Raw genomic sequence first — 70,766 nt, 5'->3', positions numbered from 1 at the left:
CGCTGTATTGGAAAGGTACTCAAATAACACTTGTTGCTGGGCTAGTCGGTGCATTATTCTTTGTAGAAAAGTTAGCGCGAAACACAAGAAACTCACAAGAAAGGTGGACAGGACAACGCGCTGTATTGGAAAGGTACTCAAGTAACACTTGTTGCTGGGCTAGTCGGTGCATTATTCTTCGTACAAAAGTTAGCGCGAAACACAAGAAACTCACAAGAAAGGTGGACAGGACAACGCGCTGTATTGGAAAGGTACTCAAGTAACACTTGTTGCTGGGCTAGTCGGTGCATTATTCTTCGTACAAAAGTTAGCGCGAAACACAAGAAACTCACAAGAAAGGTGGAGAGGACAACGCGCTGCATTGGAAAGGTACTCAAGTAACACTTGTTGCTGGGCTAGTACGAAGAATAATGGACCGACTAGCCCAGCAACAAGTGTTACTTGAGTACCTTTCCAATACAGCGCGTTGTCCTGTATGGCTTTCTTGTGGGTTAATGCGGATGTATGCGGATTTGATCATTTTCTACTTTGTATTCATAGATCGCTAGGAGCACTCATACAACTCTAGTCGCAGTGGTTAAGCGATGCGTCACTGCCATGCGATGGCAGATGGTACCTCCGGTGTAGGTTGTGAGGCCTGCGTTGCTCTTTCCGAACAAAGCTCCCAGAACCAAACATTTATCAAACTGTCACCTGCCACTGTTGTCAGTTTGCTTACAGTCCGGTGGCCAGGCAGAAGGGCAGTGTCGAAATCACTGAGTAGGGGTCTTGGTGCTGGCGCCCTGAACTAAAAGTTTTCTACTGCTGTCCTGAATGTCATAATGCCATTTTAGTATTTATATACTGTTAGTGTCGTATGAGGTATATATTTACTTATTAATTTTTCATCTATATCAGTTTTATATCGCCACTGACTCAACATACGAAATTTTTTTGTGCGTTTTAAGCTGGCGACTTTCTGCAATCTGGATCGCAATACCTCGACGCGAAAACGCATTTTGAACTGAACAGAGAATCCTGCTGCGCTAGATGGCTGGGTTCTGTCGTTGTGGAATGTGCAGCGCTGAACACATACTTGCGCAGCTGTGTGTCCTTTCCCTATGTGTCAGCCACCTGCCAGCGCCGCGCATTCCACAATGACATAACTGGTCAGGCAGTTAAGGCAGTTAAACTACAAGCCGGAGTTGACTCAGGTACAGAGAGGCAACATTACTTTGCGGAGTTTATTTCGACAGGAGATTAGCTCAATGTCCAAAGTCTGTCGGACAAAACGTGTCCAGCACTTAGCTAACGGCTTCACTTGCAATGGCTCTGACGAAGGCGCCTTGCGGCATCTTCGTAAACTTGCATACGGGCGCGCACCTGTGTTATTTAAAGACGATGCTAATAGACGAAGCGCGAACACTTCCGAATAAGAAGCTCTTTCAGGCGGATGACACTATTTCCGTGAACTGGATTACGAAATAAAGTGAAACCGCTCATGATGCTATTCCTCCAGCGCGTGGCCCAGCATAATACCGTAAGCATGTAGATGACTGACTTCCGCAGAGATGGTGGATGCGTATAAGCATCGCCTGAATCAGATTTAACACTTTGCATGCGGAGAATCTCGTTATCACGTACTTTCTTTACCCTCTTCCTGTCTCATGCCCCATCATGAAAAGTCAGAAACTTGATATCGTTTAGCTTTCCTCTGACTCAACCTACGAACCCGCTGGCTGTATCTACACGCTCGTCTGCAGTCGAGAGAAAGTTGTTCAGCGTTTGTAAACTGGTGCCTGGTTTTCTTTCGCCGGAAAACGCTTGCTCTGTAACGATATTTCTAGTGTTGGCGCTTATGAAACTTCAACCTCCTCTATATGTCATTGGCAGAAGTTGCCTTTGGACATAGATGGACACGCTGTGTAGATAGTCTGGATTGACTTCGGCTGAGCCAAACACGCATATGACGACTCATGAGACATGTCGGAAATAACGGCGGATCTCCGCATCGAGTTGTCTCACATAGAAACACGCGTGCAAAACGATTACTCTTTTTTTTTAAATCATGCGCGTTTACCATACTGCAAACCTGACTGCCGAGTTGCAGACAAAGCGAAATTTCAAAACCATGTTTAGTACCCGTAGCTCTGCTCTATTTATTATCCACAGATCCTGGGAGGGTCGACCTTGTGTAGTTATGGGAAGTAATTTTAAGGGAAGCTTCTTTAAACATATTGTCACGACCCGAGGAGCCGCGAAGGTAGGCGTCGGCAAGAACCCAAGACTGGGAGTCTTCTTTTTAATTATAGAGCCAGCTTCCACGACACCAAACAGAACAAGCGCGCCGCGAGAGCCCACCGCCGCTTCGTCGTCGTCTTCGATTCAGCGCGGAGGCCGCGCGGCGCGTTATAGGCGCGTGGCATTATTCCCCCCCCCCCCCCCCCCCCCCCCCCCGCGAAAGGAAACATCGTCTCGATGTGGAATGGGGTATGTACAGTGAGAGGAGGAGGAGCAAAAACAAGAAGAATAGGGGTGAGGTGAACTATACAAGTTGCGCTAAATGAAATGCGGCGAGAGTCAAGGTCACACGTGGGGTAAGGGGAAAAAGGTAAGAAACACAGCGTGAACGCAGCGCTCAGTCACGCGAAAAGTACGGCTTTAAGCGCACTACATGCACAATTTCAGGCCGTTGACGCTGAGGGCCGACGATCACAGTTCCATGGGGTACAACTTCGTAGTTGACGCTGTTCAAACGGCGCAGGACTCTGTACGGGCCAAAGTACCTATTTATAAACTTTTCGCACAATCCCTTGCGGCGCACGGGTGTCCACACCCACACGTGGTCGCCGGGCTCGTAGTGCACGTCCCTGTGCCGAAGGTTATAGTGTCGGGCATCGGCGGATTGCTGGTCCTTGATGTGCAAGCGGGCCAGCTGACGGGCCTGCTCTGCTTGCTCCACGAAGTGGCCAGCTTTAGGGGGAAGCTCTGTGTCGCCGTACGGCAGCATGGCGTCTAGCATCATGCGGACCTCTCTGCCATACACGAGACGAAACGGGGTGAACTGGGTGGTTTCCTGCGTCGCGGTATTATATGCGAAGGTGACGTACGGCAAGACCTCATCCCAGGTTTTGTGTTCAACGTCGACGTACATCGAGATCATGTCCGCCAATGTTTTGTTGAGCCGTTCCGTTAGACCATTGGTTTGGGGATGATACGCTGTTGTTGGTCGATGAGCAGTATGGCTAAGCGCTAAGATGTCACGTAGTAGTCGGGCTGTAAACGCCTTGCCTCGGTCAGTAATGATGGCCGATGGGGCGCCGTGTCTAAGCACGATGTCGTGCATAAAGAAGTGGGCAACTTCGGCGGCAGTACCTCTCGCAAGGGCCTTCGTTTCAGCGTAGCGGGTCAAGTAGTCTGTGGCGACTACGATCCACTTGTGGCCGGTAGACGAGAGAGGAAATGGCCCCAGAAGGTCCATGCCGACTTTGTCGAATGGTATTTGTGGCGGCTCGATGCACTGAAGCAGTCCAGGAGGCTTGAGCGCGGGTTTTTTTCGCCGCTGGCATTGCCGGCATGTCCGGACATAATGCTTGACACTTGAAGTTAGGTTGGGCCAGTAATAGTTCTGCCGGATTCGGGATAAGGTGCGGGTAACTCCAAGGTGGCCGGAAGTCGGTTCATCATGGCAGGCAAGGAGGACTTCATCCCGCAGATCAGACGGTATGACGAGCAGGTAAGTTGTCGGACTTGAAGTAGGGTTCTTTTTATAAAGCACCCCTCTCCGCAGGCAAAACGACGATAGTCCACGAGCTAGGTATCGTGGTATTTCAGGGCAACCACCTTCGAGATGTTCGATGAGCAGACGGAGCTCAGTGTCGGCACGCTGTCTGGAAACGAGCTCAGATGTGTTGACCGCTCCAAGGAAGCTATCATCGTCGGTGGTGTCTTGCGGAGGAGGTTCGACGGGAGCGCGTGACAAGGTATCAGCGTCGGTGTGTTTCCGGCCTGACTTGTAGGTGACGGTGTAATCGAATTCCTGCAGGCGTAATGCCCAACGTGCTAGGCGGCCGCAAGGGTCCTTTAAATTTTTCAGCCAGCACAGCGAGTGGTGGTCGGTGACGATACAAAACGGTCTGCCATAGAGGTATGGGCGGAACTTGGCGGCGGCCCAGACTACCGCTAAACATTCTTTTTCCGTGGTAGAGTAGTTCAACTCAGCACGCGACAGTGCGCGGCTGGCGTAGGCAATTACTTTGTCGACACCGTTTTGCCGCTGAACTAGAACGGCGCCAAGACCGACGTTGCTCGCATCCGTGTGCACCTCCGTGTCGGCATCTTCGTCGAAATGTGCCAGGATGGGCGGTGATTGGAGTAGGCGTCGTAACTCGTCGAAGGCAGTCTGTTGTTCGTTGCCCCAGGAAAATGACGTGTCATCACGGGTTAGGAGCGTCAGAGGGCTGGCGAGCTGGGCGAAGTTTCTAATGAAGCGGCGATAATAGGAGCACAGGCCCAGAAAACGTCGGACTGCTTTTTTGTGGCAGGGGACCGGAAAGGAAGCAACGGCAGCAAGCTTCTCTGGGTCAGCGCGGATTCCGTCAGCACTAATGACGTGCCCGAGGAACTTCAATTCGGTGAACCCAAAGTGGCATTTTTCTGGTTTGAGGGAGAGGTTGGCGGATCGAACGGCTTTGAGGACAGTCCTGAGGCGGTGCAGATGTTCCGTGAACGTTGCGGAAAAAATGATGACATCGTCAAGATAAACAAGACAGGTCTGCCACTTCAAACCGGTGAGAACGGTGTCCATCATTCTTTGGAACGTGGCAGGAGCACAGCAGAGCCCGAAAGGGAGGACGCGAAATTCATACAGCCCGTCCGGTGTAATGAAGGCGGTTTTCTCACGGTCCCTCTCATCAACTTCTATCTGCCAATAACCACTTCTGAGGTCGACCGAAGAGAAGTACTTGGCTTGACGAAGTCGGTCGAGGGAGTCGTCGATACGCGGGAGCGGGTACACGTCTTTCTTGGTCACACTGTTCAGCTTCCTGTAGTCGACGCAGAACCGTAGTGTCCCGTCTTTCTTTTTCACGAGGACGACAGGAGACGACCACGGACTGCTTGACGGTTGGATGACGCCGTCTGTGAGCATCTCTTCGACCTGTGTTTGAATAGCATCTCGCTCACGAGGGGACACACGATAGGGCTGCTGATGGATGGGGCGGGCTCCTTCATGCGTGATAATGCGGTGTTTAACTATCGACGTTTGGCGCACTTTAGACGACGACGTGAAACACGCACCAAACTCCCGCAAGAGGTCCTGGAGTTGCCTCTTTTCAGTGGGTGGAAGGCCAGGATTTATGTCTACGCTGGTGACCGCTTCGGCGTCAGCTCCAGGTGTGTCCTCCGCACAAGCAAAGCATTCGGCCACTTCCTGAACATGGTCGACGTAAGCGATGGCTGTGCCACGGAACAGATGTCGATGCTCATTGCAGAAGTTGGTGACAAGGACCTCTGTACAACCGTCATGAAGGGATCCAAGGCCCCGTGCCACCGCAACCCCCTTAGTGAGCACGAGGGAGACATTAGGCTCGACAACCCGGAGTCCCCTATGTGGTTCGTCGCAGGTAACTCTAGCGAGAATGCTGGCACGTGGTGGCACCGTAACGTTATCGTCGGCGACTCGCAGGGCGGACCGAGAACCCTGGTGCGCAGGTTCTTCTGTGGCCATTGCGGTAGAAAACGTCACCAAGCGGTTCGGCAGGTCTATGATAGCACCGTGCTCGCGAAGAAAGTCGATGCCAAGGATGACATCGCGAGAACATTCGCGGAGAACGAGAAAAGTGGCAACGAATGTGCAGCCTCGAACCGTAACCCGGGCCGCACACATGCCGAGTGGTGCGACAAGATGTCCGCCTGCCGTGCGTATGTCGGGGCCGTCCCAGGGTGTCGTCACTTTTTTCAGGGCCGTCGCAAGCCGTCCGCTAAGGATAGAGTAATCTGCGCCCGTATCGACCAACGCGCTGACCTCCTTTGTGTCGACGAGAACAGGGATATCCAAGGAGACCCTGCCTTCAGCACGGCCCGTCGATGGCTGTTGTGGAGGACTCAGTCGGTGCGGCGGCGGAACCTGGTCGGCGACTGGGGTTGCGCTGTCGGGGCGATTCAAGCGGTGCGTTGGGGGAAACTCTTCGGTGATGCGGCGTTCGGCGTCGGGGCGATTGGGTCGGTGCGGCGGCGGAAGCGGGTCGGCGGTCGGGGTTGCGGCATCGCGGCGATACGAAAGGCGCGTCGGGGAAAACTGTGCAGCGATGCGGCGTGCGACGTCGGGGCGATTCAGTTGCTGCGGCGGTGGAAGCTTTGCGTCGGAACGGCGTTCGGCGGCCTCGCCTCCAAAGGCCGCCGGAGCTAGTTTTCCCGACGAGGGCTCGAGGAACCACGTTATCCTGGGGCGAAACGGGACCCAGAGGGCGAAGACCGGCGTGGAGAGGGCGATCGCGACTCGCGGCGCGGAGGAGACGGTGAACTACGCTGGCGGGTGACATACTCAGCGATGTCTTGAGGGCGCTCGCCAGGGCGTGGACGGGGGCTGTCGATGGAAAAACCGCGCAGTCCCATTTCGCGATAGGGGCACCGCCGGTAGAGATGGCCGGCCTCACCAGTGGTAGCAGAGCGGGCGTTGATCCGGAGTCCGCCAGAGGTCAGTCTTCCGCGGTGCTTGGCGCCGATCCGCCCAGTAAGGAGTCGGCTGGGCAGAGTGCACCGCGACCAATGGTGCGGTGTAAGGCGAAGGCCCAGGAGGTGGGGCCGCGCGGCGCACGACGTCCGCGTACGTGACTGGCTGGACAGGAGTCGGGTACGGCGCGGGATCGTATGGGGTCGGTTGCGGCGCCGGCACAGCTGCAGCGTCTTGTGCCCTGAGTGCCTGCCGGACTTCCTCGCGGATGACGCTGGTGACGGAATCGACGCGAGGGGCAAAGGTGGCTTGAAGGTGCTGCAGCTCCTCCCGGACCACGGAACGGATTAGTTCGCGAAGGGAGTCCTGATTCGGCCTGGGTTCATGGTCGAACCGGTCCAACGTTGATAGAGTCGAAGTTTGACGCAGTTGCCGGTCGTACTGATGGGATCTCTGCTGCAGCAGTTTCTCCATGTGCACGGCGTCGGCCAGAAACTCCGCGACGGTGTCGGGCGGGTTCCGCACGAGGCCGGAAAAGAGCTGGTCTTTTACGCCGCGCATCAGGTGCCGCAGCTTTTTTTCTTCAGGCATGGCCGGATCGGCGCGATGGCAAAGACGCGTCACATCTTCGACGTACATAGCAACACCCTCATTGGGAAGCTGAATTCGAGAGGACAGTGTACGCTCTGCGCTCTCCCGGCGGTCGCTGTTGGCGTACGTACTCACGAGCTGACGTCGAAAGTCCGGCCACGTACAGAAAGTAGTCTCATGGTTTTCGAACCACGTTCGTGCGGAGTCTTCAAGGCTGAAGTACACGTTACGCAGCTTTGTAGCGTCGTCCCAGCAGTTAAAGGTCGCGACCCGTTCGTACTGAGCCAACCAGTCTTCGGCATCTTCAAACAGGTCACCGTGAAAGGGCTTAGGCGTGCGTGGAGTCTGAAGGGTGAGATAGGTGGGGCTGCCTGCAGGGACGGTTGTAGGCAGGGCGGGCAGTGGCGTCGCCATGAGTGGTATGGTAGTTGAAGGCGCGCTGACAACAGGGAGGGCCTCGGGGGACAGGCCTCGGATCCTCCGGCTGGCACGATGGACGGGGGTGGACACAAGAGGCGGGCGCGTCGAGTCGTCCTCAGGAGTAGGGAGCATCGGTCGCACCTCCACCAGTGTCACGACCCGAGGAGCCGCGAAGGGAGGCGTCGGCAAGAACCCAAGACTGGGAGCCTTCTTTTTAATTATAGAGCCAGCTTCCACGACACCAAACAGAACAAGCGCGCCGCGAGAGCCCACCGCCGCTTCGTCGTCGTCTTCGATTCAGGGCGGAGGCCGCGCGGCGCGTTAGGCGCGTGGCAATATTTTAGCAACAACAAATCGCTCCCAGCTTTTGCAGTAAAATAGTAGTAGTAGTAAAAGACTTTTAATCGACCATAATTTACAGGCCGAGCATTTCGACTGCCTGGGCGACCAGAAGCCGCTGTTCTTCTCCCCTTCAGCGCCAAGCCAGTCGAGCCAGGTGGTGATGGATAGAGAGGGTGGGGGGAAGGAACCCGACTGCTGAGCAGCCGGGCAATAGAAGAGGCAATGGGCCAGGTCCGCATAGATACAGGGGCAGTTGGGACAGGAAGGGTCAGATCGATAGCGATAGAGGAAGAGGCGGGACGGGGTGATAGCTGCATTCATCTGAATGTGCCGAAGAAGGCGAGACTCCGGCACCGTGAGTGATGGATGAGGGGGAGGGTAAAGGCGTTTGTCGAGGCGGAGCTCAAGGTAGACCTCTTTTATGGTGCGGCGAAGGGTGAGTCTCCCACCGTCCTCGGAGGGCTTGGGCCAGGGGATCAACGGTGCCCGGAAAAGTGTGTCGCGGGCGAGCTGATGGGCCAGCTCATTGCCGTCAATCCCTGAATTCCCAGGGACCCAGCGGAGGAAACGATGGAAGGCTGCAGTGCGGAGACCGCTCGTTCGACCTCCTGTTGGAGAGAAGGGGTCAGGGTGCGTTTCTGTATGTGGTGTATAGCGGCTTGTGAGTCCGAATAGACTGTGTACTCTTGGAGAGAGGGAAGGAGGGAAAATGACTGGAGGGCATGCGCAATGGCGAGGACCTCGAGGGACAATGCGTCTGCAGGGTGTAGATACGGCCCGCTGGTGTGGGTTTCAGGAGCAGGGAGGTGTGGATGGTACAGGGCGTAGCCGCAGGAACCTCGAAGACCACAAATATGTTATAGCTTTGATTTAGCCATAGAATCCTGCATCTACCGTGGCATCTCTAACTTCAGCCGTGAGACCTTTAATTATTCAGTAAATTAATTTATTATAACTTCGTGAATCTAATATATTTCAATATAATTTAATGGCCGTCACTTGCCAATAGTGGCAGGTGGAAAAATGGAGAGAGGAAAATTGCCCTTTCCACTTTTAGGGGAGAAAAGGAAAAAGGAAGAGAGAGAGGGTAGGAGGCCACGGTTGGCCTAGTGGCTAGGAAAGTTGTGGTGAGAGCTGAGGAGCGCGCCCAACCCGACGGTGGCTGGCACGCTAAGAGCCCAGAGGGCGGCTAACGTGAGAAGCGGTGGTTGTGACGAGGGCGGAGGAATGCACAACCTGATGGTTGTTACGCAGCAGAATGGAGGCGTACGTCAGTGAGCCAAAGCTCACAGCTTGCGCTGATTCATGTCACAGCTTGCACTGATTCATGTCCCAGCTTGCGCTGATTCATGTGTTAAGCCAGTAAGCCTAGCTCTGTAAATATTTTAACCATCTCATTTCTACTGCAAAGTTGTGTTCGGTTTTCGGGCTTGCTATCGAATTAAAATTTTTTGAGGGCACAAATTACAATAGTTAGTCGAGAATTGCGCTTACGGAGGAGACAAGTAGCATAAGGTTGCTGGAATATGCAGATAATCTTTATATATTTGGCAGACAGGGCTTTTCCTGGTGAATTTAGGAGTACCGGAAGCACTAGGACGAACTATAAAATTTCGCATAATCTTAGTTTATGTTGTATTACAGAAGCTATGCTTTATCAAAGGGAGCTGAAAGTTTGAAATAAACCTTTTGTTAACCTGAATCCAAGCGAAATTCGCATGAAATACCCTAGGAGCACAGCATAATTCTGATTCGCATTAGCCAGACCTATAAAATCTCCGAAGAGGAAAACAGCTTCATGTCTTTATTCATTAACAACGCTAACAAGCAAAAAACATGCTTCCTAAGTAATTTTTGAGGTTCTGTTCTGCCATTGCGCTAATTAGAATGCAATAACAAGCAATCAGTTCGAAGTCGAATTCGTGCTGTTTCCTCTTTTTAGCGGAGAATATCCTGTAACGGTAGATCAAATAAATATGGTCTGCATTAGGCAATTCATTTTTTAGTTTAACAGATTAAAATGAAAAATTGTATTATTCCTCTAGGGTTACTAGGTACTAAACATATTTCGGACAAATTTAAAATAATGTAGGTTATTGCATTTTTTAACACGATTCAAAGTAAGCCACTTCGCACAATTTTCGAATTTTAAGGATATTTTAATGTGCAACTAAGGAAAAAGCTTGCCAGAAGTATGATTCTTCCCTGACGGTAGTAGGACGAACCGGAGTAAACAGAGGAAAAATTTCGCCGTAAGCTCTAGCTCTTTCTTCTCCCATTATCGTCCTGAAAAGCACCCCTCTTGGAAACGCACAACTTTTTCTTTAAAACATATACTGCAGTTATTGAAGACCAAACAAGAGGACTATACACGATTAAATACATAAATGCAACGCAGCTCTGCCATGAGCAAACATAAAAAAAAACAAAAGAAACAGGAGATCATTGGAACAAGAACTTAGCAAAAAGTATAAGAAATCATCAAGCGGGCAATTCAATAGGATGCTTTCCGTGCTTGTTCTCGAAATGTATTAGCATCAACAGCAAATACTTCTACTGGGAGCGCATTCCACAGGGTGACAGTGCGCAGGAAAAAAAAAAAGAGTTCTTAAAACTGTTAGTAAGTGAAAAGTATAGCTCCAGGTTGTACCACACCTGGATGAATGAATAGTCCCGAATCGGCGCTTTGGTGGTGATTGTACAGTAGAAACGGAGACCGTTGTCGGGCAAGAATTCTTTTGCTTTCTAATGTCGGAACGTTTACGGGGATGAGAGATGAGGACGAATCTAGTCTGCGGTATGACTTGTATATAAAACCAAGCATGTTTGCGATTTTTTTTTTGCGACGAAATTTCAAAAAACAAGCAATGTTTTTCGCTTCGTTTCAACAGAAAGGTTTGCATATAATGACTGAAAAAGATTCATGCTCTAGAAAAAATTTCTTTTCTTCCGCTGGGATCTAGATTTGCGATTTGGCGAAATCGCAAAAGCGACGTTTTCATCTTTAGTAAAATATTTTCTCTTTCGCAAAAAAAAAAAACTACGCTGTTTATTGCAACGCTAAGCGCCCTACTTTTTTCCGCAGATCTGTCCATCACATATACGCGTAAAGATCTCATCGGAGTAAAAACGGGGTCATCAGACCTCGATTGCTACCCTGACCTCAACCCCCCTGTAGAGATAGCATAGAAAGATAAACGTACTTGGTTGCTAGGGGTAAAATGCAAGGTTGAGAAACGCTTCATTTAGGCAGAGATTTATTTTTAGTCGACGTTTCGGACAGAGCTTGTCCTTTGTAAAGACTGCAGTTACAAAAATTTTCCTTCTGTTCTTAAGGAGTTGGCGAGGTGCTGGAAGTAGCAAGAGAATAGGGCTATTTTTTTTTTACCTACACTGGCTACACTGGTGTAACAATTGTATAATAAAATTATGATACACTGGCTGCACTAGTGTAAGGGATCGTTAGTGTACGCGGGGTCATCGGAACGCGGCTGGGGGTGCTCAAAGCGAAGCGTCTCCTTTCTTGGAACGCGGCCGCTCGCGAACGCGCCGGCAAGTACGGGTGTCCCCCCACCCGCGGTACCGATTCGCACACGTGCTGGCACGGATGTGTATTTGTGTTTGTTTTATTTTTATTTTGTGGTGGAGGGAATGTTCTCTGCACGTACTGGCACGACCGTTCGTTTGTGTTTGTGGAAAGGGCGTTTTGCCCTACAGAAGCTGGAGGGCTGGCCAGGCTCTTGATAAACCAATCATGTGAACATTGCAACATGATTGGAACCTACGAAATGTGGGCCGGGCCTTTAGGGCTTTAAAACCGGGCCCCGGAGCTGGAAGCTGGGTTCTGCGCTAAGGTGAGATGCTACGCACCTTCGGCAACGCCGAGTAGGGGCCTCCCCTAGTATTAGCCAGTTCCGCCTTTTTGTTGTTTGTTCTTTGCTGTTTTAATTTGTCTCTAGTGCCTGAACTTCTATCTATTGTAAATTACTGTACATAAACTGTACATAAGTTTTCCCTTTATCCCTGCGTCTGAAATCATCACAAGACCGTCTCTGACGGGGCACCCCTGGTGCGAGGAAGACAGAGAACCTGAACTGCAGTTACAAAAATTTTCCTTCTGTTCTTAAGGAGTTGGCGAGGTGCTGGAAGTAGCAAGAGAATAGGGCTATTTTTTTTTTACCTACACTGGCTACACTGGTGTAACAATTGTATCATAAAATTATGATACACTGGCTGCACTAGTGTAGTCAGTGCAGGTAAAAAAAATGGCCCTAATATGTCTATTTAGGGCAGATAGTGACAGCTGATCCGGATCGTGAGAGGGAAATAACTAGAAGAATAAAAATTAGGTGGAGCGCATATGACACGTTCTCTCAGATCATGAATGGCAGTTTACCAATATCCCTCAACAGAAAAGTATACAACAGCTGTATCTTGCCGGTACTCACCTATGGGACGGATGCATGGAGGCTAACAAAGAGGGTTCAGCTTAAGTTAAGGACAACGCCGCGAACTATGGAAAGGAAAATGATCGGTGTAACGTTAAGAGACCAGTAGCGGGCGGAGTAGGTGAGAGAACAAGCGCGAGTTAATGACATCCTAGTCGAAATCAAGAGGAAGAATTGGGCTTCGGCAGGGCATGTAATGCGAAGGCAAGGTAACCGCTGGTTTGTAAGGATAACGGAGTGGATTCCAAGAGAAGGCAAGCGTAGAAGGGGGCGGCAGAAAGTTAGGTGAGGGGATGAGATTAAGAAATTGGCGGGAATACGGTGGCCGCAACTGGCGAAGGACAGGGTTAATTGGAGTGATATGGGAGAGGCCTTTGCCCTGCAGTGGGCGTAGTCAGGCTGATTATGATGATGATGTCTGCACAGATGGACAGAGCTCACTCAGTCCTACTGCAGGTGCAAGAAAATCAGCTGTTCACATTGTAACAGCGATCATCGAAAAGTCACATCTGACACCTCCCACACACGGCTTATAAGACGGTTTTATGATTTTTACAGCCGCCCAGTGACAACGGCATACCAAAGTAACTGAAATACCCAACCGTTGCAGACAGAGGCCAGCGCAGCAGTTCGCACTTTGACACTTCCCAACGGATCAGCTGCTCTTCGCGCGCTATGTGCTCTTCGTCTCCAACCGCACCGTCTTTCCGAAGGCAGCACTGCCAAAACCAAGGACTAGAGCTACGGCAGAAAGCAAGCGCACAGACGTAGTCGACTGGAACGGAGCTGGAACGGACAAAAACAACCAGGCACTTAAAATTGACGCTGACAAAATGCGAGCAGCCGCTGGCAACGATGTCACGGGACGACGAGACGTACACAGGCCAGCCAAGGCTGGCAGCTGTCGGCAAAGCCAATTGACTTTGGTCGCCGTGGTGGCACAGAAAGCCGCTGTCCGCTGCTGTGAGGGAACGCGAACGTAAATATTTTTTTTTCTACAACAGGCGCTGTAGTTTCCGACGAAAATTACACAAATAAAACAATTTTAAAAGCAGCCTCTAGAATGGTATCTAAGACTTTTTACAAATCACAAACAAGTGACGATGTCAGTGCACGTTAAGAACCCCAGGCGGTCGAAATTTCCGGAGCCCTCCACTACGGCGTCTCTCATAGCCTTAGTCGCTTTGGGACGTTAAACCCCATAAACCAAACCAAACCAACAAACAAGTGACCAATTATTTTTATCTCAGTTATGGGTGAAACTGGAAACTGGTTTTTAATGAAAGGAAATGGTGCAGTAATTCTCTCGCATATCTCGGCGGACACACGAACTGCGCCGTAAGGGAAGGAATAAAGAAGGAAGTGAAAGAGGAAAGGAAGAAAGGGGTGTCGTAGTGGAGGTCTCGGGAATAATTTCAACCACCTGGGTATCTTGAACGTACATACACTGACATTGCACAGCACTTCGCCGCCATCGAAGCGCGGCCGCTGCGGTCGGTTTGGAACTCAGGTACTCCGGCTCAGTGGACGGGCACCTTAACCACTGAGCTCGAGGAGCAGGGTTAGAGCCCGCCCGCGGCGGCCATGCTTCGTGATCTATATCTAAATTGAGCTTAGTGAGCGGCCGACGCTGCTCATAGAGAAAGTAATTTTGTTAAAGAGCGTACACTCAACGAAAACTGGCCTCAGGTTTGGTTTATGGGGTTTAACGTCCCAAAGCGACTCAGGCTATGAGAGACGCCGTAGTGAAGGGCTCCGGAAATTTCGACCGCCTGGGGTTCTTTGAAGCGCACTAACATCTCACATTACACGGGCCTATAGAATTTCTCCTCCAAAGAAATTCCGCCGCCGCGGCCGGGATGGAACCCGCGTCTTTTGGGTTTACAGCCGAGCACCATAACCACTGAGCCACCGCGGCGGCCGAAGCTTCAGGAAACACACCACGGCCTAGATGCCTAGATCCCACTCCATGCGAGAGCGGCCACCAGCAGCCGCTGGCACGGCACCAAACACAGGGCTTGGCGGCAGTGGCAGTCTGCGCATGTAAGTGTTCGGAGTTCTCCGTTTTAAGCATGAAATGCTTCAGCTCCAGTTGTCGGCGCGCACGAAATATTGTGCGAAAGCACGGTTTTTTGCCGATTGGCACAACCGCCAGGTACAGTCTTTGTCAAAATTTTAGAGCCCAGGGGGTTTGCTTGTAAGCCTTGCAGTGGGCCTCCTGAAGCATTCGTAGAAGTCCTAACCATTGGAGAAGGCAGGAGCAGAAATATTCTTACCTTCAGAAAATTTGGAGCGCTGTAGATGCATTACGAACCACGTAGTGTGGCTCAGAAGCAGATTTTCTGGCTCCAAACTTTTGACAAAGGCTGTACCTCCAACCTGTAACTTATGCCTAAGCACCACAGTGGATTTCAAACACACCTATCAGATTTACCCAAACAAACCGAAACCTTCCTTCTAAGGGTTGGAATCACGCAAGCGATGGGAGGCTGCTCTGCGCCGCTCACATTCGGAGCTACAGCTTCGCATCGTGGGCTGGGCTTTGAAGGTCGCCGCGGCCCAACAGTGTCCGCTCATCTATAGCGGCCCGGAGGCCCGTCGCCATCCTGTTCAACACCTCCCTACTTCACCCATCGTCACTTAATAAAGTTATTACCAACCAACCTCAAAGCGGGATTGGGGTGTCCCCTGAGCAATATTGTAGCAACAACTTTGTCAAAACCGACGCATGCAGCGCACATCTCTCTGTCACCACCGCCACCTACCTCAAAGCACGATTGAGGTGTCCGCTCGCTCAGAGCGCTGTTGATTGTTTTAAAACTGTATCGAATGAATGGCGATTCTCGAAGTCTTACACTGTACTGAGTACTTGCCTGTACAATGTGCTTGTATAATGCGAGTATAATGTGTCCTCTACTTCACTGCTAACCGGGCATGGGATGTTTGTGTTAAACGCTTCAGGTTTTAACTTCCACACTGATTACTGGAACGGGGCGTACCCGTTGAGACTTTCGGGGATGGTAGTGGCACTCCCTCGCGTTCATCGCCATCTGTCACAATACTCCCGCTGCAGGACGAAAGACCACTACCCAAATCTCCAACGAGGAGCGTGTATTGCTATCCGCCAGGTATTTCACAGCGAGCGCTGCTGCGCACTTCACAGTTCAGGATGTCCACCTTACACGTGGAGTGAACTAGATAGTACACGGATGCAGACCTCACAGTGCTTCTCCATTTATTCCGATTGACATCGAAGCCTTTTTTTCAGTGAAACCCAAACAAACCAAAACCAAACCAATTATGTTTGAGAGAATCTCCGAATGTGGATTAGATTTGATATAAGAAGTAGATTTACTCCTCGTGTCAAACGCCATCATCATTATCAGCCTGACTACGCCCACCGGAGGCCAAAGGCCTCTCCCATGCCTCTCCAATCAACCCTGTCCTTTGCCCGTTGTGGCCACTGCAGATGATGATGATGATGTCAAACCTGCCCCATCATGAAGGAAAACGTCTCTAAACGAATTCTACTAGCATCGTTCCTACTTTGAGTTGATGATCAGTTCTGCCTCACCGTGCCATCTGCCAGCCGTTCTGCATATATCTTATTTGATAGAGCGATTCCCGCGGCCAAGTGATGGCCCCGCAAAATAGCGGAAGATGGCATCCGAAGCGGACGCATTTACAGTCTCAACGGGCTGAGACATTCCAAGTCAGGTCCCTCGATTTTCAGAGAAACCACCGAGCAGCCAGGCCGCAAGACGCTTTCTGCTGCTTTGTTTTTCTGTATTTTGCCTTTAAGTCGACCTATTGCAGAATACCATGTTTTAAATACGGTATACAAGGTGATTTTTAAAAGTGGTTTTCTGATTTTAATTTCGATAATTTCAGAAGTGCAATCTAGGCATATGGATTGTGCAGCAGGTGGTCATTATGTACATTGCGGAGCGGAATAATTGTACCAAAAATTAGATAAAATCAGATAATCATATTTTTAATTTTGTCAGCTTGGTTGACAAGATAATACAGCGGAATTGAAGGCCGTCAACATCAAAGGTGAGCTCAGTTTTTAAATTTTCTTTATTTTCAATGTGGTTTGGAATACTGAACATTAAAAATACGCGCTTGAAGCTCGTTGAGTTTCTTTACCGTGTTGCATATTCATAAAATAGTTTGGCTTATAGTTTACGGTGGTTTAGCTTACCAAAGCGACTCAGGCTATGAGGGACGCCGTGGTGAAGGGCTCCGGAAATCTCGACCAGCTGAGGTTTTTAACGTGCAATAGCATCGCACTGTACATGGGCCTCTAGAATTTCGCCTCCATCGAAATTCGATCACCGCGGCCAGGATCGCACCCGCATCTTTAGGGCCAGCAGCCGAGTGCCATAACCACTGAGCCACCGCGGCGGCCATTCATAAAATGGTCTCGCTCGCATTTCTGATGCCGCAAATACATGGACCACTTGTGGATTTTATCACGTAAAAGCAGTGAACGGGATATCGTCGGCGGTACTGCGCGCAGGCAGGCCTTTTTAAGATATATGCAGCCTTGGAAAGCTAACTCAAGCAGCTTGAAAACATGTTACTTTGAAGTTCAAATTTTCAAACCACATTGCTGATAGTTAAATTAAAAAAAATTGGTTAACCTCGATGTAGACGGCCTTCAATTTCGTGATAGAGGATGTTTTACCAAAGGTTCTACCAAATTTTTAAAAATAGATTTTTTTAGTTTGAAGAGCGATTTTTTATTGCACAGCATTGCCAGTGGTGTAGTACGTCAAAATACAACTCAGACATGCTAACTAGCAGGTTGGTTCACTAATACTGAAAAGTTAACTTTTTACCCATTACCGTTATGCTCCTCATCTACTGGGAGGCGTGTAGCCCACCGTAAGTAATATCCATAAAAGTTTTTAGAATTTCGAAAACGCGGCTACCCTCGACGCTGAGGCGCAACAAATTTCGGCTACATCGTGCCGAAATACATGCGCTTTCGAGAAGCTTGCCGAGAAAGCAACCTCTTGAGTTAGGAGAAGGTGCGTGACGCCAACCAAGTAATATACAGGAAAACACGACGTTTCGGGAGCGGCTCGGCCCCTTCTTCACGGTGTGCACCGTGAAGAAGGGGCGGAGCCGGTCCCGAAACGTCGTGTTTTCCTGTATTTTACTTGGTTGGCGTACCGTGAAGAAGGGGCCGAGCCGCTCCCGAAACGTCGTGTTTTCCTGTATTTTACTTGGTTGGCGTCACGCACCTTCTCCTAACATTAAATTTCCCAACCAGACAGACTTCTGTCGAATGTTTTCTTTTGAACCTCTTGAGTGCACGTAACTCGTCAAAATAGGCAAAATTTGTTGGGCCACAGCGCTGAGGGTAACCACGTTTTCGAAATTCTAAAAGCTCATATGGATATTACTTACATTGGGCTACACGCCTCTCAATAGTTAAGAAGCCTAACAGTGGTAGTTAAATAGTTACATTTTCAATATTAGTTTACCAGTCGGCTAGCTAGCATGTCTTAGCTGTATTCTGCTCTACTACACCACTGACAATGCTATGTCGAAAAAAGCGCTGTTCTAACTCAAAAAGCCTATTTAAAAACAGGTAAGGACAGGTAAACACCCTGTTTAATGTTGCTCCTAAAGTAAGAAAGTCGATGAGTTAACTTTAGTTATTCAAATGATTAATTATTCAGCTCGATCACATATTACTGTCCGCCTTCCTGTGCAATCCAACTGCACAGGCTGCACCGGACATATCTGAGCCAATTTTTAAAAAGAAAGTCTACAAACGGTTAAAAAATCACCTTGTATATGGCAGGTGTCTACCGTTTCCCGCATGTGCTGCAGCGTATGCACCTGGCGGAGCCTGGAGTGCGGCCGGTCGTTCACTTGCGCATCCTGTCCGTCCTGCGATCAACATTCATTCTTCGAATGGCGCACCGCCTCTGCTGTTGTTCGTGCTGACGTGTATGCAGCCGCCCTGTACAATCTACGCAATGCTTCGATGCTGACATCAACGCAAAGCTGTGGTGACGCAAGTGGGATTTCAATACCGTTTCTTTTTAAGGCGCGCTGGTGGCGCCATCCGACGGCGCCTCTGAATAGAACGCGGGAAATGCACGAGCCTGACTGACAGCAGCATTTGTGTGTGCTCTTTTCGTCTAGGGCTTGACTTGTACCCGCAAAAATAGCACACTTCAAAAGTCGAGGCAGTTATACGGGCATATATTGCTGCATATACTGACTGTTGCGTCGCTCGCAGAAAAATGGACGAAAAATTCTCCCGGCCAAACCGTTGGATTGCTTGCACACAAATTTCTGGCATTTCGTGGGTGGCATTTCGAGGTCTCCTTTGTTTTAAATTGCGCCTGGGCGCAGTATTTACCTGAATCGGTGAGAATTAACCGGCTGAACATTCACCACCGAGGCACTCAACGCACCGTGAGCACTATAACTCAATGGCCCGAGAGCCTCTTCCATATCCAGATCGCACTTTGGCTCTCTTCGGAAACTGCTATCAAATACTACAACATTTGAAGGTAACTGAGAGCAGCTATTTCTGGCATAATTGTTTACACTTCTTAAGTAGCTGTGCTCTTAATAAATCGCTAACGAATGCTCTGCACATTTGATAGCCACTACTTCTATAATACAAATTTAATGAGTCTCTGTCGTGTTTTTATTTCGAAAAGGACAGTCGAAAGAAGGAACACAAGCAAACAATTTCGCCGTTTTGAACCATTCTGCTAGCTCTGGCTTTGACCTACTTTCGGCGAGTCCCGAGCTGCAACCGAATAACACGATCTGCGAGTAATGGATAATGCTTGCCTACAAAGGCGTCCGTTTAGAGTCGAGAAATTTAAGGAGCCAGCACTCAATAGCTCAAGGAGGTGCAATGCGCTGCGGGCGCGGTGTGAACGCGAGATGATGACAAAGTGCTGGTGTGCGCGTGCGCACTTCCTGCCCTCATTGTTTTTACAATATGCGACTTCTCGCATGGTCTATTTGAAAGCCCCATGCAGTTAAACCATAATTATGCGAAGTGGGAATCGGTAAATACGGTCTGAAGATGCCGTTACGGGGGTTGTACATCGGGAGTTGGGATCGGCATATTTGTTCAGTGCTTTTAGGGTTCAACTCAGAACTCCGGAAGTAATCGTGCAGCGCGTGTCGGTCGTTTATCTTCAGACAACATAAATGGGCTTGCTCTTCGTCAACTACGCTTCGACGAAGCTGGCTGAGGGACCCAGATGTTGAAATGTCAAAAAGAAGAGAGGCAATGAGTCCAGCCTAGAATGCTCTGACTAGGCCAGCATCGATGTGCTATGGACATCGCTCTTATGTCTAGTTCACTGAGGGTTTGCTAGATTATTCTTTAACATGCATTAAACTGCAGAAGGCACATGCGGGCGGACAGTGCTGCAGCTTTACTTCGATAGTGTTGTTTATGAATTTATTTGAATGCAAGAATTTTTATGGGTAGTGGTGTTTCCTCCAAATTATAGCGTAGCCAAAAGTAGAGCCTGAAAGGGATTACGAGTCCCCTCTTGTGATCCTTTATCTTTTGAAGCGCGTACTTCACCATAGCCGCCATTCGACAATCATCTGCGAGTTTTAGGGCATCAAAAAGTGGTAGTCAGCGTCGAGCTATTATTAGCCGTGCTCTAATGCTGCATCTTGATCACCAAATATCACTCCTTGTATTCCTGCTGGAAGGCAACCTATGCATCCAACCCGTTTTAACGGCGCTGTAGTGTAGTTTTCTGCGTTATTTGCTTTTGTAAACGCGTACCTGACGCGCTTTTTGCTTTTGTGTAGCTTTGCTTTCCTTGCCCCATTTCCGTTTTCTATTTTTCTATATTCCCTTTACACACGTTTGTGTGCCCTTAACCTGCTTATATTACTGCCGACGAAAGCTCACACAAATGTGCCCGAAGGACACTTTTATTGCCCTTTCAGCGGTTCTTTTTTAATCCGCGCAGGTGCCGCACTATGCCGATCATTTGCAGCTAGATACTGAATGCGGCAAACAGAAAGAAACGTGGTAGTGTGATGCTGCCAGCGAAAGAGACTTTGCGCACGAAAAGATTTGCCCCAGCATGTTTGCGACTGCTTTCGGAGAAGACAGCATCCTCTTTCTACAAGATGTTAGTATGCGCATGTTTGTGATTCTTGCATACCGATTCTTCGAAAACTATACAGTATCTAGATTGGAGTCCAGGACGGCTACACTCGAACAACAATTCATTTGTGAAGGTTTGTCGTAATTGCACAATGCCCCCGCGAGAAAGTGACAACTAACGTAAAACAGTTTCCAGGAGAGCGCTGTCCAGCATGTCGTTTTCCATACGTGTGTGCACGCTCCTTTTCTGAATACATCGCGGCGTCGTGAGCCACCCGGCTTAGTTCGGTTGCACTCATCTGCGAGCTGAGGCGTGGTACAATTTGCTGCGCACTCTGGAAGACGCTCCAGTGTGCTGTCTTGGAGGAGTGTCCTTACTTTTCAATCTTTTAGCTGTCGTTGAGTTTCAACATAGCTGATGAATGTGGTCTGTCATGTCCGACATCGATTTCGCTGTTGCGGGATATAGCATTGAATATATCATGTTGAGCAACTTCGTCCGAAATGAGCCGCCTTATTTTAGGTGTGCTTTGGATATTCAGGTATTGGCGTATGCTTTTCGGGAATGTTGAAGTGCCGGTGAAACTACTTTGTAAACTTTTAGACCATGCAGCATCGAAGGGAAGCGCCGCCTGTGGATAGAAACCTCCTATTCCTTACTTTGTAAAATAGTTGCAGTAAGAAACTAGGCCGGCTCATGCTCTGTCCGGAGGGCACGTGTGGAGTGCATATTCTTCTATGAGCTAGCCATGAATGTCGAGCTAAAAAAAAAGAGGAGAATGAATCTAGAGTGAGAGAGAATAGACAGCTGAAAGCCAACGTAACTTCGATACACATCAAAGAGAGAATGTTTTCACCCGCTACCTCTCCGGATAGCGTAGTCTCCCTCCCAAGAGACAAAATCTGCATTACCACTCAAAATGACTATTTGTAGTGATAATCAACAAGACAGTGTAGAGCGTAACCCTCACGCCAAAAAAAGGCCCTCCATGAAGATTAAAACCCGGATGACTCCTGAAATTGTGTAACAAGGATAGAGTTTGAAGAATTCGAGGCTATATTAGTAGACCAAATTACAAACTGCGTTACAATCCAAATTGTCGAAGCAAATGCCCGAGTAACGAACCAGGCCGTCAGCAGTATTATAGAACAATTCAGTACTATCTTCGAAGCAATTAAAACTGCAGTAAGTGCCAAGAAGGAGAGAATATATCACCTGTAAACATTGATACAACCCACTCCCAACCGGATACAGGTCATAGATCGGTCTCCTCCCGCCATGCCGCCACACAGTAATCTTTTAGCTCTAGTAAACCTTCAACATGAAGGGAAATAAAAATAAACTGAAATCTGATGGAACAGTGCAGGATTTCGAAGAAAACGAGATATTCTGCAGCAGCACATTATCAAGATCAATAAACGCTCTCCGCTCCGGATGTGAATGCGATACAAGAAACTCTATTCGAAGTAAAAATGTAGGGATATAAAACTTTCAAGAGGAAGTTTTCTGCTCTTGAAAGTTGTCTTCTCTTTTCGCAAGAGAAATCTAGCAAATACAGCCCACCATTAGGACAGCAATGACTTCGACTGCCTTTTAACTGAACTGCTAGCACAGAAGAGAGATATACACCATCTTTATAATAAATATATACAGTAGCCCCACAGAAGAACCAGATACGACAGAGAATTACAGCATTGAAAAAGGCCAGAATACAGGCTGGAACCTCACCGTTTCTGGTAACTGGCGATTTTAATGCTTATATGACGGTATGGTGTTACTGACAGAACAATATCATGAGACTACAGTACCACACACATGATATTGGACTAACACCCCAAAGAAGCATACTGAATCCCCTATGAAAAGGCAACAGTGTTAGCCCGGACACATACCCAGATTTAACGATAAGTTTAAACGCCCCCAGAATTTCCTGACACAATACAAGGGCAAACTTGGGGAGTGATCATCATAGTATATCAACAAAGATAGAGATTAGTCACTTCAAAAGCTATAGACCAGAATCCAGAGCCGCTCCTGGGCGCGGCCATTTTCCGCCGACTGGTGCGCCGCGGTGCTGGCGTTTCTTTGGGGACTGCGGGGCGGCGGCAGCTCCGCGGCCGCGCCTGCATATAGCCGCGCTTCGGGCGCTAAAAAAACATTGCCGAGCATACTTCCGCTGCGTGGCTGTGTTGCAGGAAGTATTCACGCTATCAAAGGGAGCACATTGATGCGTTTTAATGACATTTAGTTTGACATTCACGTGAATTGTGCTGACGCTTAGAACGCGCTCCTGCTTATATCGCTACCGTATTGGTGCTCCACTGCAAAAAAAAATACTTTTTGCTCAATATCAAGTATTTGGTGTGCGGCTAGCTTGCAGTTCCAATTCCCATGCACTCTTAATCCTTCGGCCATAAAGTACCACCCACAAACAGGGCTTTCTTGTCGCATGCGTGGTGCGCCAGTTTATCAAAACAAATTACCGCTGTGAGCTTAACAGAGTCGCAGCGTCAACAAAAAAACAAAATTTCTCATGGTTTATGCAACCTGTCGCATAAAAACGTACTTTTCCTCAAATTATCAAAGCTTGAATAGATATTAGCAGCGAATCCAGCTTTCACGAATTCTGAGGTCCGAAGTCGCGTTCATTTCATTCGGTAGCTCTCGCCGCGTGTGACAGCGTTGCTTAGGCGTTTGGCTAAGTGTGAATGAATGGATTAAAATCGCGCATTTTCCGATGATTAAGGTAGATAGCAAAAGCACTACGGTAAACCCTTTACCCCCCCCCCCCCCCCCCCCTTTGATCCCTATGACATGCGTGCGGAAAGAGGAACTGAAATCGGTAGCGGTCGTGCTTACAATCCTGTGCATGAAATGTGTTTAATGGGAACTAGAGCAAGCTCAGCACAAGGGGGTGAGCGAAAACACGCGCTTCATCAGGACAACCTTCAGTCTGCAGCTCGCCTATATAGTTACTACACCACTGATTCAAATCAATAAATCCACATTCCTGCGCCTAAAATTATCATAGATGATAGCGCACGTAAAAATCGGCAACAAACGACACGCCAGCGCAGAAATCTGCTTAGAAGTGCCGGTTTCCAGTCCGCACGCTACCTGGCCGACTACTCCGCGGGAAAAATCCTTGCTGTTTGCAATACTATTCCAGAATTCCCCTGAGCAGCGTCGCCGCTGCGGTACAGCGTTTAGAATCCTGAGCCAGCAGAATATTATCATTGAAAAACGTAGCGCGAAAAACGAGACACAGAAAAGGTGAAGACAGGACACGAGCGCTAATCATCAATATCATCATGATGGGCCCAAACAACGAGACAGACGCGCACTGCCTCGCCGCACTTACTCACATCCAAATGAACGGAAAAAAACTCGTAGATGTCACGTTAACGACTAACTGCGCGCAAGATAACCGCAGTACTGTCTGGTAGAGGGAAAATGTGAGTAGTGATGCACAGCACACACGCTCATACGTTATGATGAAGCACTACAACGACAGAAGCGAACACGTAAACATGCATTGTACGCGCGGCGCCGGCGCGACCCGCAGTCCATCGGTCCGCGCGCGCCGATAGATGGCGACTGGTGTCGAGAGTAAGGGCGCGCCAGCAGCCTGCGTGTGAGGGTAAAAGAATCTGGTCTATAGAGCTTAATTAGACAGGTAGGAGGCCTATAAAAGCCTCAACAGGAGACGAAGAGCCAGAAAGAATAATAGAAAGCTCCATCTCAGAACAGCCAACGTTACTAAAGAAATGGTATTACAGGCACACAACCCATCCAAACTACAGCGGGGTACGACGTGCGACAAGATGAACGCCAAGCCAGGCATGAAGGACACGTGGCACGTTCTATGGCACCTCACAGACCCAGGGAAATCAAAATCGAAAAAAAGGAAAAACTTTACAAAAATCCTGCAAGGAAATCTGCTCTCTAACGAAACTATCTAAAGGAGATAAAGGACAGATACTTAAACACCAACCCCCAAATGCCCCTACCAAACTATAAATTTAGAGTGGAGAAACAACGTTATGAATGAGGAGATTACGATGTAAGGAGTTCGCGCCGCGCTACAAAAACTTCTCACTACCGTAGCTCCGGGCAAAGCTGGAATAAATCTATAACCACCCTAAACAAACATATTGTTTGTTAAGTTGGGACGAAGACGAGGAAGTAAAGGCGCATGTTGGTTTTGCGTAGGCTAGCGTCTTCCAGACAGCGGCTGTCTGCCCCTGTGTGCCTGTGTCCCTAATTGTAACGTTTCGGATTTTACAGTTTGGTGGAGTTACTGGGTATTTGAAACCAGGAACACTACCAGAAACACTGAATATATCAACAAATGATGGGAAGAGGGAATATTATGCCGCCATCATGTCGCCAGGGGGAGGGGGGGGGGGGGTGCGCTATCGTCCAGTCGTGCCATGGTCTCGGGCTGTGACCCCCTCCATGGTCTGAGAGATGCGCAACTATAGAGGCATCGTCTCAGACTGCTTCCTGATGCGCGGATCTTAAAGCCCGTTGCAATGAGCTTTGAAAACTGAACATGCACTATGGTAGATGCCTTGGCAAAATGGAGAAGGCTTAAAAAATCTGAACGTATACGAAAAGAACGGAGTGCTGTTTACTGTGGACATTTTGCGGCGAGTCATGAAATCACGTGTGTGGTGTTACAAGGACACATTTGTGCGTTTTTTGAAACAGTCTGCATAATCTAAACGAAAGCATATCTAATCAGCATCATGGATTTTCATGCCGATACTTTTAAAGGCAATCTACTGCACAGTACACGCTTTGTCGTTGTATATCCCCATTGGTGGCTCCCGCGCGTTCACAGGGAACACAGGGAAGTGATGTGACCTGTCTAAAGCATCTCACTCTTTCCTCTGTAAAAGTGAGCTGCTGAACTCACCGCTTCCATGAAGCCGGGAACGCATTATTTATCTATATACTGACGTGCCAGCGAAAAACTCCAGTAGCAAGGCAGGGGGGTTCTGTATGTACATGGTGCGAAATGTAAGAATGTTATTGGCGCAACGGCGATTTCAATGGAGGCGAAATTTTAGAGGCCCGCGTACTGTACGATGTCAGTGCACGTTAAGGAACCCCAGAGGGTAGAAATTTCCGGAGCCCTTCACTACGGCGTCCCTCATAGCCTGAGTCGCTTTGGGACGTTAAACCTTAATAATCCAAACCAAACCAATAAATATTCGGCTGATACTGCTGTTCTCACTTCGTTGCCAGGGCAGCGAAAACGGGCGCTTTTATTCTAGTGCTTCTGCTGTTGTCTCCACCGTCGGCGCAGGGCGCCAAAGAGAGGCCGCACATTGTCTTCTTCCTTGCCGATGACCTGGTGAGTGGGCTCTCTGAATTCCGGGCTAGAGGCTCTAGCCAAGGCGCGAAGGCTTGCCTTTCATACATAAAAAATAGTACTACTCCACCACATTAATCCCGCCACGGTGGTTCAGTGATTGTGGTGCTCGGCTGCTGACTCGAAAGAAGCGCGTCCGATCCTGGACGCTGCTGTCGCATTTCGATAGAGGCGAAATGTTAGAGGTCCGTGTACTGCGCTATGTGAGTGCACATTAAAGAATTCCAGGTGGTCGAAGTTATCCAAAGCCCTCTACTACGGCATCACTAATAGCTTCAGTCACTTTGGGACGCTAAACCCCGCAAAAGCCACTACATCCGCCCCTCCACTCTTCGTTCTCACTGAACAAAAGATTGTAGGTGGCACTTTTAAGCATAACAGTTAATATTTTGGTAGTATTAGAAGCCCCATCGGTGAAAATGCATCATAGATTATAAAATTCGTTCATTGGCTCTAGGAAAGTGACGTCACCAAACCGGAAGTGGTGCCACATTCGGTAAAGGCATCAAAAGCTGCTAATGCCACTGCATTGCTTACACATAATAAAATTAATTAGGTGTCCCTGTGAATTATTTTTTTTTCATTGGCGCAATTCGTAAAGGCAGATAGTTTTTCGGATAGGGTTCCGTTGGATGCGGAACATTGAAGAATGGAAGACGCACGAATCATGTAAACGGAACGCAGCCTATAGACTGTCTCGCAACCAAAAAAACTCTAATAGCAAAAAAATTCGACTAACAAGCTTTTATACTTCAATTCAATACCCAAGTATGTTTCACTGAACTGTTCATGCTGAAAAACAGATTTGCGAAAGCACCGAATCTCTGGCGCAAATAATGTTATTTACTGAAGACGGATAACTGGGACGGGTTAACCATGCTGAAACTCTTTTTGAGAGTCATTTTGCAAGGAATATCCAGAACTGCGAACAAAAGAAGTGCCACGATCGCCTTATTACTGATTGGCTCTTATACATCCCATGGACCCGATGCTGCAGGGATGGAGTGACGTAAGCTTCCACGGGTCCCCTCAGATCCCGACGCCAAACCTGGACGCGATGGCGGCGGATGGCATCATACTCAACAGCTACTACGTCCAGCCGTACTGCACTCCTTCAAGAGCAGCTCTCATGACGGGCCTCTACCCGATACGCACAGGTTGTGTATTACGGTCATACCCACTGCAGCAGCGTGAAATAGGCACGTGGGAGACCAGGATGACGGAAGGAGCTCCGATGTTGATAGTACAGAACTCGTGCGACTGCTACGCAGTAGATACAAAATACGGAGAGGTTGTGACTCGGCGGGCCACAGTCAGTTTCGAACTCATAGCAACCAAATTTAATTATACGCGAGTGGCAATGGGCAGTCAACAGTGTCTTCAGTTCTTGTACTTATTTCTTGATTATTCGACTTTTTGTACAGCGCTAGGAATGTAAGCGGCAGTTTCTTGTTAGAATGATAGGTATGTGTGAGCTGAACAATGATTTTGTGTGGCTGCTGGATGTTCGGCGAACGTTGATGATGGTTCTGAACTATAGTGCAGCCAAGCGCGCCAGTTCGCCAGATCTGGAACACTCCTTATTTCCTGGCAGGGATACTGAGGACAGCTTTTTTTATAGCCAGTAATTAAACTTGTAACGCCATCGGTGAAACTGACTCCTGTTTTAATTGAGTGCAGGCTAACGGCGGTGTATTATAGCCTCAGAGAACAGCACTAAAAAAAAAAACAGCTTTGATGTCATCCAAGTAGGCTGTGAAAGCGAAGTCTAGCGGCGATAATCTGTACTTGTTTTGGATTTTATAGCTTATAAGAACTCCCCTCTCCTCAAGACTGGCCTCTTTAGCATCATAACGAATTAATCAATCGGAATAGACAAACTTCAATTTGTCCTCATTGTTCTTTTATCGGTTTGGAATGATCCTTGGTTGCTATGCTCAGTTTGGGAAACACGGAGAGCTAAGTGCGGTGAGATAGCAACGCAGGAAAGTTTGAATAATCTCTATTTTGCGTGTTCGGCTGACGCAGGCAAGTAATTAAAATCAAACTGTAATTAGAAAATTCGGAAACATTTCTCATTAATGCATTTCCTTTTGGCGTCGCTGTCTTCGTCTTTCAGGCATGCAAGGCGTCCCGATTAACGGAGCGGAACCTTGGGGATTGCCCACAAACGTGCGGATTTTGCCTCAGTACCTAAAGGAACTTGGTTACGAGACTCACCTTGTTGGAAAGGTACGAATGCATTAAGTGTACGGCCCCCGTTTCTCCTACCCGGACGTAGGAGCTGTTTAAAACTGGAAAATCTAAAATGCACTTTTGCCTTTAACGATGCGTGAAGGTAGTTAAGTTAGTTTTGCCTGTCGCGGTGTAACATATTTAGTAATTTTATAGGAATTTGCCGTAAAAAGAAAACAGTGAGAAATTTTGTTTGTTGGGATACCTTCAATACGATTGTGGTGAAACTGAAGTCGATGCAAGTCCGAAAACAGTTAATATATACGGAGGGATGTGAGTTGGTGGCGTTGTTAAGCGCTCGAAAAAAACACGCGATTTTCGAAAGTCCTCATCTTCTTGCACGACACGCCGAAATCTTGTTGAGTCACAAGGCCGAGGCTAATCGCGTTTTTGATATTCCAAATTCAGAAGTAGCGGTTGCTAACAGCCCACTACAAATCTCCAATTGCAACCTGGTGCCTCACTGCAATATGTGAAAAGTTTACTCTCAGAACTTAGTTAACCTGCTAACCTGCTAAGGTGATTCGTGTTAATCATCTTTGTGGTGTCCGCCACTCTAGTATTACTACGCTGAGAAAGTGAGCTGTATATCTGAAAAATACCAGTTTTAAATTTTTGCTGCGGGCTTTTTGAAACACCTTGTATATAGATGTGTTATATGTATGCAAGGATGCCTCTATTTCTTTTTTTCCCCATGGAAGCGGGTGAAAAGTATGAAAGTTTTTCTCATCTTTGATTGCAACATCCTATTCATTTCTACAGTGGCACCTGGGCTCTTACACTAAGAGTGTCACACCACCTTACCGGGGCTTCGACAGCTTTTATGGATACCACTACGGAGAAGAGGACTACTATACCCACAACATGACATTTGTACGTAAACAAATTTGTAGGTTTAACAGTCACATTATTCGGGTGCGTTTTTTTTCAAATGTGCTCAGGACGCTACATCCAACTTGCTGTCCAGAGAAGTATCATGCAGGCAGAAAAACTAAAACTGGCCGCCCGTTTACTGCTTCGGAGAACGCGAAAGCGCTGTAAACTTTCTTCTTTCTCGATACAAGGTGAAATTCAAGGTACAGATCGCATGGTTACCGTAAACCGCTCTGCCGTTCTTTAACCTGTAAAGGGACCGACAAATTGACTAAACTATGTCATGAGATCATTGTGGAAATGGAAGGATCTTGCCTCGTATTGTAAGAGTAGAGTTCATTATTACCCAAGAAACGAATATCTGTAATATTAATTTGGCGCGGAAACCGCATAAACAATCTGAAGCAATATTTTACGGTGAAATCTTGCCATTATCGGTGCGTACCACTAGGCGACCATATCTCAGTAAAATTGTACTTTTGCGTTGTTAAATGCACAGTGAATTTTTCTTTCAGAAGTGGTCGACATATTTCATCACAATTTAAGCTATCTCCAGCTCTCTTCGATGAAAAATAACGCTTCCTTCGCATAGCTGATGAAGTGTTTGGAGGTTTTGTTAGTAGATGGCGCCACAGTGGTTTGCATAAGGCTATCACCACTGCTGTACCACCTTTATGTGTACCACTGCTGTAGCACCTTTATGTGTAACCTCCCAAAACACTGCCGCACTTGTGATGCCGGTGATAAGAAGCTGCAGTGTAAACCGCTCTTTGACCAAGCAACAATTCTGTTCAGGCACAGGGACCAACTTGTGCGGGAACTCATGGAGACGTTTATATGCGTATCAGCGGAGATAAATGCATCAGCCAGACTTCTGTCGGCTTCTCTGATAGGGAGTTCCGCTTTTTGGCAAAATCACTGGGGTACACAGGGGGTGACATGCGATGTTCTTGATGTCAGATTGGTATGTTTTGTTTCGTTTTGTTTTTCCTATTTATATGTGCTTGTGTTTCGGAATAAATCTTCAGTTGTGAGTTAGCGCTCGTCCTTGTCTCGTCTTGCTTTGTCCTCGTTTTTTTCTGCGCAAATTTTTTCAGTATGCACCTTTATTTGGCAGACCTAGAACAGAAACTTACTCAACCGGCCTTTGGGTTTGGTTTGAATTACACCACCAGTGGGCTCGACGAGAAACGCGCCGCCTCCCGGCTTTGCTCTTTGCAGACGACCTGGTGTTGATAACTTAGAGCACACAAGACATGCAGGGCCAACACGGAGCCAATCTCTGCTGCACGGAGATCACCACATTAGGGCTTCGTTTTAACGCTCGAAAAACGATGCTCGTGCAAATGATCGGCCCCAGAGACGACATAAATCGGTCGCTGGGTGGGGAACTATTGAGCGTAGGTGCGGGGTACAGACACTTGAGCGTCATCGACCTCGTTAGTGCACGCCAAACGGCCCTACGAGCGCAGTGCATCCTTCGACGAACGCAGATGAATGGTGGGCTGTAACCGTTTCTGATGGTCAGAGGCGACTGGAAACTTGTCCACGTCCCTGGCCTCATCTTCGCAAACGCAGTTGTCTGTCTTCCGTTAGAGACAAGAGTTTGGTTGGAGTGGCGCCAGAGAGAATTTGGCCCCAAAGCAGCTGGACGTCACGGCGCAGTGGCCAATGAAGCGATTCAGAGCGATCTTGATTATTCATCTTTGTTGTTCAGCCGCAAGCATACTGTCCTACCGAGGCCGCCTGCACTTCATGAGCCTCGACAGATGGGCTCGCACAATGTTCGAATATTTGGTCACTACGTGTATCCGCACAAGCTGGATCAGACGGCTACGAGCAATTGAAAAGAAGCTCGCGCTGATCCAAACACCAATGCAGGAGACTTCGGGCACAGTGTGGGCGCGAGAGTGCGCAAGCGTGTGTGTGAGAGCAAGGAAAGGGAGCGGCGTAAAGCGGTCATCTCCAAGACAACACTGACATTGTATAGAATGTACTGGACAAAAATCGGAGCTGTCCACCTGTATAACAGCGTTGGAAGTGAACTGTTGTTCAAGGCCCGTGCGGGCGCTTTGCGCACATTGGAATACCGCCGACGCTTCGACTCAACCATCGACACCCAAGCTGCAGTCTGTAGGGGACGCGGCGAAGCCGTGGAGACGCAGGAGCACTTGGTGCTGCACTGCGCGAAGCTGGTCCCGCAGCCTAGGGAGGGCCCTACCCTCCCTGATGCACTGGACTTCATGGAAGTGGAGCGAGAAATGGACATTGCAACCACCAAGGCACGCCTGCAACACTGGTGGACTCAAGCCTGACGCAGGTCCTTGTAACGGGTGTGCGTGAGCAGTGCGCCTTTTTGTTGTTTTTATTGCGAAAGCGATACTGCTCGCAGTTTGAGCCCTTCAGCGTCGTCCCGGTGGTGTAATCATGTTTGACCTTTAGCATGACCTCCGCTGTGACACCATGCCAGACGGAGAGAGACAGAGCCCCAACTCGTCTCGTCGCGGTCGTCCCAGCGTAACCACGGTGCGCCGAGCAGCAGCTGCGCGCCGCTGCCGCGAGGAGGCGCTCGCTATGATGACGTAACGCCAGACGGAGATATATCGGGTTCCGACACGTCTCGTCGCAGTCGTCCCGGCGTAACCACGCTGTGCGTTTCAGCCAGGCCATGTCGTCCGACATGCACAAGGCAAGGCTGCAACGATTCGCTCAAGCTAGGAAACGACGGCGGGCTGAAGAAACGGATGAAGTTGCTTTCGCAATTTTCGGGCTTAACCAAGCTGAACCTCTGCCAATTTTTTCTTTGGCGGGTCACAACAACGTCACCACCCATTCCAAAGCGTTGCCATGATAGACATCATCATCATTTAACCTCGTTGAAACGGTAACCAGGGTCTACGGTCCACTACAACCGTCATCGACGAGGCGTGCGTCACTGCCTGTACAGCATTGAGTGTGAAAACTCATATGTACGTTATGCGGTATTTAAATTGATTACTGCCTGGCGGCTCGGGCTATATTAGATTTTAGTTCATCACTTTTTTGGTGCCTAATTGCTGCAACTGTCGCTGATGATGGCTTCCATCATACGGATACATAAAAACGGGATCATTCATTGAAAGAAAATTCTGTATAAAAGTCTTCGACAGCATCTTCTACCAAAACCGCTGCAGAATAGGACACTTTGTAAACTGGGTCGTTAACGTTCAGTTGTCGGTCCCTTGAAGAAAGCCGCAAGAGGAAGTAGACCCTTGCCCCTATGGCCAAACGGAAAATGTACAAGAAATGCATGATTTTTTTTTTTCTGCTGGCAAATGTCTAGTGAATCGCTTTGCATTAGCGCATAATTAGTGCTCTTTGTTACCAGATACTAAGCTATTAGTTAATGTGTAGATCAGCTGAAAAACTTCCTGAAGGGCAGCAACAGTTAAGCTACTGTTTTATGGCTTTCTGAGCCTGTATGTATATTATTACCACAGCTATGAGTTAAGCGTACAAGTACACGTATGGTTTTCTTTTTCAGGACAACCGCACAGGCCTCGACTTCTGGCTGAACAAAGAGCCATGGTGGTCAGACAGCGGAAAATATTCTACCTCACTGTACACAAGAAGGGCTCAGTACATCATCCAAAACCGGCAGAAGTCGAAGGTACATATGACTCAGCTCCTCTTTTGAAGAAAGATACGACCGGTCGTGCTTCTGAGATCTGGAGCGTACAAGGCTTTCAACACACACGTTATACTTGCAGAGCTCTGAGGTGATTTCGTGGGCTCTTCTACTTTCTCAGCTGCTGTAGGGAAGTTGTGCATTGATTTTGTCGTTCGCACGAAACATTCGTTGCGGTACTGATTTGAATTTTCCTCCGAGTCTACTGATGGGGCACTGAGACCAAAGTGAAGTTGCCCTGCATCGACAGATCACAGCATTAATACCAAGCATACTCATTTCACTAAACTCCAAGCTTTTAATTCTAAAAGAAACAAAGAACTGAATTACATATGTCGCCATCATCGGTATGTTTCGCAAGTAAACTCCGTGCGTCGAGACAATTTTTGGGCGCGGATCCCAGAAGATTGGCTACATCGCCTTTCATTTCGAAACGGTGATCATGGAGGCCTTTCCGGTGTAGACGTCACGAGTTTAACTAGAGTGGCGAGAAGATTTGAAACCTGATTTTCTCATAACAAATGCGTCTTCTGGCGGCCTACAAACATCATCTTACAGAAAAAGAGCCATATAATCCGTTTTTAGTAAGAACAACAATAAATGCAGTTTCCTCAGTGTCATTTTGATACCCTTGCGTGGCGGTTGTCCAATAGTGGGACCTTCAGTTTATTTGAGGAGAAAGTAAACGCAAAGTGCTTGTGGTAAAATTTTTTGTCCTTGTAGATCGCTTGCACGTTGGGATTCTGAAATAGCAGTGCTGAGAAGCCCATCTGCGATAACACCTCCAGGCGGCTATGATCTGATCGCTCATATGATAGGGTCGCGTTACATGGCGGAAATCTCTCGCACTTGTAGACTTTTCTGCTTCGTCATCGTTAAGCATCTCATGATATGGGTGTATTTGCGTCCTATGTCACTTATTAACATTTCAAGCCGCGTGTAGTTTATATCACACAAGGTAGGAATCCACACGTATGCGTAAACATACGACCTTATTGTTAACAATGCAGAAACTGATGCTGAAGCGCCTACGACTTTTGCTCAACGCTGTTGTATTCTTTTCTTTCCAGCCGCTCTTGCTTGTAATGAGCTACCAGGCAACACACTCTGCAACAGGCCCTGAAGAATTCCAGGCGCCGCAGGAGAACGTGGACAAATTTCCCTACATTGGAGAAAGAAACAGAACTATTTATGCCGGCAAGTGTAATCGTTATGCGCGTCGAAGCGAAGGTCATGCGGGATATTGAGTCATTCAATGACTCCATCATTTGTTGCGTGTATGTGTCATTTGTATGCCACACAACTAATTTCTCAATATGAACTGTTGTTCCAACTGTACGTCATGATCAGCTTTTCGCATTCATGGAATAAAGTGCCGCTGAAAGTTATCACGGGTACTTATCGCGACACATGGGATTTGAATTCAGGGAGTTTCGGACGAAAGATTTTTTGTTCTAAATTTCTCCTTTCCTTTTAAACTCAAAACTCACAAATGTGGGACTGCCGTCGTGGGCCATTATGGGCGTCCCACCGCGACTTTTCAGTAAATTCGCCAATTATCTTGCTTTCGGTGCCTTTGCTACATCACTGGCAAGCAGCTAGAGGTTTCCACCAGTATGCAGCAGGCATATCTGCGTGTAGACAAACGGCTCGCATAAATTAGAATGTGACTCTGCCCCAATATGGTGCCCGCATGCGTTCTGAGTCAGAACCATCGCTATGAAGTTGAAGTTTTCTCATGATATTGAAGTATACAATACCCGCGAGAACAGCACCCACCCAATCGGTGGTCCCGCATGCCGGCATGCTGCGGATGTTCTCGCCTGACGCGATTTCTTCACACCAATTAAGAAACGAAAGGTGGGCCTGTTTTCACGCTTACCTGTCTGGCGCACAGACGTATGTTCTTTTAATGATTCCACATTCATTGCTACCAACAATAGCTCGGTCACAAAGTTAGCTCAAAATATTGATTTCATTCTTACCCGGAGTATTTGGACACGTAAGGTGAATGCAAATTTATGTATAGGCAGATTACTAAGACAACTGAATGGACACCTCAGACAGCGCAATATGAAGAAAAGGACGCATCAGGATATATACACCTGGACGCGGCGAGTCTGAGCGGTTGCGCTGAACTTGCTGCGTGCAGTTTTAGAAGCACGACGTCCGGTAGATAATATTAATGCTCGACGAGATCGAACGAAATTGGCAGGCTGTCCATGCAGCGGAAATGCACGCTGGTATGCGTGCGTCAGCATCTCACTCACTGAACAACTGTGTCGCTCCCTGAGCAGCTGTAGCGAAGTTACATGCAGAAGAATAGAATTCTGGGCTAGTAGGATGTATTCCATATTCAAAGCAAATTTCAGCTCGCACGGACGAAGGACACAAGAGGAGTAGACACTACAAAACCAGCCTCGCAAGTAAACTTTTAGTTTGAGGAAATGCAAATGTATACGCACACAGATAATCGGTGCATGTGCGGAGGGGCACGCAACGTATATAGGAAATGATGAAACTCAACCTGCAAAAATAGAAAAAAAAAGAAAACATAAGCCAAGACACCACCATAGCCATACCTAGCCGCTACCTCCAAAAAGACACATCAGGATTTATGTAAAAGGCATACCTTTCTGTCGTACAACGTGATCAACGGTTTGCTAACGGATATAGTATACCTTTTTTCTCTTCAACAAGATACGCCTCCATGATTTGTAACGAGGGGCGATCCCGATGCCGGTAGAAATCATGATTTGATTTGATTTATTAGGGTTTAACGTCCCGAAGCAACTCAGGCTATGAGGGACGCCGTAGTGAAGAGCTCCGGAAATTTCGACCGCCTGGGGTTCTTTAACGTGCACTGACATCGCACAGTACACGGGCCTCTAGAATTTCGCCTCCATCGAAATTCGGCCGCCGCGGCCGGGATCGAACCCGAGTCTTTCGGGTCAGCAGCCGAGGGCCGTAGCCACTGAGCCACCGCGGCTGGTGGTAGAAATCGTAGTTTTTTTTTAATAATACGTTACACATGTTCTTATTTTTAATGTCACACTCAGCACAGTGTGCAGCAATCCCTGAACGAATGGTGCCTGACGATAAATTATCGCGCTCCATGAGCCGGATGTTAAGGCTGCGCCCCGTTTGGCCAATGTACGCGTGCACACCTATTTGCATTAAAGACGTACGTACCTCATAGACGACGCCACATATACATTTCACATTGCCTCTTTGAATGTGTTACCTCTTTAAACCCCGCATGAGGAACATGATGCAAGATCATGAACCAACTCCACACGATCAAGAAGGCGTGGTATAACATACATCTCTTCTCTGGAACCGGAAGCACAAAGGTCGAACGCCTTTGTTGTGTGAACAAACGTTATCCATGCCTACCTTCCTTTGGACAATTTTGACAGTTTTTGGTTCGCGATTAAAAATGCCCCATTCAAGTATTTCATTATCGCTGGTACATCACATCTATGGTTGCGAATAAAGCGCGCGCTCTCACTGTCACTGTACTGCAGGTATGGTAGACGCCCTAGACCAGTCTGCCGGCCAAGTGTTCCGGGCCTTAGGCGACGCCGGCATGCTGGAAAACACCGTCATCGTCTTCAGCAGCGACAACGGCGGCGCCGTGTGGGGATACCAAAAAAACCGAGGCATCAACTGGCCGCTACGAGGAGCGAAAGGCACTGTGTGGGAGGGAGGTACAAGGGCAGCCGCCTTCATATGGAGTCCCCTGCTACATCGCAAACGGAGGGTGTCCAGCGAGCTGATGCACATCACGGACTGGGTGCCCACGTTTTATTCAATCGCCGGTTTGTATATGCTACATATTCTCTTATTCTGTCCCAGCTTCCACATGACACAGACACGGGTGATAGCTGAACGAGGAGGGCTGCAACTCACCTCTGCAGAAAGAGATTAGAAAAGTGTCCGTGGTGTACTGCACAGACGCAGAAACCGACTTGTTGATTTCTGAAGCGTTGCAGAAAGTGCCTAGAGACTTTACCTTAATGTTCTTAACATTATCGTCATAACTGTGGCGCACAGACTATCCTCACGATGGAGTCATAACTGTGAAGGCTAGGAGCAAAAGACAGATCGTTTGGTGGAAATAGTAAGGGATCAATATCAATAAGTATGCTTCTTGGCTTTAGCTTTGCTCCATTCTTAAAAGCCTTTATGCACTTAAGTTTTGTAGCATGCACTTTGCGAATGCACATCACATGGACAGATCAGGGCATGTATGCATGGCTCATCTGTGCAGGCCTGCGAGAGGCATGCAGTGGTACCAAGTCTGTCTACAGTAGGAATGATGCTGACGTTAAACATGTCTATGCGAACCTTGCAAATTACTTTATTGGATGTGCATTTTCAGGAGGCAACTCGAAGAATTTGCATGGGCTGGACGGACACGACATGTGGCAGCAATTGTCTTACGGACGGCGGTCACCTCGCAGCGAGGTGCTCTACAATTACGAGAACGTATTTCAAAACTCCTCGGCGCTTCGAAATTCGCGCTACAAGCTTGTCTTCGACGGTACGCGTGTCTACAATCAGCGCTACGCCATACCGGGTGGCAGCAGTCAGTGCCAGGACTTGGACAAACTTCTCGCCCAGTCCGCTGCAGCCAACGTGCTCAGGAAGCTATACAAGACAGATCGTTTACGCCTTCCTTCGGACTGGAGGCGTAGAGCTACGCTGACGTGCGGCGCAGGAAACAGAGAAAACTTTTCATCGAACACCTCTGTCTACCTCTTCGATATCGTCGAAGACCCCTGTGAGCTGAATAATTTGGCCAGCTCACTTCCGAATGTGAGTGCTCATTATCAGTCACTTAAGATGGTCATGGAACAAAATTTGCCGGAGATTTCAGAGGGGTGGAGAATTTTGCGGGAAAATTTGGAGTTGTATTGCAACAGCTGGAGGAGGGGACATACGGGTCGAGGGCACACGATTTATGAGAGAGGTCGGTTGCTATCAGCTGAATATTCGAGAATATTTTAAGGGAGCGAAAGTAAACACTTCTTTTTGAGAGGATATTCATGTGAAGCATCGTGAGTAGGTTGATCTGTGCTGGACGCACTGTTACCAAAGTTTAACAAATTCTCAAAAGGCGGTTACGGCTCTGTAACGTGATTTCAGAGAGATCTGGATCGCCCCTGTGTCTTTTTCTCCTTTATTTTTTTTTCGCCGTCCTGCTTGCACTGGTTTGTTCTGATGTCAGCCATGCATTAATTATGCTTAGCTTGTAGTCAGTTACAGTTACAGAATGTAGCGGCGAATGCCCCTTAAAGGAGGCCCCTCCAGCCAATGGCACCGTCGAACAGACGGGCCTGTGTCATCAGCTTCTTTAAAACTTCCCCTTTGACCTCTTGTCACCCCTAGGACGAACAATTGCACTGAATTCTTGGTAATCTGAATGACAGCAGCCAACATTTATTGAACGCCGAAACAGCTACGCAATACTATATATACATCATCTGCCGAATGTGCAGTCCACGATACCTCAACCTATGAGACGAACAGCCAATAAGAACGTTCAGCGAGGAATCCCAGAACACATAGAAACTACAAAGGGTTTCTGTCTTGGATCTGCCATGTTAAGGAGCGTAACACTTGTTGCTACGCTGCTACGGGGTTCGCGCTGAATGTTATGAGTTATTTTGGAGTGGGCTCTAGATGGGTTAATTTTTGACAGCATTATGGTCGCTACGCGAGTTATACGTACGGATTTGTGATCAGAGATTGAGCACGGAAGGTGTGCTGAAGAGTAATTTTTTTTTTGACAATATTGTACCCGTGTCGTTCCTGTTGATTTATTTATACTTCCAGCCTACTTTTGTACCGTTTTACCGCTTCAAATTTTTTAAAAGGATATTTTATCTCGCGGAGTTAACGAAACCTCTGATTTTATATTACAAATTGAGCAGAAAGAAATGTTTCTATTGTGCGAGTGAATTCGGCATATGCTTTTTTAATTCCAAGTAGTCGTGTGTCAGCATGCTTTGATTACAGAATCATTCTCTGATTAATTCTGGAGCGATATGCATGAACTGTTTTTTTCCCTTGAAGCCCTCTACCCCAAAGATAAAGAAATCATTAAAAGAAAGCGCCGTCCCGCTTCTTCAGTCTCAACTGCGAACGGTCCAACTGGGCCGACACTTTTTGCCTGCAATGGTTGGCACGAGGGTGGTGGTTTGCAGCGACTTTACCCACTACTTTTAAAACCATCACCCGCGAAAACTTATGGAAACTAACTTTGCGAAAATTGAGTTCAGTCGACGACTCTACTGAAGGAGTTCTGAATGCCGAAGAGCCAGATAGTGCCGCTTGTGTATGATAGATTGTGTGAAGATTGCTGTAATCTTACTCTGTGATTGTGACAGGTCGTGGCGTCTTTGAAGAAGCGCATAGATTTCTACCGTGAAGCTACCGTGCCACCGAGGAACAAGCCAGTTGACCCCGCAGGTTATCCCGAGTACCACAACGGAGTCTGGGCGCCCTGGCTGCCATCGCCGTAGACAATATTGAGCAATAAATGCCAAGATTGCAGAATATAAAGCACGGGAAGTCCTAACTGCATATCTGACCGTATAGTGCACCGAGGCGAGGTCTTCTGTCGGCGTCAACCTACAATCTGCCTGCATTCGCAGTGAATGGATGTATGTTCGGAGCGCCTCCTTTAAAACGGGGTGGTGGCACGTGTCTCAATGATTGATATTGTTTTTCTTTATATTTCTCTAACCAATCTGTCAAATTTAACGGTGTTGCCTCCAAATTCGTTATTTTTCTTTAAATATAAACAATATTGATTGTCAGTTTGAGAAATTCTTAATCATGAACTTGTATTGTTATGTAACCGCTCTGCTTTTAAGCCACCAATCTTCCAGTCACTTTTTGCTGACGCCTACCCCCGATTAATTCCCATTACCTTCGTTATCTCTGAAGCCTAGGGCCTCAGAGAGAGTGATTACGCCTGTATGGACATCTAGATAGATACTGCCATACTCTAGCAAAGTATGTTCAATAGTTTCCATAGAATACTTTATAGGGCACACGTGTCATCATAATAGTTAAATTTCATTTTGCAGCTTCACGTTCGAAAACACCCAGATCTCGTTTCAGTGAGTATAGGGTGCTGCCTTTGAGTTGTTATTGATGGATTCGTTCCTCATTGGTCTTTTCTATTTTCTATAGAGATCTAGAGCCTGCTTTTTCTCTATTGAAAAATGTAGTTCTTACCCTCTGATTTTTTTTAAATCAATGGCATCAAATGTTTATTAGTACATTGAAGCTTTCATTTCTTCGTCATGGTTTATTGCATGCTTACTGGTTAATTTGTAGTCCTTTCCCACCCACCACTCTCAGTCGACGCTCTTTTCGTACATGTATTTAAATACCTTAAATGCCCACTTTTAATCACCCGATTTCGTCAGGCATTCTTCATATATTTTATTGTAAGCTTCCCGTGCTCCGAGCGATTTCCAGCCAATGTGCCCCTGTACTGCCTCATTTCCATTTTTTCTGTGGGTTCCTAGGTAGTGCTAATCTGCCAACAGCTCTGATTTATTTCTAATCTCGACTGAACCTTTGCCTTTAGACATCAAATCACATTCCAAAAAGCATGCCTGGCACCATTATTCTTTTAAAGATGCCTCTCAGTAGGGCATACCTTTTGTGCCCTCATAATGCTTTATTTTCCATTATCGCGGGAGGCATCTTTGCGCCTTTTCCCTCTAGTAGTAGTTTCGTGCTTTTTCATGTATGTCTGTTCATAGACCTTAGTGCCGTGAGGACTTGTAAGAGAAACGTCAGGAAGAGGGCGCTCTGGGTGTCCGGGCCGCCATGACCGGACGGCAACACATGCGCTTTTCTTGCTTGGTCAGTGGCGTACTCTCTTCCTTCTTGCTTCCTTCAATCTCGGCATTGGCGGCCGCGTTTCTATGCCAACGACCCCAACCTTGACGACGCATGCATGTACAGGGGGTGAAGCATTACGCAAGGAACCACCCCATTTAGCGGCTACACACTACCAGTATACACTTAGACTATATTAAACGTTTTCTCCAAATCCGATTTTTAACTCGCCGGGTGCCCGCGTGACTAAACACGTTTTCAGATCCTTTGCACTGTGGCTGATTCATCGGACTAGCGCTAATGTGTTGGGCGAGAGCTTTCGAAACGCGGAAGCAACAGAAAAGCTGAATGTATGTTCCGCCTAGGAGGCGCGCACTGCATCCGGAAGTGCACTGGACAGATGTTTGAGCGTGAGCTGTGGTGTAACGGAAAGAAGTTTTTACTGACGTGTTCTGTTTTATTTCTCGCAAACCCAGGCATTACAAAAATGACTCCTGACTTGCTCAAGATTTCAGTGATACTCAGAAATGAACTTCTTTACGAAGATCGCTTGCAGCAGTGATTGTTAACGTGACAACCTACTTATCTGTTTAGACGCGCTGGTTATAGCCCATGAACTTGAACTGGAATCCCCGTGTGAACATGGTAACCCAAACCACCTTAGCAGGCTGACGTGTTTGAAACTGGGTTTGCTTCCGAAAGGGCGCAGCGAAGATATAGAGCCTCTTCCAGGCGCACACCAATAAAAAATCCGGGCGACGCCCCCGGAGGACTCTTGCACCTACCCTTGTACGGTGGCGGGTTTTAAACCAACCACCTGCCCTAGCCGAGGTAGACGCCTAAAGCCGCTTGTCCACTCGGGGCTTCCAACACTCTCTGCCTCCATTCGCTAAAAGAGGAGGAGAATTTCCTTTTCTCCATTTTGACACCCGTCGCTCCTACCCCCTCTCCCGTTATTCCCTCTCCCTCATCACTCCTAAACATGAAGGGGGGGGGGGGGGGGGAAGGTCTCCTAAATTTATTTAACACAGCTAAATAAAAATAAAGAAACAAACAAGCAGGCGGGCTAATGAAACCACCTCGTTTAAAAGGAGACGGTCCTGTCCGTCCGTCCGTGCGTAAGTACGTAAGTACGTACATACATTCGTACATACATACATCATCATCAACATCATCATCGGCCTGACTACACCCACTGCAGGGAAAAGGCCTCTCCCATGTGTTTCCAATTAACATTGTCCTTTGCCAGTTGGGGCCACTGCATCCCCGCAAACTTCTTTATCTCATCCGCCCACCTAACTTTCTGCCGTCCCCTGCTACGTTTGCCTTCTCTTGGAATCCACTCCGTTACCCTTAAGGACCAACGGTTATCTTGCCTTCGCATTTCATGCCCTGCCCAAGCCCATTTCTTCCTCTTGATTTCAGCTAGGATATCATTAATCCACGTTTGTTCCCTCACCCACTCCGCCCACTTCCAATATCTCAACGTTACACCTATCATTTTTCTTTCCATAGCTCGCTGCGTTGTCCTTAACTTAAGCTGAATCCTCTTTGTTAGCCACCATGTTTCTGCCCCATAGGTGAGTACCGGTAAGATACAGCTGTTGTATACTTTTCTCTTGAGGGATATTGGCAAACTGCCATTCATGATTGGAGAGAACTTGCCATATTCGCTCCACCACATTCTTATTCTTCTAGTTATTTCCCTCTCATGATCCGGATCTGCTGTCACTACCTGCCCTAAGTAGACATATTCTCTTACTACTTCCAGTACCTCGCTACCAACTGCGAACAGACATTCGTACATACGTACATATACACACATCCGTCCATCCGTCTGTCCGACGGCGGCGACGACGAGAGCGCCAAACTGAGGAACAAGCAATACAGCCACACTGCACATGGTGGCAAAGCACACTATAAAGAACAGGCGCAGGATGTACTGTACATTACTCTTTCTGTCGACAGCCATCTGCTCTATTTCCCATTATTTCGCCGGTACTCGCAGATAGGCGTACGAATGTAAACACATATATAACTATCTCCATCGCAGAGCCGAACTTCCTGCTATGGCGTAACACGCATTGTACGCACTAGAAGCTGCTCCCTCTACCCTCCGCGGTCTAGATGTCAGTGGCTGTGCACATGCGAGCATACACTGCCTGCGCTGCGATGGCACTAAGTTCCTGACTTTCAGTGCCCGACACGAGCTACCAGGGGCATCGGCACTCGCCAGCAGATGGCCTCGCCGCCGGCGCTGCGAGGATAGACATCCGGTGCACATGCAGTTGCCAGAGTGCATCCACCCAAGATCACGAGTACCTAGCTAATGGTGTCATCTTCCATAAATATTGCAGCCCATACGTTCTGGGGGAGCTGGCTGAGCCCGAAAACCTCCCGAAAAAGAAAAAAGAAAGCACCTCCAACATCTCTTCCGACCACTTCTAATCAAGCGTATTTACGAACCGCTCAGGAGTAATGTGCAGGCTCACTGCTGGGTCGCTGGTCTGGGCGCTTTCAAGAACAAAAATATCCACTCTTTCTAAAGATACGCTCGTTTTTGCCATTTCAAAATGTGGATGCTTTATTCTCTTCGTTGGCGAAGCATACCTAACATACGCTGCTACGCACTTCTCATCTTCGTGCCGCTCGTCAGGCAGACAGGCGCTGCTATACCTCTTGAAAATGGGGTTACTGCGCTAAAAAGCACGGACAACCTTCCACTTGTTCTTTTGTTCTTAGTTACAGAATACCTGCTGTGCCTCGGGGGCATTATCGCAGGGGAGGGAGTTTTAAAAAGATGTTGTAATATTTCATGATAATAAACAAGAAAGCACGAAAACAAAGTTCGCATCAAAGCAAGAAAATAAGTTCGCTTTACAAGGGTAGTAGATAATTAGAAAATGAAAACAATATTACACTCACAAATACAGTCGAGAATAAAACCCGAGATTATACTAGACTGAAACACAGTGCTCTGGGAACAAGTCCCGCTCTTTCACTGTAATTGGAAAAAATTGTTTTGCAGAAGTGTTCGTTTTGCAGTCCTATTTGCGCACTTTTTCGGATTGGTCGTGCCGAGGTGAGACGTAAGTTGGCTCCGACAGGGAGTCGCACTTATCAATGCCTGATTGATTATAAAGATACTGTAGAAGAATTGGAGCCCTAATTTTTTTTCTTCCGTTGCCTAACGTCTACCAGCTCAGCAATCCATTATCTCGGCCACACTTTGAAAAGGTTAAAATCATTGGAGACGAAGCCTGCCGCCTGATTTTTTTTTCTGATTGCGTCAACTAGATCAGACATGAGTCCCAAATAATGCATCCTTAATCGAGGATAGATCTGACGTGTAAAAAAAAAAATAAGCGTTTCGTTAATGTCTTTGAAAGCTCATTTCAAATCTGTAGGAATAAAAAACAATTTACTTGCCTGAGATATAAGCAATTGGATGTGTGCTTTCCATTTCAGTTTCTGCATGAAATAAACGGCAAGGTAGTTAAATAACCGACTATACAATACATGCTCTCAGATCTCGCAGAAAATTGAAGCTAGAGATATAAACATGTAATTTTCAACCAGTTTCTTATCCCCTGATTTAAAGATCGGATTTACACCTGCGACCTTGCAGTTGTGTGGAACCAACCCAGTCTCGGACGAGGCTTCAAATATCATGCGCAGATACTGTGCTATTATACTGTGACATTTCTTCACAATATAGGATGTTTCTAACTCCGAGGTGTTATATCGAGGTGTCTAACTCCCGCAAAATGAAGTAGGTATCACGAAGTCAAAAGGAACTCGAGCCGAAGCTATTCCTATGTTCGGCACCTACCTGCTCATTTGTAATTATAAGGGGTAAATCAGCAAATGATTTAACTGCAACATAAAAAAGAACCGATTGGAACACCGCCGCCTTACAGAAGTATAGTTGCAAAAAAAGCAGTGCTTACTAACAGAGGTAGTAAATATTTCTGATGCGTGTTAATAGGTTTTGGAGCTACAGTTACAAGAACCAGTGGCGTTAATGACAGTAACCCAACAGGAAAACTACTACCTTTAAAGTGATGTGAGGCAAAAACAGATATCGGCAACTCTGCATCTCACAGAGCGTGAGGATCACCCGGCTTCAGTCTTCCTGTAAGTATTCAAAGCGCAACTGCTTTCAAATGCACCTATTTGAGCTATTTACTAATTTATCGTAAGTTTGGTTGGTTTGGTTTATTGGGGTTTAACGGGCCAAAGCGACTTAGGCTATAAAGAGACGCCGTAGTAAAGGGCTCCGGAAATTTCGACCGCCTGGGGTTCTTTAACGTGCACTGACATCGCCCAGTACACGGGCCTCTAGAATTTGGCCTTCATCGAAACTCAGCCGCCACAGCCGGGATCGAACCCGCGTCTTTCGGGTCAGCAGTCGAGCGCCGTAACCACTGAGCCACCGCAGCGGGGCGATTTATCGTAAGTGAGCTATTTACCGGGCATATGAGGAGGAATATATGCGATTAAGGACAGCAGTGCGACAGCCACGGTCAGCTTTTATGAATAATACTAATCACGAAGGGGCACCTAAACCTTAGTTGTTGTTTTTTGCGCAGAATACAGTATGGGTGTGAATCATCCGAAGTTATCAGTTATTAATTTATTATGCCTCAAAGGACCCTGGCCAGGAAATTACAACATTATGGCTTGCGCGTTGTTATTGTGCGCGTTATGAGGTGGCTCCAGCATTGTGCATTGGGTACACGTTCGGAGTGCATTGAACTTTGATGACTTGTGTAAAAAGCCAGCGATCTCTCAACCAATTATTTTTAAGTACTACTCAGTGTTTAATAAATTATGTTGTCGCTTCGAAAACAGGGAAAAAGAATATGTTGTGGTCTTAATGTTTCGGGGTCTTTACGAGGTTTCGAGGACGAGGTCTTCGTTTTATCAGTGTGTGCAGGGGTCACAGATAAAGCAAAGGAAGTCAATGCTCTAGTGAAATTTTTGGCGCTAATCTCAAACTTATGCTAGGAAATCAGAGTTGGAGGAACTCGCCCGGTCGATGACTGATCCTAATTACGAAACAAATGCTAGTAGTAATCACGAGGATGAAAAATTTTGTGTGTCCCTATATTTAGACGTAGCTAATTACGAAACAAATGCTAGTAGTAAACACGAGCATGAAAAATTTTGTGTGTCCCTATATTTAGACGTAGCTAATTACGAAACAAATGCTAGTAGTAATCACGAGCATGAAAAATTTTGTGTGTCCCTATATTTAGACGTAGCTAATTACGAAACAAATGCTAGTAGTAATCACGAGCATGAAAAATTTTGTGTGTCCCTATATTTAGACGTAGTTGAGAGTCCCCTCTTGATCTTGTAGAGGGGAATTGCGTTGATGACGATAGTTGTAGGATGCTTGACGTCTTGCAGATTCGAATTGCTCAATCACATTGCAAGAGGACACTTCTGGAGTGGTTAACTTTTTATAACAATTAAAAGCACAAAGGAAGATAGAAGCAAGGAGAAAACATAATTACACTTTAAAGGGCCACGGACCAGGGTCCGGACATTTTTGAAAAACAAGCCCACTGCATAGATGAGGCATCGAAGATAACCTCTGCAAAATATTAGAGCCATGCGCGCCCCGAAAAGCTGCGAAAATTCAAATCAAAGCCCGTTCATTCTTTCCTTCCTACAAAAACGGGCCCGGCCCACTACTCTGCACCCCGCTGACGTCAAGGGGGGCTACTTTCGCTAAAGGCACTCCATTGGTGCATCGTTCTGACTGACGGGAGAAGGTTGGGCGTAGCCTTGGCGTCGCGTCGTCTGCACAAGGCTTTCCGCAGCGCCTTCTGTTCTGGCTCATGCCTACAAACCCGCATGAAGGAACAAAAAAAAAAAAAAAACTGCGGAGGGAGCGTGCGGCGACAGCCTTGAACCCTAGCCATAAAAAGTAAAAAAATAGTAAAACTGAGGGAGTTGGTCCCCCCCCCCCCCCCCCCCCCGCCGTGATCACGTCACGAGACGCTCTGCGTGCGCGCTCCCTTCTCAGTTTCTTTTCTTCTATGCGAGCCCCCCAAAACAAGGTTTTAATTAGTAGTGCAGCAGAGCCTTTCCCTCGCTCGCCCACATGACCGCTCCGCACACACACCCCTTATCTTTCGTGCATCTTGCGTACGCCTTGACTCCAATGAATGACATATGCTTTGGAGCGGAGAAAAGACACAAACACGCATGGAGAAAAGCAAACGGGCGGTTGCCGGGTCCGCGCTTCGCCGTGTGTTTCGAACACAACCGACTTCCGCCCCTCCGCTCGTGAAACGGTGGGGAGGCCTAAAAGAAAATGAAAAGGTGGCTCGTTAACTGGGAATGACAAACAGATGTATGAAAGGATGCGCTCGCTAACAAGTCTAGGTGGTCGAGCCGATCGCGCCTCTCGATCGTTCAGTGTGCGGAGAAAATGCAAAAACCAAGAAAAGAATTCTATTGAAGGCGGGGCCATGACGTCGCCCTGTGACGCACTCCACAGACACCGCGCCTCCGGCTTACACCGGAGAACGAAGGGGTGATTTTGCCTTGCCGAGCCTACTCGACGAGGAGCGGGAGAGAAGAATTTCGAGGAGGGAATGGAAGGAGAGGAGGCTCGCTCAAAGAGAGGTAGAGAGTGTCTGCTGCGCTGGGGTGGGCACGGGGCCTTTAAGGAACGAAACACTTGACTGAACACTTGAAATTACACTTGACTGGCTCGTAGTTCTACGTGACGAAACCAGCCCTCGTTCTTGCCGAAACAGCTGATTTTAAAACCCATGTCCCCGCCCTCGGTGGGGAGAATAACCAATCAGGTAACTGCAGAAACATCCAATCAATAAATTATTGGGGAAGGGAAAACATCACCAATCAACAATTCGGAAAGGACAACACAACCAATCAATGATTATGGAAAGAAGGTAACTCATCGCGACAAACACTGTACACATGTACACCTTCTACCATCACGATTTTGGAGAGTTATGCTTTCCTGCTGCGAGCTTCGCGAACACTTTCAATTTCCCAACGTCCGGCTGACCCAAGTTCAAGGAAAGTCACTTCAACCCATCTGTTCCGCATCGTCGCTCCTCATGCCTGCAGCTAGCGTGTCAATACCGCCTCGCCGCAAGCACGTGCACACAGGATGCGACCTAATGAATCCGTCCCTGAAGGGGGTTTGACCTTTCCCGTAATCCTCCGCTATCCGGCGTCCCCTTATCCCGCTGGGTTAAAGGGCCACTGACCAGGGTCCGGACATTTTTGAAAAACAAGCCCACTGCATAGATGAGGCATCGAAGATAACCTCTGCAAAATACTAGAGCCATGCGCGCCCCGAAAAGCTGCGAAAATTCAAATCAAAGCCCGTTCGTTCTTTCCTTCCTTCAAAAACGGGCCCGGCCCACTACTCTGCACCCCGCTGACGTCAAGGGGGGATACTTTCGCTAAAGGCACTCCATTGGTGCATCGTTCTGACTGACGGGAGAAGGTTGGGCGTAGCCTTGGCGTCGCGTCGTCTGCAGAAGGCTTTCCGCAGCGCCTTCTGTTCTGGCTCATGCCTACAAACCCGCATGAAGGAACAAAAAAAAAAAAAAAACTGCGGAGGGAGCGTGCGGCGACAGCCTTGAACCCTAGCCATAAAAAGTAAAAAAAAATAGTAAAACTGAGGGAGTTGGTTCGCCCCCCCCCCCTCCCCCCCCGCCGTGATCACGTCACGAGACGCTCTGCGTGCACGCTCCCTTCTCAGTTTCTTTTCTTCTATGCGAGCCCCCCAAAACAAGGTTTTAATTAGTAGTGCAGCAGAGCCTTTCCCTCGCTCGCCCACTTCACCGCTCCGCACACAAACCGCTTATCTTTCGTGCATCTTGCGTACGCCTTGACTCCAATGAATGACATATGCTTTGGAGCGGAGAAAAGACACAAACACACAGAACACAAACACGCATGGAGAAAAGCAAACGGGCGGTTGCCGGGTCCGCGCTTCGCCGTGTGTTTCGAACACAACCGACTTCCGCCCCTCCGCTCGTGAAACGGTGGGGAGGCCTAAAAGAAAATGAAAAGGTGGCTCGTTAACTGGGAATGACAAACAGATGTATGAAAGGATGCGCTCGCTAACAAGTCTAGGTGGTCGAGCCGATCGCGCCTCTCGATCGCTCAGTGTGCGGAGAAAATGCAAAAACCAAGAAAAGAATTCTATTGAAGGCGGGGCCATGACGTCGCCCTGTGACGCACTCCACAGACACCACGCCTCCGGCTTACACCGGAGAAGGAAGGGGTGATTTTGCCTTGCCGAGCCTACTCGACGAGGAGCGGGAGAGAAGAATTTCGAGGAGGGAATGGAAGGAGAGGGTGCTCGCTCAAAGAGAGGTAGAGAGTGTCTGCTGAGCTGGGGTGGTCAGTTGCCCTTTAAGTACGACTCACCCTCTTTCTCTGCAGTTGTGCGGAGGGCCCAAGAGAAAGAACGTAATGGGCATTCCACTAACGCGAACCGGATGCGGCAAACAATGTACAGCACCGCGAACTTCACTAACGTGCACCGTGATGTTTTCACAGGAACTCCATTCAATTTATTATCCTACCCAGCTCATGATACTCAGACAAAAATATATATGTACCTATGATGTGAACAAACAAACATAATTCTCAGGGCAAAATACAAGAAAGCAGTTATCTTTCGAAAGGTTCCTGAAGTAAATTTACGCAAAGATCATTTTTATAGTTATCGATTATGAAGCGTTAAAAAAATCAGCGTTAGAAATTTCTTGCAGTTTAAAGTAATTGCACCAGGTCCGCTGATAAAAAAGGAGGATTGCCTTAAGCGGAGCATTCAACTCGTAATTGCGCAGGAAAATTGTGTGATCTCAAATGCGGATGCTTAAAATGATATGTTAGGGCATACGTAGGAGCTCTGCTTAATTCACAACGGCGCCAATTTTGCCTGTGTTTGCTAGTATACGAGTGTTCAGCTTCGGACGAGTATTTCCGCGGGCGAGTAATTCCTGTTACTCCGCAGTGTTTTAGGAGACCCGGAGTGCGCCGGTTGTGATACCTCGGCACTAAATGCAGTGAGAGAAAAGCGACTTTTCATTTACATTTTCTCCCGATAACATTGTTCAGACGTATGCAAATTATTCCGGTTGGTAAGCTGGACCACTAAAGGAACAAGACGCGTCAGCGATTGAACTCACTATACCTGAAAGTTGTTTGAGGCACAGCAAACAGGCTACGCATCACGTAACCCATTGTTGGAAGTCAAAGGGACTCTACTCGGCTTCTTCCTTGGCCCAAGCCGTTCATTAGCGTTAAGCTGGAAGAAGAGGCTGCAGTAAATATTCAATGTTTATGAAAACACAGTTAGAAACAAAATGTTTGGGTGAATCAATGTTGAATCACTTGATAGACCAGCGTCGTTCTGTGTGTCACTGCTGTGTCTGCGTATACTTTACGCTGGTTTATTCTATCAAATATGTACCAAGTCGCCCAGATCTGCACACTATCAATGTTTAAGTTTTAGAAATTCATTTTGTTTGCTGTGTTTCTGAAGACGGAACATCGACACAACAATAAAAAGTGGAAAGTTGTATCATCGACGCTTCCGCGAACCTTTATTTGAGAGCTGCGTGTAAAACACCTTGCTATCATTAATTAAGGTGTCCGTTGTGTTCTGTACGCCAAATAAAGCACTGAATAAACGACTGCCGTCTTTAGCTTGTGTAGGAAACGGTTCTTCAAACTTGATGTACACTGTCCCATTTTTTTTTTCCGTGAACGGCCAGCGTCGACCACCGAGTCGATTAGCGCCGTATCGCAGAGCATATCGGCAGAATTTGCGGGAATACGCAGATGCGTGCAATGAACAGTCCTGTGCCATTGTCCTCTAGGCCGTTCCGGATAACCGACCCAACCTCACTTGCCTTTTAAGCCGTGACCGCCTTCTGTACTGTTTTCTGCATGCCGCTGAGAATAAATTAGAAAAGACAATGCGGTGCCACCTTCTCTCCTGTAGCATCGAAAACTTAGTCTACCGCGGTCGATGCTAGCGCGTTCATGTTAAAAATATCGGAAGAGTGAACAGCTGCGCATGGCACCACCAGCCAGTTTGCAAGTCTAATATCAAATACTATGCAACTGCCATGCTTGCTCCCTATCAAGGACTTCCTATCTTTCTCGTCTAATTTCACCGTGTCGCTGTCATTGATCTGGGTCTGAGAAGGCCAGCCGAACAAAAGTCAATTACTTCTCCGTGTTAATCTCGGTTCTCGGCTTTTCCGATAGCATTGCTGCGAAACACGGTAAGGAAGGGTCCTTGTAAGCCACAGACGTAGCAAGTCCGTACACTCTAAAAAGTAGGGAGAAAAAAAAGGACAAACTGTCCTCCAGAGGACAGCTTATTCCCTTTTTACTCCCATTTTGGTGTATTCGTACTTTGAGTGTAGGTTCGTGGGGAATGTCTATGTATGCGTTGAGTCACATCCGCTGGTCGTAAGGGGCTCAAGTACAGCCTTTAAAATCTGTGGGAAAAAAGCTATGGACAGGGGTTGTACAGTCCAGCGAGATGAAAAAATGCCGCTTTAAAGGTGCTCGCTTTAAATAAAACAATTGTATTCAGTATCCACTTTGTTGCGTGCATCCATGCGGGCATAATATCAAAACATGTATTGCGCATAGGAAATTAGAAATACGATTTTAAGTCGCTGTCGCAGTTGTCTAAAACTGAGGAAACGAGGTTAACGAAGAGTGTGCGGGACAAATGCCGTCAAATGCTCTTTTAAAAGGGTCAGCTAGAAACGTGACCTGGATCGAAAGGTACCACACGTGGAGGTCGTATATCTTGAGAGCGTGCACAGACCAAACTGCCTTGCTACATTCAAAGACGTCTTGACACCGCGGGCTGTGGGATCTGGATGCAACAACAAAGGAAAGGAAAGCTGTACCAGCATAACTGCCGTGAACTGCTGCTGCTCGCGCGTGTGGGAGTAAAGACCTGCCAGCCCTGTTTTTCGACGCGAAATAAACTGTGGAAGGCAGATGCGGGCGGTCATTGTTTCAAGTTAGCTTGTTCAAATGGTCGCTGAGCTTATGCGTCGACCAAAATATGAATGCCTAGCGGCTAATAATGATTGAGCCGAACTCCGAGCCCGCGGAAGGTTTACGGTCTGCTGCCGAGTTTCATAGCTCTTGTAAAAACAGACATTTGTAATTGTTTAGCACGTTCTTAGCGAATGGACGTGATCCAATCCTTATAGTCACAAGTTAAGCACTAAGTATTCTGGTTGGACAGTAGGCATTATTGGTTATCTTCGTGTTTGAAAGAATACGTTTACTCTTACGTTTCAAGAGCCCCTTTTTTAGAACATTTTAGAGGATGCTATATTTTTATCCAGCGCTGTGAAGGGGAACGTCGCCCGTTCTTCATGCTTTCTTCAGTATCGCTATCATTCATTACCATGCCCTACTTTGTTACGGTCTTCACTTAGCCGACCACGTGGGGAGTAGAAATTCGAACAAGTGCATGCTGCCGGTTTTTAATTTTTTTTTGGCGTTTGAACAGTACTTCTAAAAACCAGATGCCTAACCGTTGCATCTTCTTGCACACCGAAACCGGACAGCAGATAACGGCGTCGACATGCGCCACTGCCTGTGAAGGAGTCTTCATGCATCAAGAGTATCTACTCAGCACTTTCACAACCGCTTTCGGCAACAAGGATGCCGGCTGTACACAAGACGTAAGCAGTATTTTTATACCTATTCATTCGCTCAAAGAGCACATCTTCGAGCTGACCTTCAGTCTGGAATGAGACCGTCGATGTGCTCTAGGTGCTTTACAAACGTGGAGTCTTGAGAGTCAGCCCTTAACGCTTGTCGCGAGCAAGCTTTCTTCTAGACGTTTAGGGTATGTAGAGTTAGGGGCTTAAAAGATTAATCCCACCAGGAATTAGACATTCAGCCATTAAGGTAACAAACTGCCTGCATTATTGCCACATCGTATGGCCCTAACTTCACTAAGTTACTAGAAGAGAAAAGATATTACACTTGTCGTTCTCGCAGCTGGTTTATTTGAAAAGGGGAAAGAAAAATTTATACACTTCACGAAGGAAGCAAAACCAATTTGAGTAAAAAAAAGCACACAAAACCATGACAGTGTTAGAATCTGTGGGTGTAGTCAACTTCTTTTAGGCGGAGCACGGTGTGACGGGTGGCTAACAGATTTCGCACACGATGCTGTATACTCGCCCAGCTTTCTGTTCCGCTAGAGTTTCTGCTTGTGTTTCTTCACACCTGTGTTTTCCGTCACTTGTGTCCTAACGTTACCGCGAAAATTTAGATAACCTGTGTGTTTTGGCACGTAGCCTCATTGCTTCAATTCTGCCGTCTGTCGGAAGTACACTTGCGTAGTCGTCCTGGTGCTGACACCGAAGCTTTCGCAAATTAAGACGCGCTTTACTTGCGTTCAGCCCGGTACTGCAAAGCATTAAACACAGTCAGGCCTGTTCGTTTTTCGCATCCGGAGCAGACTTTCTGGAAATAGAGCTAAACTCGATTTCTATCCGAAAAATTTGTTTTCAACAAAGCTCACTTTCCGAGTGCACAACGCTGAAGGCATAGCACGGAAACTGGAGGATGTCTTGCACTTCTTTAGCAGTTTTTCAGTGAAATGTTGAGGATCTACACCTCTTTTAGCACATTTATCCAAAGCGCGGCGTAAACTCCAGGATAAGTTCTAAAATTACGTTTCACCAACGCTTAGGGACGTTGGAATGCAGGTACTGACCGGAAGTTCCTGCCATTCCTGGACCCATTAAGGTGTTTGGTTTGGTTTATTCGGGTTTAACGTCCCAAAGCGACTGAGGCTATGAGAGACGCCGTAGTGAAGGGCTCCGGAAATTTCGACCACCTGGGGTTCTTTAACGTGCACTGACATCGCACAGCACACGGGCCTCTAGAATTTCGCCTACGAGAAATTCAGCCGCCGCGGCTGGGATCGAACCCGCATCTTTGGGGTCACCAGCCGAGCGCCGTAACCACTGAGCCACCGCGGCGGGGCCCATTAAGGTGTGAAGCTAGTGCAGCGCGCGTGTGTCCAGAACGTATCAAGCCACTGGTATCAGCTGCACGGTGTGCTGTGTGCGCGATGCCTGCACCCGGTAGCAGATCTGAGGATGGAGAACCGGTAGAAAAAGCGAAGCACGCTACGTGATTGCGTGGGCTAGCTGGGGACACCACGTGACTGGTAGACTGGAGTACAAACTTCTCAAATCGCTGTCGTTGGTTGATCACTGACCGTGCGCAGTGGTTTTGCTGTACACGCTTTTCCCGTCTGCGCGCGCTTTGCCAGCGTTTGTATACGGCCTGAATGATGCCTTTTTTATTGCTGTTTTTGGTCGCTATATTCGCACCGGGGCGGCGTCATCGGAGACGCGTTTCGGTCTCTGCGCTTGCGGGAACTGGGAGTTTTTCGCCGGTAGGGGCGAGTTTAAGGCACCTGCTCATTCATTTTATTCCAGTGGTGTGGTCAAGTTGTTCGTTGTATCTGAGATGCAGTACCATTCTACGTACGCATAATTTGACGATAACGCTGGCACCATTGGCAACACGCGAGCGCTAGTTAAAACTGCAACCGTTTAAGTGGACTTGGCTTAGACGGAAAGGTTTACAAGGTGGCTTGGTTTCAGCAATCTTCGCTGTATGCGACTCGAGCGAGTTATAATTTCCTTATTCAAGCCATGGGTTTCCGAACACAGAGTGAGATGTCGAAAGAAAAGCTGGTAGATGAACAGGGCTCAATAAATTGTCTCTTAATGCTGAAATTGGCTGGGACTGGTTATTAACTCAATGTGCCATCAGATTGCATCGCTGATTCATTACGTAAGGCCAAGGAGCTTCGAAATCGTCTTTTACCTGTGGCTTGTTTTATGCACATTCGTAAATGACTACTTCATATTAATGGACATAATGAGCAAATGGGCACGTAGTAACTGAGTGATACTGTTACTTCCATTTCTCATTTTTTTTCTTTCGATAGGACAGCGCCAAGTTGCATTTTCCAGCTGGTGGTCTTACTCTTCGATTTGTGGCCGGCGGAGAGCGCCAAAGCGAGGCCGAACATTATCTTCATCCTTGCCGACGACATAGTGAGTTGTCAGAGTTCAGCATACCAAGCTGCACCTCAAGGTCTAATTTCTGAAATTCATTCACCTAGCCTTCATTTCATTTCACCCCTGCTTACGCTTTCCTGCAAATAAAAGCAACTGAAGTGCATTTGGTGATGTTGACCCTCTAAGTATTTTGCCATGGAAGTTTGCTCTTTAATATGGGTAGCAGGTCGCGGGAAGCGTTCTTGTTAAGCCATCAATCCCAAAAGTTTTGGGGACACTGAAAAAATGTGACAAACTGCTCGAGCAGAACAATGTGCTTAGAATTTTAGAGCTGTACATGACATCAATGAAGCCTGAATATGGCAGAGGTTACGGCTAAAGATTAGTGAGTTAGTGAGATTAGTGAGACGCCACAGGGATATTCAAGGAAGACAGCTGGGCTAGCAGTCTATGGAAGCTACAGACATGGACAAGGAGCTTCAAAATACCTTGCTGAAATTCGACTTCAGGCAGACTTTCCCGACGTACTTGCTCACGACGCCATATATTCTGCCTTCCGCAATAACTTCGAAGTTTCACGTTCACCACGGCAGCGGCGGCATGGGCAGCGGTGCACACACGGACTTGTGTTGCGATATGTAAGTTGCTGCGGTAGAGTAGCTTCCTCAGCCTTCTGCTTCATGATTCTTCATGATGCCCGTTTCTCCCTGTGGACGTGCATGCATACGCACACACCCACGACCTTGCGGTTTGTATCTGCTGGAAATATATATTTTCGGTAATAATCCAGCTTCAACTCTGCATTCGTCTTGCTCTCTTGTTACTGTGTTCCGCCGATTCTAGAACCGGCGCAAATGACTGCACTTCAAGTTCTAGCTGCACGCATAAACCTGCACTGGCGCGCTCGCAGTCCCATCGCATTAGCGAACTATGAAGATTGTCGCCGTTCTTTGCTGTCTTAAAGTCTCCCGTTGCCATTCGGGACCACAGAAATCTTGCTCGAACATGTCAGATCTTTATGCACTTTAACATTTGAAATAGTTAATGAAAGCCGCCTTCGTTTTAGCCAAGTTTCTAAAAGTCTCACAATAAAATTATCTCCCAGCAATCTTCACACAATGGAGGCTCTTAGCATAGCGGTGACTTACACCGGTTTAGTGGACGCGAGCGGCGTAAGTACATGCAGTAGTCCCGTCTGGCCACACCCCTGCCAATGATATGCGTCTACGCTAATACGTCTCCGCTTAGCAAAAAGTATCTAATGACGCAAAAAAAAAAAAAAAAACATCTAGCGCTGGTTAAGCTGGCAGTGAAACTTCGAGCTTTTTGGCTGGGACACTAGCGGGCTAGCCATTCAGTCGTATTGTAGTGGACTTTCTTTAAACGAAACCTCAAGGAAGCAGGAAAATATGTTTCGTTTGCCAGGAGTTTGGTTTAGGAAAAGAATGAGCAGAATGAGACATTATGAGTACAAACTTAATAAAAAGTGAAGGCAAACATATTTCAATTGTGCAGTCATTCCTCCAAATGTGAAATTGAGCAAATAGCCACTTCCGACTCTAAGAAAGGGTTTTACATTTGTTTGCATTGCCTCTCGCTGCCATTTTTTTCTTAATGGTATCAACCATACTCAAGAGGTTGCGCAGAAACAGTTTCGAACCTTGGTCTAGGTGAAAGCTCTTAAACATCTGCACTGCCGCTTCTGCCTTTACTGGAAAAGGGAAGCCAGAGAAAAACCAAAAATGGAAACCAGATAACAATGACGAATACCCCGATGGCACTGAGTTTACGCCACCACTGTATCTATTTGAATATAACACGCGCTTTCTTTTTTAAGAAAATGGACCATCGAGACGGCTTGCGCGTACCGGAGAATTTCAAGCCCGAAACCATGCTGCGACCAGCTCTAGCGTCGAGCAGTCGAATGCAAGTCCTTCTGTAGCGGTTCTTGTGAGAATGAAAATGTCTACTTTAGTTTTTAGATGGAATGATAGATAAATTTATTTCTGTGTGCCTCAACAGCCAGTTGGCCTAAAACGAGTGCACACTAAATGAGATACAAACATGCCATAATTACCATACATAACAAATGCAGTTTAAAACATTCATTTAGTATGATGTACGAACACGAGTTTAGGCAAATATGTCCGTGCTTACAAACGCAGAATTATGTGTCTTCTGCAAACGAGTCATTGGACACATGGCATGCATCATAGGAATATTTATCTTAGGAAGTATGAGAACATTTGGCGGCTTTTTAATGAGGCACATGAAATCTCAGATAAATAAATAATTGCTGAAAGTCAATGGAGCCTCGCACGACTTTCTGCAGAAACTGCATGTCACGCATGAGTCGCCTGTAATGAAGAGTAGACATATTGAGGAATGTTAAGAGGTAATCATAGTCGTAGACACGTAGGCGACCAATATATCTGTCGTAGAGGATGCGTATCAGCTTACGTTGAACATTTTCAATTTTCTTGCAGTAGCTAACAGAGATGCTATTCCAAGCTATCGACGCGAACACAAGACGCGGTCTCACGAGAGCAGAATAAAGAGTGCGCGCACTCTCGTACCGATAATATTTTTTTATCTAGAAATGAGTACAAGCTGTCTCAGTGCTCTCAATACAGTTGTAGATACATGTAATCGAAAATGAAGCCTTCATTCCACAATAACATCAAAGTCCCGTATATGGGCAGCACGTTATATCGGCCGGCACCAAGTGCATAATCAAACATGACTGTGTCGCGTTTTCTAGTTAAGGAGAAAAACGAAATTTTTCTTAACATTCAGTTTAAGGCGATTCGTCAAGCACCATTTCTCAATGTTCTTAATGTCAGTTTGAAATCGGCGGCAGTCCTCTATGTTCTCAACCTTAGATTAATTTCAGATCATCCACAAAAACCGAAACCCTCGAGTTCATAACGTGTGGCGGCAAATCATTAATAAAGACCAAAAACAACAGCTGTCCTAAGTTGGAGCCCAGAGGCACTCCCGATGACGATACGAACTAGTCGGACACACAGCCGGAAAACTGGACCACATTACGGCGGTTGGCAAGGTATCGTTCGAGCCACTTGCAAGTGAATGGAGCAAAGACTATATTTTTCCGTCTTCATCATAAGTACCTCATGGGAACCCTCGTCGAAAGCTTTAATCATGTCGAAGTAGATTGCATCTACCTGACCACGATTAAACATGTGAAGCCCACTGTATCCGAGAAAACTACATAAATTCGTTTCCAGGGATCGTTCTTTTAAAAAACCGTGGAAATGTGGAAATGCGCATGGCGGAAGGAAATGCGCATGGCGGGAACATTATCGAGTTCACGTTAACTATGTCAATTGCTGGATACGTCGAAGCAATCAATAACCCGTTTCGCAGGCTTCAAACGGTGGAGACAGTTTCGAGCAGCAAGGCGTTGGGTTCGCCGCTCGTTTCTGTCCAGTGAAAGTGACGAGGGTTTGATCATGTTTCAGTTTTTATTGTTTTGTTAGCGTTGTCTTATATTCGTAATGGTACGTGATTTAGGGAACATCAGAGATGGGAAAATAGCTTACTGGGCCGGGATTTCTGCGGAGACCGAAGAACGTTTGTGCCGCGTCTAGAGAGAGAATTCGTATTTTCTTTAATCCCGTTTGCGTTTCTTCTTTGTGCGAATAAAAATAGAAAGTAATTTAAACCTAAGTGCATCACTTTTCGCAATTAAAGTCATTACTTTTTGTGAGCAGTAGTTAAGAAACAGGAGAGGGCACAGTGGGTCAGGAAACAATCACGAGTTAATGACATCCTAGGCAAAATAAAGAGCAAGAGATGGACTTGGGCAAGGCATGTGATGTGAAAGCAAGATAACCGATGCTCGTTAGCAGTAATGGACTGAAATCCATGAGAAGCCAAGCGTAGTAGTGGGCGGCAGAAAATTAGGTGGTCGGATGAGATTAGGAAGTTTAAGGGGGTAGTGTGGCTGCAGCTGGCACGGGACAAGGATAATTGGAGAAATATATGGGAGATGCCTTTGTCCTGATGAGTTTGTGCTGCAAGTTAATTACTTTCACGCATTCAATAAAATAAAATGAACCTGTTGCTGCAGGGATGGGACGATGTGAGCTTCCACGGATCCTCCCAGATCCCGACGCCAAATTTGGACACCTTGGCTGCGGATGGCATCATACTCAACAATTACTACGTCCAACCGTATTGCACTCCCTCAAGAGCGGCTCTTATGACTGGGATGTATCCGATACACATAGGTGATGTACAGCAGAAACGAACCGCTGCAATGCGCAAACAGATCGCACAAAGCGTCTCCAAGGCCTCGAAAGGCAAGCGAGATAGCATTTCAGGTCAGCGCAGCTGTTAAACATGGGTTTGCATTAGCGACGAATATTTCGAAGCTGCTCGCTGTGACAGAGGAAATAAAGCACATAAAAAATAAAAGAATTGGAGGGGACACTTAAGGGTATGATGCGACGCGTTAATAGGTTCATAATGCGGAATTGGTAATTCTCGACTTTACATTTCTATATTTCTGGCGTCACAAAGCCACGTGACCTAGCTAGCCAACTTTGGTTGCCGGAGCGACCAGTTGCTCCGGCTGATAGACTTCAAACGGTCGCCAATGCCGTCTACGGACAATTTTTTCCCATTGTAGGGAGGGGCGGGGGGGGGGGGGGGGGTACCAACGCTCTCGCGTTAAAAGGATACTGATTTATGTGATGGAATTACGTAAACGCGGAACTAAAAACCAATACTAGTGAAACTTGAAAACTTATTGAGCCTGTTGCATTCATCCTTATATTTTGCTCTCTCATTGGCATTGCCTCTCAGGAATGCAAGGCGTCCCGATTGACGCGGCTGAACCATGGGGGCTACCTACGAATGTACGGATTATGCCTCAGTACTTAAAGGAGCTTGGATACGAAACTCACCTCATTGGAAAGGTACGTGCGTGGCGCATGGGTTGCATCTACTGTTCCTATACGCACGTTGACCCTCTATGCACGTGGCAAAAAAAGGAACCTGCTGTGCAGTCCTGCATCTTGCACAAAGGATTATCGATCGGGTGGATGCGACCTAGGAGTGTGACAGATTACAGGTTGCAGTGGCAAGTGGCCCCTGCAAAGGCCTTGTAAACAAGGCACGTAATATTGGCTGGAGTGGTTGTGGAAATAAGGGGCCAGTCTTCCGCCCCGCACTACCACTTCGTGGTTGCAGCGTTTCCGCTCGCTAACCGCGGAGGGGTTCGTGTTTGAGAGACAAAGGTAGAGATGAGAAAGCGTGGTCACTGATATGCTATTTATTACACTGCAAATAATGAATAGAGCGGGCCAGCTAGCTAGGAAGCATCAACGAGGCATTCGTCGGAAGTAGAAGTCTACGTAGAAGCTCTTCGGACAGGACGCCGAGAATGGCGTCCTGGTCTTCCCGTGCACGCCGCATTCTTAAGATAAAGGCGTTCGTTTGCCGGAGGAGGTGGCTTGAGCGTGTGTATTCAGAGCACGCTTCGCTCTCTGGAACCAGAAGTGCGGCGGTGGGTGCCATGGACCTTCCGTGCGGCTTCCACGGGGGGTGACGACGCGACGACAGCGTGCGGCCACAACCGCTCGTGACGTTGGCCGGAACCCGAAGAGACACTCCCCGGGTCCGCGAGATTCCGCGTAGCCTTCGAGGTGGCGCTCCCTTCATTGCTTCCGCTTCGCCTATGAGGGAGTTTACCCCTTGCCCAGCCGGCTCAGTCCCGACGCCTGATGATGATGATGGTTGGCCGAGTCGAAATGGAAGAACCTACATCTTACATATGACGAACAAGATACGTCTTTCCTTACTCTAATTTGTTCAGAGCTGTTATTAGAGTTCGTGACCTAGTGCTGTCTGTGAATAGAGTCAAGCGGACTATTTATGATTGTCTCCAGGATATCTCAAAAGGACCATTTAAGATATTTTAAAAATGGATGGCGCACACAAAATGCTTAACGAAATTTAGCAGATAATTCCCGTTGTTGGGGAACGTACATTAATTAGTTTTTTATGTATTTAGCAGGCAGATATCACTAATAAGAATCGCGTATTCATTCACTTGGCCTCGATTAGGTGTGTACCCACTTTCCCCGGTTTAATATCTGCTGCTGCAAGGTGCGGGTCTTGTAATTGTTCTAAGTGTTGTCTAAGCTGGCCAAGCGAGACCCTTACGTGGGGTGGAAGATAACAGTTTATATGTATGATTTCATCAGCTAGAACCGGAATCACGCTCGTCTGTGCTGCGTCGTTTTCAAGTGCTTTGACAATATTTTTTTTGTTTTATTCCATGCGCAGTGGCACCTGGGCTCTTACTGCGAAAGTGTTACGCCGACATTTCGGGGTTTCGACAGTTTTTACGGATTTCTGCAAGGAGAGGAAGACTACTACTCTCGCAACATGACATCTGTACGTGCACAGGGTCATGCACTTGAAGTTTGTAATTGATGTGACCATGCCCACGTTCTCGTACACAGAATCGGAATTAGGTGACAAAAGTTAAGCGAGTCACGTAATTACTTAATCTCAGATACGCCTTCAGTTTTTTCGTTACATAAACAAACAACAAAGAAGGATGATGGCGTCAATATATGAAACCCATCTCTCATCTCTCAAGATATCGCCGTGTAAATCACTAAATGTAGAATTCACGCCTCACGTAAAGCCGATAAGTTCTTGGGATACCTAAACCAAGCCTCAAACGGGATATATATCTTTCCTTTGAGCGAAAAGAAACCGCAAGAAGCTGAGAGGACACCTTTATTTCGGTTCTCTACGTCGGTAGCTATAGTCCATAGCACTAGTGGCGCCACTCTAGCAAAACGCTAGGCGTATCCTTGGAAGCTTCCACTTCAACCGTTCAAAGGCTGCATTCGTCACCCATTCACCCCCTCCACCTTCCTCGGTACGTTCTATTTTCAGAAGTACCACCCAACACCACATCCTCTACCCACTGCATGACTAGGGCGCTGTCTACCCTTCAACCTGCAATATCCCTTCCTCAGAAGGAGGAGAGAGGGAGAGCCATAGCGCCCAATACACGAGCGCGAGACAGGAGGAGAGTAGGACCCCAGCGACCCCAAGCTAAAGGGAGAAGAACCACTGAAGTAATGGAAGGAGGTAGCAAGAAGGAGAGAAAATAAGCCATAGTGATTATTTTATAAGCACGAGACAGAAGGAGAGGAGAGAAGGCAGCTACCTCCCTAGCCTACCCCTCTAGCTAGAAGCTGTCTAAACACGCACCTTCAAACTTCAGTTATCTCCCCACCCCACCTCTACGCACCAGACTCCCACACCATCCAGACGCGCCACCCTTCACCCGCCTTCAGTCAACGGCAAACGCAGCTTTGCTGCATCAGTTCTAATCGTCCATCAGTTTTTTTTCTTTTGATTACGTTACGAACGGCTTTGTACAAATTTTTAACGTGCAGTAGTTAAAAAAGATGTGACTGTCTTTTTGTAAAACACACAAATGGGCTAGGTTGCAGGTTGGAGCACTTCCTGAAAATCTGCATGATGACAAATAGCGATCAGCACCCTGGATAAGGAACGTTCTTTTATGCGTAGGTGGCGCGAGTATCACCTTCAATATCCGCCTTTTTCATTTCTTCATCTTTAGGGCCAGCACACAGGCCTCGACTTCTGGGTGAACAAGGAGCCATTACGATCTGAGCCTGGAATCTACTCTACATCGCTGTTCACTGCAAGGGCGCAGCAAATAATAAAAAACCACAACAGCTCGAAGGTATGCCACGCTACTCGCTTGCCCTTTAGAAAAGTTCGCTCGCAAAGCAGGATTCTGTGATCTCAACTGAGTGCGGGGAGATGGGTGGCAACCTCAGACATGCCTTTCCTCTACTGCAGCCCCTTTTGCTTATCATGAGCTACCAGGCGGCGCACTCAGGAGACTCCGAACCACTGCAGGCGCCGAAGAAGAACACTGACAAGTTTCCTTACATTGGAGAGGGAAACAGAACCATTTATGCTGGTGAGACTGACATGAACATCGGTGACAAGGTCAGGCACTCCCACTTCCGGAACTTCGAGTCTGCATGGATTATTTTATTCAGATATAGCTCAAGAGAGCAATGGCGAATGTCCCTCAAAGGAGGCTCTGCAGCCACCGGAATGGAGCGATTTCATGACGTCCGATGGTTAATCCCCTTGCACCTGCTAGTGTATTCTCCCAGAGGACTAGTGGCAACAAAGGAATTATTGCCGGATTAACCAGTAACTGTGACGTCACGGCAATCGGCCTATGCCATTGGTAGAGGGGTACTTGTCGCTGAGTATCCAACTGTAGTGCCTATGTGGCACAAAAAAGCGAAAAAACTGGGGGATTAATTCTTGTTGCCCAAAAAAGAAAGAGTTTCACAGCCAATCCCTTTCCTCCCTTTTACTTCCTGGTTTTCTCCTTCTACAGACTTTTTAATCCAAAACAGGCGCATTCTGATAAAAAAAATATCAGCTCAGCTTGACTTGGGGCATTAGAGGATGCATCCACCACAAAAAGTTAGACCCCCTAACATTTTACAGAGTGTATGCAAGGAAACCGTAAAACGCCTTCAACATTCACAGTTGCTAAACGGCTCTCTCACGGACTCTTACGTGCAGGCATGGTAGACACAATGGACGAGTCGGTGGGCCAAGTGTTCCGGGCCTTAGGCGACGCCGCCATGCTGGACAATACGGTCATCGTCTTCAGCAGTGACAACGGGGGCGGGCTGTGGGGCCGTCACAACTCTCGAGGCGTGAACTGGCCTCTGCGAGGAGGAAAAGGCACTTTATGGGAGGGAGGCACCAGGGCGGCCGCCTTCATCTGGAGTCCCCTGCTCGCTCGGAGGCGAAGAGTGTCCACCCAACTGATGCACATAACGGACTGGCTGCCCACTTTTTACTCGGTCGCCGGTTGGTAGGCTTCGTTTACAGCAATGATTGGAAGTGGGGGTGGTGGGACCTTGAGGCGGCTAAGATGGCGTCGTTGTCGCTGCCACCTCAGGCGTAGCATGTCGTTACCTGCAACTCTGGATTCTAACTGCTGTCTGATGGCAATAGTATTGAAGTGGGTGTAGGGGACGGCCGTCTTAACAATACGCCCCGTGTCTCCTGCGATCCCAGTGGATGGAACTGCAGCCTCGAAATGGGGGCTGTAATGGGCAGACAACACAAATGGGGGAGGGGGCGGAAGTGTTAAACTTATCGCTCCCATTTCTTCGCTTCTGCGGTGGGCAAAATGACTGGTGGTCTTTTTTTTTGCGCTGTGTCCACCCGGCGTAGATATCGGGGTCGACAGATGAGTAACGAATGTCAAATCTCATCTGGATGCTGAACAGAACAGCAACCTTCGTTTTTGACGGGACATTGCGAGATTCGTGGACCTGGTGAAATACACACAGAGACATCGACAAGGCACCTCTGCAACGCTCTAGAAGGGCATTATCAGCTTCCGTTCATAGCGATTGAAATTATAGCCATGGTGGTTTAAAGGTGAGGTGAAAAGCAAAAAAATATCTTAAAATACACTGGGTGCTTCACACATGAACACAACCAGATTGCCTGCACAAACCGAGAGCTTCGCAGTGATGAGAGGCTTAGAAGTGGAACACACTACGCTCAATGAAAAACGTAGCATTTCGACAGGACAAGGAAAGGCGAGGACACGACGGGTGCCACACTTACCCCGTCTCAACAACTGGTCCCTCGGTATACTCTGTTCCCTTCAATACACTTACAGTAAGCCAGTTACAATGACATCGATGCAAGAGGAGTTTGCTGTCTTGCTCCTAAGTTACCGAAAACTAGAAAGGTTCAAAAAGTGCTCTTTCAGGTGGCAACTTGGCGAAGCTGGTCGGGCTGGACGGATACAGTATGTGGCGGCAGCTGTCTAACGGACTGCGATCCCCTCGCACCGAGCTGCTTTACAACTACGACTACGTGTTCATGAAATCGACAGCGCTTCGAAACTCGCGCTACAAGTTGGTCCTGGATGGCACCCGGGTGTTCAACCAGCGGTACCCAGCGCCGGGCGACAGATGTCCGTACCAGGATCTGGACGAGCTGCTGGACCAGTCCGTTGCAGCCGACGTGCTCAGGAAATTGTACCGAAGAAATCGCTTGCCTTTATACAGAGACTGGAGAAAAAAAGCCACACTTGCATGCGGTGGAGGGAACAAACAGAACTTTCCTTCGAACACTTCTGTCTACCTGTTCGATATCGCCGCAGACCCCTGTGAGCTCAACGACCTGTCAAACACGCTTCCAAATGTGAGTGCTCATAGCGGTTCACTTTTTATTGTTTGGAACGCGAGCTTGGCAGAGAATACAAGAGTGATGATGCTGGGTAGGAGGGGATGGGGTGATTTCGATCGTTTGTTCGAGCGTGTTTATTGGGTGTTATAAAGCCATGCACTATCTGTAAATATGAGCCCTTTGGCCATGGAGTCATCAGGTTGCCTTGGGAATGGTAGTGGGCGGAATTAGAAAGGCGGTTGGGGTTAGTGCGTATGGCTTGGGCTAAGTAGCGGCAATGCAATTCTGAAAACGGGCATGTGACCGCCTTTTAGATGTAGCAAACCTGCTGCAAGTAAACCATTTTGCCAGTGTACAATGCTGTCACTTTTCATCTCACGATTTGCGGTCTGAACAAAGGCGGAAATTGAGCCGAAATACTTTGCCACATGGTCCCGTGTGTTTTCGATTCAAATGCCGATGAGTATCGTGGTACTCGCAAGCATTTTCGACGTATGCCTGCCAGAAAACCCCGACTCGTTATTCAGAACTCTTGCGAAGGGGCCATGATCGTCATGAGTGCGTCAGGAAAATCAATGTGTACGAAACTGACTCCTAAAGGTGTGAATTGAATGATAATTAATCTTGTAGTCACAAATGAATCTTGCCTATGTTAAAATAGGAGACGATATTGAGATTCAATATGCAGTAAAATTGCTTTAATTGATTCTCTTTTAGTTGGTAAAATTGGATCACTCGGCTACCTCGTATTTGTTTCGTCTGATAAGTACCCATACTATCTAATGACGTCAAGCCTTCGTTGCTTGAAAGAAATGTGGCAATGGCCAATGGTTAATTCAGACAGGTGGCGAAGCTTGCGTGTGCGCAGGGTCCCGGAGACAGGGTGAAGGCGATGGTGAGTGAGCGACTTAGAAGAATTGGCAGCGGAAGCTTCGTACAAGCCATTTAGTAGAAACAATTCAAGGAGTACAACTGCAGCCGTGTTACGCGTTAGGCACTACCGCCACGTATCTCAAAGCGCGAATGAGGTGTAGACTGACCCAGAGAGGCAGTTATGCGTATTTCCTTTCCTCAGAGCCAACGCAGGGTTTAAGGCCGGGATACATGAAGCATTTTTACGGCTGCAAGACGGCGATTTTCGCCGTCATCGTCGAGAAAAACGCCCCTCGCTGCCGATCTGGTTCCCCCAGATATTGACGCGCGGCGTCCGGTGAGACCGGAAGCGCCAACTGAAGCAAGCTAATAGCCGTGCAGAAAGCCCGTTTTTTTCCGTTTGGCTGCCTCTGCCTGCCGTCACCAGCGTGGCGGGCATGGCCGACGAGCTACGCAGTGATTTCGTCACGGAAATGTTATTATCGTGAAAATAAACGCTGCATCGGACACGAAATGTCGCTTTTTTTAGAGAGGACGCGGCCGAATTTTGAATCTTAATGCCTGCATTTCTTTCATGAAGCGAATGTGTCGAAGAAAACCGCAGCCGGTGGTGTCCGCGGCTTAGCGGGCGCCCAAAGGTACGCGACGACATGCATTCGAGCACGCAAATTCTTATAGATACTTATGTCAGTGCACGTTAAAGAACCCCAGGTGGTCGAAAGTTCCGCAGCCATTCACTACGGCGTCTCTCATAGGCTGAGTCGCTTTGGGACGTTAAACCTCATAAAACAAACAACCAAACCAACCACTTATGCACGCGTGCTAAAGCAAGTACACAGGTGTTGAAGTGAACACTTTCGGGATTTTAACAGAAGAGTCCGCGCCGCAGCTCTCACAGACCTAATTGCTCAGTGGCATTTGTCACTTGTTGATCACAATAACTGCTTTCGCAACGGGCGCTGCGCCGGGCGCTGCGCCGTCGCGAAGTTTTGTGCCGCGGAAATATTGTCGAAAAAAACCGCCGCATGTATCCCGGGCTTTAGACAGCGAATAACACTGGGAGCTACACTATCACCTTCGTGCTAGCGGGCCCTGAAGTCCGCGAAATTTGCCGGGAACGCGAACGAGCCGAAAAAGAAAGAGAAAAACGCTGAGGCAACCCATAAGTATACAGCCTTAGGAATATCGAACGAATATTGCGTCATTAGCCATCGTCGCTATATCCGGCACAAATTTTTCGTTATACCCGAATATCCACTTTTCTGATGCGAACGTATACAGCGCAAGAAGACAAATCGTATGACAGCACTTCGAATGTCCTAGGTCAGTTAGTTTGGCCATAATGAACATCTGAAGTTCCAAGAAGTCACTATTTGGGGAACCAAAGGTCGTCGGTGCTAATATCTATGATAGACTACGCATTCATTCCACTAGTAATTTCAGGCTCCGTAAGGCGCTTACCACTCCAACATTCGACGCCATTTAGGTGGTCTACAATCTGTGTACCAATGATACCACCCACTGGTCCCGCTTGAATGACTTTGTGTTTCATACTAACGCTACCTTGAGTAATGCGAGTGTAAGGGCTAACGCTTTAAAACTCAAGTGAAAGCAGAGTATGCACGTGAGCATATTCCCTCCAAAATGGGCCTGTGAGATCCAAACGGGCAGTCGCCTGTGAAACATTCAAATGGGCCGGCCACTACAGACTTCTCAGCCGCTAGTGCTTAGATCTAATTTTTTGTGCTGCGCTCCCCATTTCTTTGTTTGTTTCCTTTGCGCGTGCTTGGTGCGATGTGCTGCGAATATTCTTCGTGCTATCGCAGAGCCTGTAATTGATCAGCGTCGCACTGTTTGAGCGTACACAAGGCGAGCTTTTTTTTAGCGGAGGCTGCCCTGCGTGTCCAAGACGATTTAATCGTTTACTCAGCCGAGAGCATGTTCACACTGCACCATTTGATGCTACGTTGATGCTATGAAAATTTCTTGCGCGAAGCAATCAGCGATCAGATTTTTTTTAAACAAATAAACGTACTCTGAAATGGGACACTTGGTTATCGTTTTTGGTGCGGTCACCTCATAATTCGACATTCGCTTAATCCGGACATTTCTACCGGTCCTGTGAAATCCGAATTAACGGACTGTATTTTCCTATGGGGAAAAGTGGGGGCTCCCACGTTTGTGTCTGTCTTTCCGACAGGTTGTGGCGTCCTTGAAGAAGCGCATTGACTTCTACCGAGCAGCTGCTGTGCCACACAGGAACAAACCTGTTGACCCTGCAGGCTTTCCGGAGAACAACAATGGAATATGGGCCCCCTGGTTGCCGCCATCATGCTGAATTCCAACATCTCGTGCGATGTTTACAAGTATATAAACTGGTCAAGCATAACCAAACGAGAAAAGTAGAATTTTGTCTCTTCTTTGTTGCCTGATGAAATCGATTCCGCGGCTATATTGCAATGTGACTCTAGCTTTATTAAGTTCCCGTTAATTGGAAAAATTCGGCGCTGGCATTCGTTCATCCTCCCGATTCTAGTACAGGATTGATATCGAGCTTGTTCAAAATATCTCTCCCCGTACTTGTGCAGGAGAGCCTTTTTCTTTGTGCTGATTTCTGTGCTTCGATCAACTCCCTCGGGTTGTTATACATTCCCAGCCCAAGAAGCCTTTCAGTGCTTGCGTATTTCGGAAGTCCGTGGTCAGCCTTGTAAGCTGTGCGTATGACACCGTTCACAGATTTTTCATCAGCAAGGCCAAGGTGGTACTGGTCGTGGCAGGTGGTATTTTCTGTGTTGTGCAGTGAGTACTATCCACGTGCGTGTATATATATCAGCCACATTATATGCTTAAACTGCAGTCTGGAAGAGTTCAAATAAAAAAATGCGGAAACTATCTTGTGATAACTGTGTTATTGTGACCAAAGAAACAGTGAATGTGTCTGAAGATAAACCGCTGAAGAGCTATCAACGCTATTGCTTCATAAACTTGAAGGCGGAGCTTAATCGTCCCCTAACGTTTTTTTGCATGTTATGCGTGGCTTTTTTTGTTTGAGTCATGCCCCTACAAAAAATTAATACTCGCTCTTGCTTACATATTTAAAGATGACGGATGATGTAGAGGGACTACTTTAAATGAAGCCTTTAGTGCGTTTGTAACTGGAAAAGGAGCGTGATGGAGAAGCATTGAAAATAATTATGAGTGCCACAGACCCTTCACGTCTGTGGGAGACTCGCACAAGAGGTATGACGCACATGGGATCGCCGAAGAGGTACGACGTATGTCAATGACACTCATAGTTACTTTCATTGCTATGGCATTCATATTGTAATCATACAATCATTCAGATGGCAATCATACATGTTTCGGCCAACGAAAGTGTCCTGTTCTGTCATGTCAATAAAACTCCGTTTTTGCCGGGTGAAGGAAGCTGCTCAAGTCTCTAGCCTCCTGCATGTCTGGCACCATTTATGCATTACAGTGCTAGCTTATTGTCATGCGAGCCACGTAGGGAATAAAGCACGCTCGTTTACTTGCCACACATGGTGCATAGCTTGCAGTGATATAAGAAGCGTTAACATTTATGGCTGAAACGACTTGTTCGAATGCGTCCGCTCTCCCATGCAACCAGCAACTTGGACCACGTTTGTACGTCCTTTTTAATGTAATAGCCCGAACCTTTGCGCATAACCTTCTATGGGCTTTGTGATCAGTGTACTGCATGTAGTAAAAAGCTGCGTTTAAATGGAGGGCGAGAATCTAGCTTGCCATATGTGGGTCGTCGCATTTCAGCCCTGATGTAGTTAAACATGCCCACTGCGAAACTCTCCAGGGATCTAGCGCTAAAAAATTGGACGCGCTAAAAGGTACAAACGATGGGAACTCTTGGGTGGTGACGTCACACTCTGCGCTGAAAGAAAGCCGCTAAAAGCTGATAAAAAGTTGCACTATGCGAACGCCACTTGAATCTGGAGCGCGAAACGTTTTCCTCCACCCAATAGCCTTTTGAACTAATTCGCCGGGGCGCTACGTATTTCATACGGCTGTTTCGTAGCCGGCATGGTTAAAAACATTTTAGGAAACCGACACAAAGGTTGAACTGAAATGCGTACACACACTTAAGTATACTTGCATAAGTCGCCGCTACACGCTAGCCTACGACCCACACCGCGTATCGCTTCTTACTGCGATTGCATCAATTATATTAGACAACTGGTCTATACATTGCGAAAGTATCCTGTTGCGCATGAGCTTGCGTTTAGGGAGCGAAGCTTTTCCCGCTCCTTGGCTGAAAGTGGAGGTTAAGGTATATACGCCGCGCGCGTAAGGAGACCCCTCCAGCACAAAAGGGAATATTTTACGCCTGTATTTATCCAAGACCTTGCCGATGGTGCCATGGCCTTATGAAAAGTGGTTCAAGAGGACTATATAAAAGCGAAGCCCAAGAAATCTGGACAAGGGTTTCCAGTTTGTACGGCTGCCGCAATGCACTCCATTGTGCTGAACTTCAAAAAATAACGCGCAAATTTTTGATGCTTATTTCACTCCACTGATTTGCTCGGTCGTCAGAAGTAATCGGCGCGAGCGCAGCACGCATTTTTAAACTGGTCTTTTGTAGCGCATATAAAGAGTGGGCCATCGCTATCGACATTTTCTTACGACACTTCTTTTTCAAACGAAAATGTTCAGACTGAGTCGCGCAGTGTTCGCTGCTCACTCTCCTCACAGTGCGTAGATGAGGGCAGCCACATAATACACTCTGTACTCATGTGACACTGCTATTCTTCATTTCAATTAACCCACCTACTTCTGCCTGGACTTGCTGGCTTCCCTCAGGCTCGACAGATCATGAACAGGCCCAAGCGGAGCCGTCAGTTTTTTTCAGTCGGCCTTAGTGCTGCCCTTTAATAACGTTGGTTCGTCGTGCT

The 70,766-nt window shown here is 47.5% G+C and overlaps 2 protein-coding genes across 2 annotated transcripts; both read left to right on the top strand.

Annotated features, from left to right (window-relative positions):
• The first annotated feature begins 21,079 nt into the window (after positions 1–21,079).
• On the top strand, positions 21,080–39,261 carry LOC149341990 (arylsulfatase B-like). The gene is made up of 10 exons (XM_089542062.1): positions 21,080–21,098; positions 25,859–25,938; positions 26,954–27,113; positions 28,076–28,188; positions 28,954–29,064; positions 32,588–32,713; positions 33,802–33,928; positions 36,259–36,552; positions 37,116–37,552; positions 39,127–39,261. The coding sequence occupies exons 1-10, from the start codon at positions 21,080–21,082 to the stop codon at positions 39,259–39,261; spliced, it is 1,602 nt and encodes a 533-aa protein (XP_089398188.1).
• A 15,402-nt stretch (positions 39,262–54,663) lies between these two features.
• LOC149341989 (arylsulfatase B-like) lies at positions 54,664–68,179 on the top strand. Its single transcript, XM_089542061.1, has 9 exons — positions 54,664–54,738; positions 58,796–58,955; positions 59,533–59,645; positions 61,018–61,128; positions 62,339–62,464; positions 62,584–62,707; positions 63,334–63,627; positions 64,547–64,983; positions 68,042–68,179. The coding sequence occupies exons 2-9, from the start codon at positions 58,928–58,930 to the stop codon at positions 68,177–68,179; spliced, it is 1,371 nt and encodes a 456-aa protein (XP_089398187.1). The 5' UTR covers positions 54,664–54,738; positions 58,796–58,927.
• The last annotated feature ends 2,587 nt before the right edge of the window (positions 68,180–70,766 follow it).

The sequence above is a fragment of the Amblyomma mixtum genome, chromosome 5, assembly GCF_055824585.1.
Source record: "Amblyomma mixtum isolate Tamu chromosome 5, ASM5582458v1, whole genome shotgun sequence".
NCBI lineage: Eukaryota > Metazoa > Arthropoda > Arachnida > Ixodida > Ixodidae > Amblyomma > Amblyomma mixtum.
Note: the sequence above shows the minus strand (reverse complement) of the source record. Positions and strands in the feature narration are given on the sequence as shown.

What these genes read in the sequence shown, in the direction of transcription:
- LOC149341990 (XM_089542062.1), top strand. An exon ending in ATACCCACAACATGACATTT is followed by an intron (nt 29,065 to 32,587) that starts GTACGTAAACAA and finishes TTTCTTTTTCAG; the next exon opens with GACAACCGCACAGGCCTCGA. An exon ending in AAAACCGGCAGAAGTCGAAG is followed by an intron (nt 32,714 to 33,801) that starts GTACATATGACT and finishes TTTTCTTTCCAG; the next exon opens with CCGCTCTTGCTTGTAATGAG.
- LOC149341989 (XM_089542061.1), top strand. Translation starts at nt 58,928, where the DNA reads ATGACTGGGATGTATCCGATACACATAG. An exon ending in GATGTATCCGATACACATAG is followed by an intron (nt 58,956 to 59,532) that starts GTGATGTACAGC and finishes ATTGCCTCTCAG; the next exon opens with GAATGCAAGGCGTCCCGATT. An exon ending in CACTTTTTACTCGGTCGCCG is followed by an intron (nt 63,628 to 64,546) that starts GTTGGTAGGCTT and finishes GTGCTCTTTCAG; the next exon opens with GTGGCAACTTGGCGAAGCTG.